Here is a 72089-nt window from a genome sequence, read left to right as displayed (position 1 = left end):
AGATATCCTTTACATCCCTTTCTAATCAGTTTAACAGCTTTCACAGATGAAATCAGATACGGAGGAGGTACTACTCCACTCCCATTAAACACAAATTCAGGCAAACCAGGTGGACGGAAAACAACTTGCTTGGTCACACAGTCAATAGTGGCATGATATTTTTGTAACCAATCCATCCCCAATATTACATCAAAATGATCAATGTTCAATGGCAGTAAATCAATAAACAGATGCATATCCCCAACAATAATTTCACATGCGGGGTACATATAAGCACATGTCATAGATCCCCCTACGGGTGATGATACGGCTAGCAGATAGTTCATGGGTTCTAAGGGTTTATTCAATTTCCGTGAGAAAGCATGCGATACATAAGAATGTGTAGACCCCGAATCAATCAATACATATGCATTTTGCGTACAGATAGAGAGGATACCTGACACAACGGTCTCGGTATTCTGCACATCTCCCGGTACTAGTGCGAACACTCGGCCTTGCCTCACAGGCTCTTTCCCGGTAGCCTTAAGGTTCGGTTTTGGTGGAGCGTTTGATGCTGCGCCGCTGGCTGCAGCTTTGTTATTGCCTTGAGGAGCAGAAGGACAATCTTTAACCATGTGGCCCACCTTGCCACACCTGTAACAGGCTCCAGATAATTTGTGACAAACCCCCTTGTGCTTGTTGCCACATACAGAGCGGGGCGGTATGAATCCACTCCCTTGGCTGGGGCTAGTCGTTGATCCCGTGTTCTGTTTCTTGTTGGCCAGGTTGTGCTTGCCTTTCTTGAATTTGAAACCCTGCCTTTTACCATGCCATTCAGTTGTTGGTGTTTCAGATTGTTTCACTGCTGCAATGTTCGACTCGGCCATCAATGCCCGGTCGAGAACACCCACAAAAGTCGGTAGTTTCAAAACATTTATCCGGTCAAGTATTGCCACATTAAGGCCACCTTCAAATTTTCTGGCCTTCTTATATTCAGTATCCACCATGTGCGGTGCATAACGGGCAAGTTCAGTAAATTTGGTTTCATACTCTGCAACGGACATTGTGCCCTGCTTCAGCTGCTCAAATTCAGTCACTTTTCTATCCCTGACACACTGAGGGAAGTACTTTTCAAAGAATGACTCCCTGAACTGAGCCCAAGTCATAACAGTGCTTGTATCGCGGATCAACATCCACCACCTTCTAGCTTCTTCTTGTAGGGTGAAGGTAGCTAGCAATACCTTATTCGCTTCCGAGCACGGAAACACTTCAAATAATTTTTCTGTTTCAAGCACCCAAGCTTCAGCCTTTAACGGTTCGAGGCCTCCCTGAAAGGATGGCGGTTTCATCTTGCTGAATTTATGGGTGAGAGCAATAATATCCCCATCATTCACATTCACATTAGGTTCCGGTTATACAGGAGGAGGAGGAGGAGGTGGGGGTTGTTGGTTCTATTGATCAAGTCTAGCAGTTATCAGTTCCATCATTCTTTCCATTCTTTCCATTCTTGCCTCAGTAGATGAGGATTCAGGTTCATTTGCAGTGTTTGCGTTATCCATTTTCACTATAAGCAGTTATAACAGTTTTAAACACAAGCAGTCATTGTTTCACAGTTTAACACATTAGCATGTATTCAGTCAAAACTCAGTCACAACATAACCACACACTTATCATGCTCATGAGATGCCCTAATTACGTTTCTAGGACACCCTATAGCTCATCTGGACATGTGTGTGCGGTATAACTCGTGGTTAAGTATCGCTCTGATACCACTCTGTCACGACCCAAACCCGGCCCTATGGGTTTAGCACCGTAACCGGCCAGTAATCCGAGATTACCACAGGCCTGCAGAACAGTAGTACAGTAAAACAGAGTACAAGGCCTGGCGGAAGCCAATACAGTAAATGAATAATATCCATTGAGCTGTGTCAGTCTGTATGCCAAAAAGATTTTTCATGCATTCATATATACAAACAGTACAGTCTATACAAAATTTACAGTCACACAGTACAGGGACCTAATCCCTTGATAACAGTACAGTAAACATTCAGTCTATACAGAACAGTAGACGGTACAGAAGGGGGAATTGTAAAACACCCCTAAGCCTTAACATGATAGGCTCGGAACCTCGCAGTGAGGCACATAGGCTGGCTTGACAAAACTGGAGTCTAACCCACGCTCCTAGCTCCGGTCTGGTGGCTGAGCACCTACATATATATATAAACAGTGAGCTAAAGCCCAGCGAATAACATAATGCGTAAAGAGGTTATGAATGAAATGTCCTTACAGTAGTGAAATCAGTTCATTAAACAATACTTCAGTTTTTCAGTCAGAACAGTTATTCAGTCATATGTGGTACATCCATTAGCATAGCAGTAAACAGTAGGTCTTAAAGACCGAACAGTAATGATGGCCATCAGTCAGTAAACAGTAGTGGTTCCACGAGGGAACCGACAGAGATCTCTGTAACAGTAACAGTAACAGTAACAGTAGATGCCAAGGATGCCACAGTACAGTTTAGAATATAGGACATACATTCATTCAGTAAACAATAGCAGTTCAGTAAACAGTTCAGTTCAGTATTCAGAAGATAATCATTTGAACATATCTTTACACAATTGTTACTCACAGAGTTCGGGCTACAGTAAGCTAGAGCGTGTCTCCCCAGTCGCCAACCCTACACAGTTAACAGATTGAACACACTAAGCTACGCAGTTGGGAAATATAACAACTTAATCCCTAATGCCTCGGTGTGTTCTACCTCTATATCCTCAATAAGATGTCTTAAACTAGGCCTAAGAATGCCTAGGATGGGATGAGGATACAAGGAGGCACACTTAAAAGCATTTTCAGAAAAACAGAGTCCCGCTCGAGCGCAGGTTTCCCCGCTCGAGCGGTCATGCAATAAAGGTACACGCTCGAGCGTAAACTTTCCCGCTCGAGCGTACTGCAAAAGTACTGGATGGGTGAAATCTCCGCTCGACGCCCGCTCGAGCTTGAGACATGACTCCGCTCGAGCGCCCGATCCTCCGCTCGAGCGGACTGTAAAACAGTGCAGAGAGATGCTGGATGCTCAGATTCCACGCTCGAGCGGAACTTCCCCGCTCGAGCGGAAGTGCGAAATCTGGAAAACCCAGATTGCACCTCCAAGCTCAAACCAAGTTCAAAAGCATCAAAACTCGACCTCTTGGGCTAAATTTCCCGAAAACACATGTAAACTCATAGTTAAACATGATTCAAAACTCAATTTGAGAAATCAAAGCCCAAGGGTGTTTTATTCAAATCCAATTTCAAACCAATTTCAAGAACAATCCTCAAACATGACATGCATGATCTTAAATCATTTTCAAAGCTTTAATGTTGTTTCAAAAGAGCTCAAACCTTCAAAAACAAGATGAACTCATGGAGTATGACCAAAAGATGGACATGCATGTGAGGAAACATGGACTACAACCTCAAAACTTCAATATATGTACATGCATGCAACAATTAAGCCACAATTCAACATCTAAACCATGTTTTGGCTCTACACTCCATCAATATGACATGAACCATGCAAGAATCAACTTAAAACATGAACAAGAAGACAATAGAGCTACCTTTAGTCTTGTAGTTCAAGAAGGGAGCTCAAATATGCAATCTACCCTTTAACAATTCTTCAATTTCCAAGCAATTCACAAGGTAGAACTCAATTTCTCTCGCTCTCTCTCCCTCTCTTCCCTCTTGGTCGGCTATGGCAAGGAGAAATGGCTGATGAAAATGTTCTTCAAGTGTGTACCAGGCTCACATATGTTATGTTGAGTGGGCCACCAAGGGTGGCAATTCGGTAATTAAGCCTAACTCTTTAATTAGCTTATTTTAATCTAATTTAATCATACCTAATCAGTTTTCAGGTAAATATACCATAAAATCATATTAAGTATGAGGATCATAAAACACTAATCGGTTTCGGATTCGGCCGCCGATAAGGCCTTCAATTAACAGTTTAAACATATAAGCATGAACAGATAATCATACAGTCAAACAGATAAAATGCAATTCAAACAGAAGTATTCATTCCATTCAGTTTCAATTTCGGTCAGTCAGTTCAGTACTTTTAATCAGTTCAATTATCAGTCATGATCAATTCAGTTTCACGGTAAACAGCGTTTATCGGTAACTAATCAGTCATTAATTGGTAAACAGTATGAGGGTTGTTACACCGACCCCCTCCTCCTTCTCTTGAGTTAGATTCAGTCAAAATAAACCAAAGAGGGAAGTTTGAGTGTATAAAGCCTTTACAACAAAACCCACTAAGGCCAATATAATAGTAATAAAGTAGTTGGATTCTAATTCATCAATTTAATCGATTTAATTTGACCCGAATCAATTTTCAATTAAATTTCACCGTAGATTCTAAAAAAGTATGCCAATCACAATGGCGTAATCAATTTCGGGTTCTGTGGCCGATAAGGCCTTCAATTTAATTTTCAAAACAGATTATTCAAACAGATATTCCTACGGTGAACTGATAGAATTTCGAAATCACATATATTCACAAAATGACACATAAAATCATATTAAACACATCATCATACTCATATTAAGGACCAATTAGCATACTACAAAACAGAGGTATTACAGTCTTTCCCCTTTAGGAAGTTTGGTCCTTCAAACTTATTTTACCTTTAGTCGAACACAATTCGGAACACCTTTCATTCAACGGTTCCAATCCTTTTTGATAGCCATTTACTTAGTCTCAAAATCGAGCAACACTCTGTTCTCAATCAGTTAGGGACTTACCTTTTCTTCCATACAAGGCTTGTATGGTGCCATACCGAAACTAGAGTGTGAGCCGTTGTTGTAAGCAAAGTCTGCCAACGATGGATAGATTTTTCCAATTCCCTGAAGATCTAAAATACGCATTTGGAGCATTTCTCCCAGAGTCTAAATAGCTCTTTCTGATTATACATCGATTTGTGGATGGAAAGTAGCGCTGAATCCCAATTTAGTTCTCATCGCCTTTTGAAGGCTTGACAGAATTCAAACACATTTCAGAATTTCTGTCTAAACAATAGATACTGGGACTCCATACAACAAGCAACCTTATTAATGTAAACAGTGGCTAGTCTACAAGCATCATACGAAAATGTCACAGGAAGGAAATGAGCGAATTTAGTAATTCTTCATACAATAACCTAAATGGGACTTACACCTTGAGTACTTAAGGTAGCCCCACAATGAAATTCATAGTCACATATCCCTATTTCCATTCCAAAATAGAGAGAGGTCGAAGTAGCCCCGTCTATACTTGATGTTCAACTTCGACTTATAGATACCGAAAATATTTAGACACAATTTCAATAATTGCCCTCTTCAAAGTAAGGCACCAACATATTCATTTCAGATGCCAGCCAACTTTATCATAGAAATTCGGTCCATTCCCTTGTCACAAAAGTTCAATTCATTCTTCAATAATTCCACAATACACAATCCAATTCGGTATTTTCAGTAGCTCATTATAGCTATACAAGGTTAATCAAAAGTCTTCAGGAATTTAAAGTGAATTCAGGCACTGATCCCCGAGTCAACAAAGATAACAACGAAACAGTCCACCACACGACACACGTAACTCATATATCCCCATAGCACCAATTGTAAAGCATAAGAACATCGAAGCAGTCAACTTTTAACACAATACACTTGTCCTTAATTCATTCAGCAGTTTACGGTTTACAATTCAGTTCAATATTCAATTCTCTGTCTATCGAGTCTCCCACATTATTAGATAGTCGTCAAAAGCATAAGGTAACTCACATATTAATCCCCCCGGCGTCAAAAGTAGTATTAAAAACAGTCAAACACGCGTTAAACACAATTTACACATCCTCAGAGCCCCAATTGCAGAATATAATGGCACTGAGCAGTTATTTACACAAGGTGTACTGAATCCACACACTTTCGGATAATTAGGGTTTTTCAAAGCTTCTTTGGATGTTAATAACATCTACATGATCTCAAGAGATGACATTTGGGACAGAGCAAACAAATAATCGCCTCGGGACCAAAGCACACCCGTTCACGACCGTCGGTGGCCGGCCCGAGATCGATTAGACAAACCCACCCGTACAAGACTGTCGGTGGCAAAAGAGATATCTCAACAAAGGTGCTACATAGGCTTAACATCCCCTAGCACGAAGGGACGCTCCAAGAATGTCATCAAAACAAACATAATACCATTTACTTTAACCTGATTTCCCAAAATCTGATAACATTGAAGCAACTATTCTCCCTTACAAAACATATTCTGATCAGTCAAAGACAAATGTTCAGTACTGCTTATAATCAAATCAACCTGCCATCATCGGTCCCCATAGCGTCAACCAACAAGGATGGGACAATACACAAGCATCGTTCCTTAAGACACCCAATCACGAGATTTGTACAATTCGGCTCATTTTCAACGCATATGTCCTCGATAGTTGGGGGTTGGTTCTCAACGGTGTTCATTGTTAGATCAATCTGCCATAGCCCACAAAAGGTCTTTCAAATAGGTCAAGTACTCTAAACAGATTCAAGTTTTGGGTCTATCAGTTTTTCTGCCAAGAATATTCTGGCTATTTATTTACAGGCAATCCTCAATCCCTTTTTACAAAATTAAATTAGATAGAGGGTCTTTTCAAACCAATCCCGACACAGGCCTTGCCAAATTAAATCAAACAAAGGTTCTATCAAATCGAATCAGATAAATTTTTTCTCAAATAGGGCACATTCAATTCTGTAAGGCATACTTCGTTTGCTTAGGTACATGGGTGATGGTTTCTCAACTGCCCTAAGTTCATCAGTTCTCAAGGTCATATCGGAATCATTCACCACAATAGTTCATATCAAAGTGTTTCAAATCTGGTACAATACGGTATTGTCTACATAAATTCGGGGTAGTCGCGTATGCATGCAGTTATTCGTATCGGGAGGTACGTATCATAATTAGTATAGCAGTTCTCAAATAAGTCTTACATGCAATAACATGGTGCACAGTAACACATTAAACAGAGTTCCTCAGGTACACATAGTATAGGATTGTTACGCAAAAGTTCCAAATTAGCCACAAAAGCATGGTTTATAAGTCAAGCCCAGTATAGTCACGTAATCCAGTCAACTTTCTACCAATCAAAATACATAGTCTCACAATTATAGAGTTCATCATTTAGGGTGCTCAACTCGGTCACACGATCACAGAATCATACTTTCAGTGGTTTAGTCATTGAAACAGTAATATAACAAATCACCCTAAGCATAGGTTCAGATGTACATGTGCATGTGCAGAGTTAATCAATACCCCAATACGCATTTCACAAATTTCCCCAAATGGGACATACACATTCAATGAATATGGTCTCGATCTTGTGGGTCCGACCAATCTAAATACACATGCAGCAGATACGAAAGGATATGCCGATTCGAATCAAATAATATCCCAAGCAAAGATGTACACATGTACTAATTCAAAATCAATCAACACATAAGCATTCGTTTGTAAACAATATAGATACCTGGGATAACAATCACAGTATTCTGAGTGCTTTCTGGGATGAGTGTAATTACTCTATCCTAAGTAGCAATTCCTACCACTGGTACGAATTTAGCTGAGGCAGAACATTTATTCACATTGCTCAGTTCGGGAACAATCCCTTATCATATGGTCCATTTTACCACACCTATAACAAGCCTCCGAAATCCGACAATGACTCCTCGGCGTTCTTACACTGGTGGCGGCAAAGTTCTTGCCATAGCAGCAACTGACGTTGTTGTCTTAAGATCTCTGCCATTTCTTGTACCATTCTTTCCAGTCTATCAGGTCGGGCTGTAAAAGAGTCTGCCAACTCGTATGCCCTTACTTTAACCACGTTCTACACGAACTCTTATTAAATCATGCCAAATACGGGGATATCCAATACAAAAACAAACACATAGTCACACATAGGCACGTCTTTATATTCTCATTTCACATATCGTACGTAATTAATCACATACGTAACAGATAATTGCATACTTATTAGATATCGCATGCTGAACATTTACTAAGTAATTGTATACTCAAATCATGTTCATGTTTCACATAGGCACCCATTGGCAGAATCGAATGCACATAAGCAACTTTTCATGATTCATGTATGTGCATTATAGCAAAACAAACTTGTGGTATACATTAGCGTAACAGTTTATATTTCATATTCAAATCATGTGTGGTATTTCCTTTAGCGTAACATATCATGTTGGTCAAGCATATCAAGTTCCATGACGGAACCTTTGATACCAGGTAACATATCACATACATAGGCCACGGTATTGTTTCCCCCGGGCAAGGGCCTGTACCACGGTATTATTTCCCCCGGGCAAGGGCCTCATGACCATAAGCCACAGTATTATATCCCCTGGGCGAGGGCCTCTGCTACGGATACCACAATTACGCTCAAAAAAAATTTGGACAATCATCCATTCATACAAAACATAGCATTTCAGGGAACTTGTCATTTCATATCATCAGAAAATGATGAAAGTTAAACATGACTTTACAGGGTAATTACTCGCCATCTGATTAAACTTGCATTATACTTTATACAAAAGATTCACAAGTATGCATATACCAGAGAGCATACATATTCAAATGGTAATTCACAGATTTATAGCACATAACTGTTCATATCGAAACACTTAAGCATATTCTTGATGCCTTCAGATTCATATTTGTCACATGAATGCATCATAGATCTTATCTAGACGCTTATTGCTCTTTTTGGACAAGTGTGTGAGTTATTAACTTGTGCTCTGATACCACTCTGTCATGACCCGAACCCGCTCCTCTGGGTTAAGGCCATAACCGGCCAGTAATCACGAGATTACCTACGGCCTCAAACCAAATAAGACAAAACTCATCAGAGTAAAAGGGGCCAAACGGAAGCAATTTTAAAACTTTGTTCATAGAGCCGTGCTTATATGCACATCATAACATTCCAGACATACATATGTTAATAACTCACAACAGAAAGTATAGTAACATAAGTATTGTACAGACAGGATCATTCAAATCTAAGTCAGCCAAGCAAAACTACATACAGACGTATTCAAAACTTTGCCAACCTGACAAAATATAAATACATGACAAAAGGGCGAAGACAGGTCTCGTGCGTGAGACACAAGGGCTGACTCTCTCAAAACCTTAGTTGTTCCATACAGACTTCACTGAGGCTGGGTCTGGACTTCTCTTGGCTCACCTACAAACACATGAATGAGCGTGAGCAATAACCCAGTGAATAATCTCAAATAAAGAATATACATTGGAACAATGTACATCAAACGGCCTTGGGCCCAATTTACATTTTAACTAGTATATACGTACATAGACACATGTAAGTTAAGTAACTGAGGTTCCAAACACATCATACGGCCTCGGGCCCAATTCATTCGTTTCATTGTCAAACTATTACTCGTGTCAAACTGGCCTTTATCCTTTTCAAACTTTCATATCAAACTGGCCTTTAGGCCTATTTACACTTTCGTGTCGAAATGGCCTCTGGCCCATTCATTCATGTCTTGTCAAAACGACCTTCGGTCTATTCATTTATGTCAAAACGACCTTCAGTCTATTCATTTGTGCCAAAACGACCTTCGGTCTATTCATTTGTGTCAAAATGGCCTTTGGCCCAATCATTCATGTCAAAACGGCCTTCGGCCCAATCATTTATGTCAAAACAACCTTAGGTCCATTTGTATATGTCAAAACGACCTTCGGTCCACTCATTTCTATCAAAACGACCTTCGGTCCATTCATTTCTGTCAAAATGGCCTTCGGCCCATTCGTTTACGTCAAAACGGCCTTCGGCCCACTCATTCATGTCAAAACGACCTTAGGTCCATTTATTTCTATCAAAACGACCTTAGGTCCATTTATTCATATCGAAACGACTTTCGGTCTATTCATTCGTTCATGTCAGACTTTTGTCCACAATCCCAATTAGCAACTCATAAAACTTATAAGGGAATAAACAGTTAGACATTGCTAAGCTTTCAAATATCGATATTACTCACAGTGATCGGCTTGTGGATTTGCCTTGGAGCTTGACCCTACACATTTCATGAACACAAAAGGGGTCACTAACAGTTCAATCCGTTCTTTGATTCACATATTCCTCTTTAGGCTTTATTCTTATCTCATTAACTCATTTACAATGCTTAACATATGCCTAAGAGTGCTTACAAGTGAAAGAGAACGGAAAACGAAACACAGAACGAGCATACAAGATTTCAAAGAACAGGGTCCCCGCTCGAGCGGACCCTTAAGGCCTGCAAAAGTACTGGTTGCATGAAAAATACGCTTGAGCGTGGAATAGAGAGCTCGAGCGGAAGGCCTGTCTACAAAACTCCCCGCTCGAGCGGAAATTCAACTCTGCAAAAAGTGCTGGGAGCACGATTTTCCCGCTCGAGCGGCCATCAAAAATCTGGGTTTTTCAAATTGAGTTCTTGAGCTCCAATTCGACCTTCCAACCACATTTTCTGCATAATATGGCTCCAACTTCACATATATTTGCACTAACATGATATAAACACCAAAACACAACATCATGGAGCCCACTTTCATGAATTAACCACATGCATGTCCCAAGTTGGCACTAAACTCAACTCCAACATACACATTCATGCATTCAAAGCTCCCATCTTCATACATTGTATACGCATGTGATGAATTAGCCACATTCTCAACTTAGATAACACAAATGGTGATCATTCTCATGGAACACAACAAAAACATGCTTAATTATGCAAAATCATGATGATCCTACACATGCATGTGCACATTAGCTTCAAATCCATCAATTATAGCACAACTCTTGTTCTTGATCACCAATTAATCTTTAATTCACAAAATCACAAGTTAAGTCTCATGAATTCAAGACCAAATGCTTACCTAGAGGCTCAATCTTCCAAACTATAGCAATTTCTTGAGTTCAATCCTCCAATTCTTCACAAATTTGAGCCAAACACCCAACTCTCCTCTTTCCCTCTCTCTAGCCGACCCGCTCCTCCTTCTCTTGAGTTAGATTCAGTCAAAATAAACTAAAGAGGGAAGTTTGAGTGTATAAAGCCTTTACAACAAAACCCACTAAGGCCAATATAATAGTAATAAAGTAGTTGGGTTCTAATTCATTAATTTAATCGATTTAATCTGACCCGAATCAATTTTCAATTAAATTTCACCGTAGATTCTAAAAAAGTATGCCAATCACAATGGTGTAATCAATTTCAGGTTCTGTGGTCGATAAGGCCTTCAATTTAATTTCCAAAGCAGATTATTCAAACAGATATTCCTACGGTGAACAGATAGAATTTCGAAATCACATATATTCACAAAATGGCACATAAAATCATATTAAACACATCATCATACTCATATTAAGGACCAATTAGCATACTACAAAACAGAGGTATTACATAACTGTTCTTGTGTCCCATAATGCACCAACTCCACTATACCAGCCTTTGTGAGCTCTCGAAGAAAATGAAAACGTACATCTATGTGCTTACTACGACCATGCATTACTGGGTTCTTTGAGAGTTTGATTGCAGAACTACTATCACATCGAATAATAGTTGACTTGCCTTTATTCTGACCCAGCTTTCCCAACACCCTTTTCAACTATACTGCTTGGCATGCACACGAAGCTGCAAGAATAAACTCTACCTCTGTCGTAGATAGACTTACTACTGGTTGTTTTCTTGATGACCAGGATATTGCTCTTGAACTCAATAAAAACACATAGCCTGAAGTACTTTTTCTGTCCTCTAAATCTCCAGCATAATCACTATCAGTGTACGCAACAAGTTCTCCTCCATTCTTATAGAAAATTCCAAACCTAGTTGCTCCTTTCAAATATCTTAGCACCTTTTTTGTTGCTTGTAAATGAAACTCCGTAAGATTCTCCATATATCTATTAATAAGACTCACCACAAACATCATGTTAGGTCGAGTAGCTGTCAGATACATGAGACTACCCACAATCTGTTTATAGTAAGTCTTATCTACCTTAACTCCACCTTCATCCTTCACAAGCTTAAAGTCAGGAACAATTGGATTATGAACAGAATTACTTTTGTCCATTCCAAACCGTTGCAGCACCTCTAAAGCATACTTCTTTTGACTGATAAAAACACCATCAGATCTTTGCAAGACTTCAAGACCAAGGAAATACCTCATCTTACCAAGATCCGTCATGTCAAACTCATGCTTCATGGAATTTTTAAACTCTGTAAACATCAATTCATCATTTCCATTAAAAATGAGATCATCAACGTAGAGACTTACAATTAATGCTTTGCCTTCTTTGCTTGTCTTGATGAACAAAGTATGCTCGTAGTCACACTTCTCAAAGCCTTCTTTCATGAAATAATCCTCTATATGGCTGTACCAAGCACATGGTGCTTGCTTAAGCCCATAAAGTGCATTCTTTAACTTGTATACCTTTTGTTAATTTCCCTTTTGCGCATAACCACAAGGCTGCTCCACAAAAACCACTTCACTTTACTTACCATGTAAAAATGCAGATTTCACGTCTAGCTGGTAGATAGTCCATCCTCTTTGAGCTGCAAGTGCTACCACCAATCGAATTGTCTCCATGCGTGCCACAGGTGCAAATACTTCAGTATAGTCTACCTCATGTTGCTGAGTATACCCCTTCGCTACAAGCCTAGCCTTGTATTTGTCCACTTCTCCATTTTCATTAAACTTGGTCCTATAAATCCATTTCACTCCAATCTTCTTTGCTCCCTTAGGTAACTCTGTCAATTCCCACATACCATTGTTTTTTATTGCTTCCATTTCTAAATCCATTGCTCCTCTCCATTTCTTACTCTTCACAGCATCTTCAAAGTGAATAGGATCAGTAGTTGCAAACATGGCCAAATAAGCTTCATTATCTTCTTCAGAAATGCCTTCTCCTGTTTCATAGTCTCTCATCCAGATTGGTGGTCTCCTATTCCTCCCTTTAGTCGAGCTAGGAGAGCTTTCTTCAGTCAAGGAATCTGAGGAAATATTCTCTATGGCTGCGTCTACATTAGCTTCAAGATCATATTCAGATTCGCTCCCCTCTTCATTGTCGTCAAACATAGCTGCTTCCTCCTCAAGATCACTCCATTTCAAGTCGCACACAATGGATTCTTTATATTTCTTGTCCCAATCCCAATTCTTGTCTTCTTCGAATGCAACATCCCTACTTATTATGATTCTTTGTGAAACTGGATCATAGAACCTGTACGCCTTGGACTCCTCACTAACTCCCAACAAAACACAACTCAAGCTCTTATCATCCAGCTTAGTTCTTTTACTATCTGGCACATGAACATGGGAGATACATTCAAAAACTCTAAAATGCTCATCTGAAGGCTTAACTCCGCTCCAAGCTTCTTCTGGAGTCTTGTTTTTCATTGCCACTGTTGGACTTCGATTTAAGACATGCACTGTCCAATTTACTACTTCAGGCCAGAAAGTTTTTGGAAGTTGCTTTTCGAAAATCATACTATGAACCATATTCATAATAGTTCTATTCTTCCGTTCTGCAACTCCATTCTGTTGTGGTGTGTAGGAAGCTGTCAATTGTCTTCGTATGCCATTTATATCACAAAAATTAATGAACTCTTGTGATGTAAACTCTCCTCCTCGATCAGTACGTAACATTCTAATAAACGAGTTTGTCTCCTTTTCAACATGTATCTTGAAAAAATAGCTAAGGCTTCTGATTTCTCCATCAAAAAATAAACCCATGTTTTTCTACTAAAGTCATCAGTGAAAGTAAGCAAATACCTCTTCTTTCCATTTGAGATGGGCTTGATTGGTCCACAAATATCAACATGCACTAATTGAAGTATTTGTGAATCCCTCCAGGTGCTTTTCCGAGGAAATGAGAACCTTTGTTGCTTTCCTACCAAACAAGTCTTACATAGCCTTGAGAGAGACATAAATTGTGGTAAACCATTCACCATCTTCTTCTGCTGAAGAGTCTTTAGACCCTTAACACTTAAGTGTCCATATCTACAATGCCAAAGTTGCAACATATCTTCCGTGATCATGTTGAAACAAGTAGATGCTATAGGCTGAGATATAGCATGCAGTATGAACATTCGATTTAGAGCCATTTTCGTCTCCATTATTAAGCTTTTCTCAGGATGAAACACTTTACACTTTTTACCTTGAAACAGAATGGTAAGCCCATTTTCTTGCAATTGCCCAAGACTTAGCAAATTGTTCTTCAGCTGTGGCACATAAAATACTCTTGTGATAATTTGTGCTTTTCTATTAACTTGTAGCCGTACATTGCCCTTTCCCATTACAACCATACTTGAGTTGTTGCCCAACTTCACATAATCTTTGAAACTTTCATCAAAATCCGAGAAGTATTCCTTCTTTCCGCACATATGATTGCTTCATCCCGAGTCAAGGAACCACAAAGCTTTTTCATTTGCCTTATTCATATCAACATAAGCCATCAGTAACATCTCTTCTTGAGTTTGAGCATAATTGGCTTCCTTCTCCTTGCTTGGACATTCCCATTGAAAATGCCCAAGCTTATGACTTCTTCTGCTGAAGAGTCTTTAGGCCCTTAACACTCAAGTGTCCATATCTACAATGCCAAAGTTGCAACATATCTTCCGTGATCATGTTGAAACAAGTAGATGCTATAGGCTAAGATATAGCATGCAGTATGAACATTCGATTCAGAGCCATTTTCGTCTCCATTATTAAGCTTTTCTCAGGATGAAACACTTTACACTTTTTACCTTGAAACAGAATGGTAAGCCCCATTTCTTGCAATTGCCCAAGACTTAGCAAATTGTTCTTCAGTTGTGGCACATAAAATACTCTTGTGATAATCTGTGCTTTTCCATTAACTTGTAGCCGTACATTGCCCTTTCCCATTACAACCATACTTGAGTTGTTGCCCAATTTCACATAATCTTTGAAACTTTCATCAAAATCCGAGAAGTATTCCTTCTTTCCACACATATGATTGCTACATCCCGAGTCAAGGAACCACAAAGCTTCTTCATTTTCCTTATTCATATCAACATAAGCCATCAGTAACATCTCTTCTTGAGTCTGAGCATAATTGGCTTCCTTCTCCTTGCTTGGACATTCCCATTGAAAATGCCCAAGCTTATGACAGTAATAGCACTCCACTGTGGCCTTGTTGAAGCTTTGTCTGCCTCGTCCCCTTCCTCTTCCTCTAGAACTTCCACGGCCTCGACCCATTCCTTCAAATTGATCTTGATGAGTAATCTTCAAAGCATGTTCTTCTTCCACATGAGAACTCATGCGTTGTTCATGCACAAGCAAACTGCTTTGCAACTCATCAATGGTTAAGGTGTCTATATCCTTAGACTCCTCAATGGAACACACGACATGGTCAAACTTTGGAGTCATGGATCTCAAAATCTTTTTAATTACAGCAACATCTCCCTTGTCCTCACCATTTGCTTTCATCTTGTTGGCTATGGTAAGGGTCCGAGAAAAAAACTCATTCACAGATTCTCCAGCCTTCATGTGAAGAATTTCAAACTCCTTCTGGAGAGCTTGCAAGTGAGCACGCTTCACTCGTGTTGTACTTTGATACTTCTGCTTCAAAGAATCCCATATGTTCTTTGATGTATCCTTATTGAGGATTGTCTCCAGGATCGAACGATCTACTGATTGAAATAGATAGTTCTTTACTTTCAAATCTTTCAACTTCTGATCTTCAATGCTCTTCCTCTGAGCATCTGTGAGACCTTCTGCTGCTGCAGGAATCCCATTCTCCACCAAGCCCCAGTACTCCTTAGAATGCAAGAAGTTTTCCATGAGCATGGCCCAATGATCATAATGCCCATCAAATTTCGGAACTGGTGGCTGCACAAAAGGACTTTCTGCCATCGTGCTTCAACCACTATACATGTAGAAGACTGCTGCTTCTAATTTTAATCAGGCCCCTTGACGGAGCTCTAATACTAAATGTAAAGAACTAGAAAATCTTATGGAAGAGATAAGGAAATTTAGGAGAAATCTCTATGTTTTATTGAATAGCAAACTTGGCTACTTTATAGCCTTACAGAGCAAAACAAAAATAACAGCCCGCATTTAACAAATCCTAAAAACATGGTAAGACTAATTCAATTAACCAACTAACCCTTAAAGATAGGGATTTATTGACAAAGTGGTAACAAACCACTAAAGCAACCTAACTTTTAAAATATCAAAACTTAACACACTCAACACGTATTTTAATTATAATTTTTAACTCAAATATTATACACACATTTTTCATCCAAACACAACCCCACATAGTCACCAAAAATCGACAATTTCTTCTGGTGAACCAAACCATGGATCCCTTTATCTCTCTCACAAGGACAGATATGCTTTACCAAGTATGGATGTAGCACTACTTTCTAAGGTCTCGTTTGAAAACATGTTTTGTTAGTAACTTTTTGATTTTTTGGCTAAAATATGATAGAAAAAAAACTAGTATATTTGGATGATTTTTTGATTTTTTTATGAAAAGATGTGCAAAAAGTAGAGATGAAAGAGAATCTTTGATTTTTTGGTATAAGTTGTTGGTTTTTTAGTGACTTTTTGACTTTTAAACTAAAAAGTGTTGTCGTTAAACGGGGCTTAAGTTTCCAACAAACAGCAATATGACAATGCGGACTGCACAGCTTCCACCATTGTTACTAGTCCACTTATTTCTGAAATGAATCTAACATATTTATTGAAAGAGGCAGCAAACAATTCGATTTGAAAATTGTTTTTCGAACGAAAATAAATAATTTTGATAATTGATCATCTTCCTCTCTGTTTTTTTTTCATTGATTTGTAACCGAAATAAATTGAATTCATTCTAAAGAGAGAGAGAATGGAAGAAAACAAAAGGGTTTGTTTGATGGTGGTGGTGGTAGAAAAAGATAGTTAAGAAGAGATGAGATGAGTTAGCTAGGATTTTGATGTTTATTATGATCATTTTATTTTAAGGTATGATTGTCATTAAAATAAAATTTCATTAAGTGTGTACACGAGGTAAGTAGGTATGGAAATAGAATTTCTTAGAAAATTAAGTATTAAAATTTTTTATTTTTTATTTTTTATTTTTAATGTAGAAACATTTAGTTCCATTTTTTTATTATTATTTTATTTTACTTCCAAACACAAGTGAATGAATTGAACATCCATTTATTAATGCTAGTTTATTTTTTGGTAAGGTAAAGAAGTTTGATATTTGAAGCAGCGAGCCCTTTAGCTTTTCTCTACACCCAATCTCTCTTTTTTATTTCTTTTTTCCTTTTTTATTTAATTTTTAATATGACGAAGCAACCACTACTTGGCTGCTAATAATTGTTGAATATATGATTATTTTGTCTGGAAAATAAGAAATAAACAATCATTTATTATCATATTATTAAAATAATTATTACATATTTACAAAAATTATTCAAAATTTTACCCAAAATTAAACAATTTATTTTGCATATGATCAATAATACACGAACTTTAAAGCTGCACCTTTTACTTGAGTTTCATGATAAAATTTTGGTTAAATTTTTATGATACTAGAATTATTGTTGTTAAAAATGCCAAGTGCCTTGTAGTCTCAAGATTCTTTCTTTGGGTTGAGATTAAAAAGTCAACCTGTTAGACTAATGTGTTTTTAGCTCATCAATTTTCGTACTTGGTACATTACAATACAATTATCATCGTGACAAATTAATCATTTTATTTAAAATAAAAAAGTTAGCAAGGGTACAAATCATCTTTATGATAAAAAGTTATTAAAAATGTCAAGAAATTATAAATATGCTAATAAATAAACTAATTTTTTTAACATTGTCCTTTTTTAAGTCTATTTTTAGATAATAAATTAACTTCTTCACTAACTTTCAAACAATAAATAATTTGTTCAAGAAAAGGCCTTTAGACTCTTCTTTATATAGTAAACCTCAAATACTTACTATTACACAAAAACCTTGAAGATCTGCTAAGTTCCAAACAAACAACGAGAGCCAAATATAATTTTTCTAGAGTTAAACCTTAACAGGTGGATTTGTTGTACGGATTTCACTATTTTTTTCTCCGAAAAGTTAAGAACCCATTTATTTTATTCCTAAATTTACCTAGAGAATATATGATGTAAATTTAAACTTATTAATCTGTTTCACACATGGGTAATTTGTTTATTTTGTTTTGGGTTGAAATGGAAGCTATCTTTCAAAGTTCAAACTGCAAAGCAAAGCAAACCCAACCCATAAAAGCAAAAGTAACATCGAAGGCACAAAAAATCAAAACTCTCTCTCTCTCCCTCTCTGCCTAACTAATTTATTGTAGTATATGGTTATATATATATGCTATTATTATTATTATTATTTGTGTATTCCTCAGAGGTTGGAGCTTCAAGAATAGAGGTCTGAGCACTCTGTCTCTCCGTGTCTCTGCCTAGAGATGGGTACTCTGACCACTTCTCTTGTGCTTCCATCAGGTCTAAAGCCTTTCTCAATCTCTCAACAACAAAGCTCTCTTTTCATCTACACAAGAACACTTCCCAAGAAGCACCAATCTATTGTCCCTGTAACTTTCTTCTCCATAATTTACTATTACATGAATATAATATATATATTGATTGAAGGGTTTGATTGGAACAGGTTGCAAGGTTATTTGGGCCAGCTATATTTGAAGCTTCAAAGCTGAAGGTTTTGTTCCTAGGAACTGATGAAAAGAAGCATCCAGGGAAGCTTCCTAGAACTTATACACTTACACACTGTGATTTAACCTCTAAGCTCACTCTTGCCATCTCTCAAACCATTAACAATTCCCAGGTAAAATTCGTCAAAACACTCATATGAAATAAATCATTTTTATAGTTTTACTACTGACCATACAAAAACCAATGGAACACATGGCATTTATGAATTCTTGTCTATGGATATAAATTTTTTATCCGATTTTTCTGTGTTCCTAGACTTATTCCGATTGTTGTTGTTGTTGTTGTTGTTTTTTTTTATTTATTTTTTTATTTTTAAATTTCTTCCCTTTCAATCATTGAATCAGAGTGTTACTTTCTTATTTTCCATATTTGGGTTTTAAATTTAATTAGTCTATCTATCAAGTTGAAAAGCAGAGGAAAAGAGGGGATTTTTCTGTTACTTTTTATTGTAATATGAGTTGTTGCTATTTTGATTTGTTTCGAGTTGACTTTAAATTCATAATTTATCAAACGCAGATCCAAAAGACACAAAATGTTCTGTTTAATTAGTTTTTTCAGATTGTCTCTTTCAGACTTTCAGGTTTCAAGTTCATTTTAAATGTTAATATTGAAATATTGAAACACAGGATTGTACAGAGTTTCATAAATAATATTAAAAAAAACTTTAAGTTTAAGAAAGTTGTTACTTGAAAAAAAAAACAAAATTTGTTTTTAGAAACTTGACAAAGAAGAAATGGAATTTGGAGATGCAGTTACAGGGATGGTATCATAGATTACAGAGAGATGAAGTGATCGCAGAGTGGAAGAAGGTTAGAGGGAAAATGTCTCTCCATGTTCACTGTCACATAAGTGGTGGTCACTTTCTATTAGATTTGTGTGCCAGCCTAAGATTCTTCATCTTCTCCAAAGAACTCCCTGTGGTAAATTCTATATTCTTCTCCCAAAATTTTTAGGAGGAATTACAACACAATGGGATAGAAAAAAAAAAATACAAAGATATGCGGGGTGCAAATAATTATGTGATGGGGTAGAGATGAAAAGTTATGGTGTTTGTGTAATTTTTTTTTTTTTTTTTTGTCCCACTGTGACGTAATTCTCCCAAAATTTTATTATATATATATATATAAGTAATCTATAATTTATCCTATTTTTGGTAATACAATTTTTATTTATAAACTTCACTGGAAGTGACAATGAGTTGTCTCTATTATTTAATATAATAAAATCAAATTCAAATCAGCAAGAGTACACAAAAAACTACATCAATATATCACATTTTTATTATTTTTTTGCACAAACATCAACATTAACAATAACCCATTAAATGATTATTAGTAATTTTTTTTTATTTTTTGATAATAATTAGTATGAAAATGAACAGGTTTTGAAGGCCTTTGTTCATGGAGATGGGAATTTGTTCAACAACTATCCAGAATTAGAGGAATCTTTGGTTTGGGTTTATTTTCACTCCACTTTTCCAGAATTCAACAAGGTGGAATGTTGGGGACCACTCAAGGCTGCTGCAGCTCCTTCTGGTGGGGTCAATAGGGCTCACCAGGAAAGAAGTCATGAAATTCAATCCATCAGCTGTGATCCTCTGGTGCCACATCCATGCCAAGAAGACTGCACATGCTGCTTTCCTCCAATGAACATGCATGTGCATGATCCATCCTTGGTATGAAGATCTTCCTATATTATAGCAACAAAACTAGGGAAGCTCTGGTGGGGGGGACTACTCTGTGATTTGATTTGTATTCCTCACATGGTTGTTCTACAAGTATTGCAAGGATTAATTACATCAAAACTCTCTCAACTATTAATTAATATTATGTATCGCTTTCAACCTTTTCAAATCCTTTCCAAAATGTTTTCAAAAATGATACATTTATACAATTTTCATTATTGAGAGATCAGTGTGTTTATAAACGTAGGGGTGAAGTGATATTTATTAATAGTCGAAAAGTTTTGATATAATCAATCCTAAATGTAAATACAACAAGTTGATTTGACTTTTGTTGTCTCCCACTTGTTTTTTGGCATTTGGAAGTTGCATTTCTTCAAAATGAGGAGTGCTGACGAACAGTATGGTGCTTTTGTGACAAAGAATCAAAAAACAACAATGAAATCTGATTTTGGTGGTTGTTTGGTTGGTTGGCATATTAGCTAAAGACATTTTCCACGGAAAATTTGCGTTCAATCACATTTTAAGTCTGGCTTGCTTATAATATGCCTTTGGAGGATACACCTAACCTTGACTAATTTTAGTTTGGCTTTCAAAATTTGTTTTCTGACTCTTTTTTTTTTTTTTTTTTTTTTTTTAATCTTTGATAAATGTTTTCATCCTTTAGTCCTTTTTTTTTAATTTTATTTTAACGGCACCTAGTTTAGATACACCTAAAAAGTATACTCCAGAGTATGTATAATTTTTTTTTTTTTAAAAGTTCATTAAAAATAAAAATATATATGCAGGAATGTGTTGGTTATATATATATTTGGTCAAATCTTTTTAAAAACTTTTTAGAAACATTTCAAAAGTAACAAAAATTGACCAAACACATGATTTTTTTTTTATTTAATTAAAGACGAAAAAACGAAAAATAAAAAGTTAAAACATTAATTTTGAAAATCCACCCAAACAAATATGCACTTCATTTGGGGCCTTATAACATGTTTTTCACATTGTTTAAAGAGCTTGTTCGTCTCTGAGCTGTTGTTCTAGTTGGCATCTGTTTCGGTATCTTGCTTTCAAAGCGCTTCACATTTGAGCCACCAAAGACTAAGAAGTTGTTCATTATTTATGGCCCAAATCTATGTAATGCAATGCTTCAATTTGATAGTTATAGATTTAGACACTTGTTGTGCAACATAATATTTATACCTGTAAATTCCAAACATAATACATATGCCTGTAAATTGTGTCTCACAAGAATTAGTGAATTACTATACAATTTTATGCTCATATATATGGAAAAAAATAATAATAATTTATTCACAAGAAATGTAGGTGCATACTACACCTTGATGTTCTAAACTAAACATAGTATCTCTATTAATTACATAATTCAAGAACAAACTATTCAGTGCCACATGCTGCACTGACATGACTATACCACAAATCAAAATCTCCGCCATCCATTTGTTGCATTGCCAAATAATTTTTGAAATTCAAGGGAGCAATTATCGAGTTCTTCATATCATAATGCCTCCCGTTGTACACGTATAAGTTGATCACAAAGTAAAACATAAAAAAATCATCAATTTGCAGGATATGTCGCCATAATTTATCGTTTCCACCCATATCTGAACTTCTAGCTCCCTGCGAATGCTCTGGCAATGCATGGACTCTCATTCAAGCAGATCATTTAGCTGAGCTTCGTTTCACATTACCATTTTTTGCTTGACAAACTATGATTTTCTTGTTGGTCTGCAGCAGCAGAAGGAACTCTAGACGCTGGAAGGCCGATAAACCAAAGGTCTGCAGGGGTCACCGTATCTGAGATCTTCCAAGAGATGATGCTCCAATTTCGCTGTCAGTGTTCTGCATTCACAGTACCAGAGACATGAATTGTTCTGTCTTTCACTAAACAGGGACATGAGAATGTACTCAAGACTCAGGAAGAAACCCGATTTTTTATTTTATTTTTTATATTTTTCCTGCTGGAGAGGATACTCGCTTCCGAACACAAGATCAATTTCTAAGGACATATAACAAGTTTGTATAAATGAAAAAACCAATCAGATGGGATTTTGGGCAATATTGTTCATCAAAAAAGAGCATAGTAGGTACTAAATTACTTACTTGAGATTTAGGCGACGGGAATACATTCCAGAACCTCAGTGTTTCATCTCCAGCTCCTGTAACAATTGTCTGCAACAACAATTTTGTAATTATGCAAGTATAAGAAAGGGCAAAAAAGAAAAGAAAAAAGGTATAATAGACAAGTATTCTAGCTTGTTAAAAGGAATAGATAGATAAACAAGGTCTATTAAGTTACCTGTCCGTCTGGTGAGATGGCAAGGTAAAGAACTCTATATGAATGACCCGTTAGTGTTGCTAACTGCATCATCAACAAAAATTTGAAACAAATAAGAATGAGAATGTTTCTTCAGATTACATGTCATGATTAAACTTTCTATACCTTTGACATTGTAGGATATCTCCAAACTATTATTTGGTTCTGGGAGTATCCATGCGTGCTGACAAGTTCATTGACATTCTTAGACCACACAAGATTGCAAACCTGCCATGGTACAATTGAATTAGTACAACTTAGTAATTGTAGTGAGCACATGTCATCGTGTGTGTGTGTGTGTGTGTGTGTGTGTGTGTGTGTGTTTGTGTGAGGAGACAGACTTATAATGACTTCCTTCTTTTGATTACTGTAAACCACAAAGATTGATTAATGGGTGCTTTTGGGGAACAAAAGAGTCCATGTAACAAAGCCTCACACTTAAGGACACTGCTTATCATAAAGGTAAACGCTAAGTCTGACTAGTGTGAGACAGTTAAATCAAGTCTTAACAAAAACAAAACTTATATTTGCTTCCGTCAAAACGACCCAATTTCATAAGATACCGAAACAAAACACTTGTGGAATATCGAAACTTTTGTGTTTCCATTAAACAAACCTGAATAAAGCAAACTGCACCAAAACACAATGCAATCTACCAAAACAATAAGTCATGTTGAATTTAGAATTTAGCATTTTTCATAAATGTTTTATCAATATTTTGTGAGAACATATATATATTATATAGTACTACTGTCATTACCATTTAGAATTGTATTTTACAAAATTAAATTATTTAACAAAACTTTAACAATTTTTGGTTTGAAGCAACAATGATTTTTTTTTTTTTTACACTTATACATCAGGGTAACCCTAAAAAAATTCATAATGGTATAGTATCATGTCTTCAGATGATTAGCAATAAGAGAACTCGTCTGCCAGCATTCATACCGGTATAGTATCATAACATACTTAAAGATAACCCTAAAAAAACAGCTAAGCAAAGGTGATGCCACTTTTTATTTCCTTTACAGAGCATGAATCAAACCATATACCAAGGGAGGAGGAGATGAGATCAATAATGAACAAATTGACACATAGATCACCTGGCTTCCAGTGTCCATGCAGCTCAGATGTGTGTTAGTGGCTGTGTTCCAGAAACGAATGCATCGGTCAGCAGTACCACCTCCAGAAGCTAGAAGTCCATGAAGATGAGGGGACCATGCAATTGCTTTTACAGCAGCTGTATGCTCACAATATTTTAGCACAGGGTGTGTTGAATGCTGATTCCATACAAAAAGCTGCCAGAGATGGGAAATTCTTAATCAGAAGTTAGTTATCAGTAGATCATGTGGGAATGCCTATCAAAGTACCAAGTACCAAGTACCATGAACAGTGAGATTTAAGAAAGAAAAGAGAACATACTCGATTATCATTTCCTCCCGAAGCTAACTCACGGTTATCATAAGACCACTTCAGTCCACAAACCTAAGCCACAACCAGTTGATATTCAGGCTCAAAAGAATTTCCAAGTATAAACAAAACACAAATCCAGTAATTATTAATGGAAAAAGACAATTAGCAGTGACATTAAATAAAGAAGCAGATATCATCAAGTAAAACTCAAATTTTATTGACCCAAGGTGCTCAACCAAGCTGAATTAAGAGAGAAGTCTGACCTCAGACTTGTGTCCAGTCAGCTTACTAACAAAATCGTCCTGAGCACGGATATCTCGTTGAAGAATACTCTTGTCCCGGCTTCCTGAAGACAACGAGGATGAACTCCATGCTAGGGCACCAACACGTAATCTATGGCCCTCCATACTTCTCACTCTCCGACAGCGAGAGGCATCCCAAATCTACACATTACAAGGCGGAAGCATCACTTAATTGGTACGTATGTAGCAAAGGCGCTATTCAAATACAATATAAGAAAATCCCACATTATCATAGTAGCTGTTCAAGGTTTCAATATATTCAAACAAGTGAAAATAATTAAATGTAATGCTAAATTTTATGCCAAAACACATGTTAGGAAACATCACCAAATGCACACCCAAAGTCTCAACTAGGGCCAAAATTTAACATTTGTTTGACAATTTTATTACCAGCTCCCTGTAGGAAAGTAAGATATCTCAAACAAAACAAAAGTGATGTGGACATACGCCATTGCTAACATACAACTGGATGAGATGAGAATTCCAGTCCCATATGTGATTTGATTACTTTGTAAACTTACAAAAGAAGATAGGAGGGATACAATAACTGATGCAAACCTGGTGATGGCCCAATATTTAGGACAGTTTGATCATTCAATAAAAAAATAGTAATTTTGGACTCAGCCCGACGTTGCTGGATTTGCTTCGAAAGACTCATGTTTGATCCAAATTGGATCAATGATCAATACTTTGCCATAATCTAAGCTTGATTTTAGGCAGATTCCATCATTTAGGCCTCCGATATTGCAATTTTATCATTTTTAAAAAAAGATTTGTTTTGCCAAATTTATTGGTCAGAACAAATCCAGTTTTGTTCAGATTTTTTCAGAATGTTTCTTTTTGTTTCTAGAATTAGCTCAAATTTACTTTTTTTTGGTAATTTTATGATTTCCTTCGGTTTAGGCGTAGTTAACAAGAAAATCGCCTCAATTAGTTGTTTCCTAATGCTGGGTAATAAAATAAAATTTCTAGAGATTCTTCTCTACATCTTTGTTCGTATCTTTCCGTATTCCTTTGGTAAACAATAGAATTATAGAAGAGTTGTGGTATTTTACTAGGGGTGACCATTGGTACAATTGTTAAGACTTGGCCTAATAACCTTGAGGTTATGGTTCAAGTCTTGGGACTACCACTTTGTGCATTATACCAAAGGTTAGGTGTGTACTCAATTTTTTCCTTCCCAAACACACATTAATGTGTGTTTGTTAAGACTTGGCCATATCTTTCCGTATTCCTTTGGTAAACAATAGAATTATAGAAGAGTTGTGGAATTTTACTAGGGGTGACCATTGGTACAATTGTTAAGAATTGGCCTAATAACCTTGAGGTTATGGTTCAAGTCTTGGGACCACCACTTTGTACATTATGCCAAAGGTTAGGTGTGTACTCAATCTTTCCCCTCCCAAACACACATTAATGTGTACTAATTGGGCGTTGTTTTTTTTTTTTTTTTTTGGTGGTATTTTACCACTACAAATTTTGCTCTTGCACGTCTCCACAAACATCAACAATACAATCTCTTCACTATTTGCAAAAGAATGTAGTTCTAGAGCCGCTTTGCTTTTAGGGGAGATTGTCATACTTGTGCAACTAATAGAAGCATATAGGCCATATTATGGTTTTGCTTTAAAATTAGCTAAGGGACATGTGACAATTTTAATCTCAACCAACATACACATGCTGAGCTTTTACACACATTTGACATGTAAGAATGAAAGACTTGCGGTTTATCATTGAGGTAAGGTTCATCTATCAGCGGTAGCAACACTCCAACCCTAGAAATCTATTATGATTATTAAAAGTTAGGAATTCAAAGACTTTAACTATGAGAGACTAGAAACAACTTATCCTTCTCTCAAATTTACTTCTGCATACACCAAACATGGATTTTGTTATCTTTAGTTTTAGTAAATCCTGCTCCATTACTTGGCAACATTCATTCATAAAAAAAATTTCCGCAAAGAACTCAACTTCTTCCACTACTTGGAGGGGAAAAAAATTCATTATTCATGGTTTCAAGAACTTTTATAAATCCCACCTTTAGCAGTCCTCAATTTGTTGCATAACATAAAGTTTTGTGTATTGAAAATTGTAGAACAGTTAATTTTCATAGTAAAAATTTGCAGAACCTTTTCATTGAATAGCGGGGCTCTTTTATTTGTAAGTAGAATAGGTGTCTGTTTCCTAGAAAGACACAGCTTCAAAAGTTTTAGGATAGGATTGAAGTTAAAGATTTGATCTTCATGCTCACCAGAAGTGGAAATAAAAACTAATAGCAAAATAAGTTACTGCCTCATTTATAACAGAAACGAAGAAGAAAATCCAAGTAATCTATAGCTACATTTATATATAACATTCTTGTTGACATTTCTAAACCATGCTGAACGAAACAAAGGCCTAAAGCTCAAATTCCTAACCAACAAATAATCATCCAACATGTACAGAGCTATTATCTATGAAAAGTAATAAAATTTGGTTGCTGTCTTTTGATAAGCAGACCTGAAGTTGGCCATTGCTAGTACCAACAGCAAGATGTGTCCCACGCTGAGCCCAACCAACTGAACAGACACCGTCATCATTTCCCAAATCACACAACTTTGTCACCTAAATATGACCACAACACAAAGTCAATCATCTGAAAATACTAAACACTGATAAGGGTAGTAAATTCACCCAAAAAAATGGTGATCGGTGTCGAAAATTCACCTTGCTGCTACAAGCATTCCATAGATAAACACAATTACCCAACCCAACGGCCAACATATTATGAGAAGACCAATCAACAAGATTCAGATAGAAATCATCTTGCAAAGCAGGTGCATCCAATACCTAACAAATAAACAAACACTTATCAAACCACCAAGAACACAAAACACCACCAAAAAAAAAAAAAAAACACATACAATCAAACCCAAATCACAAATTTCTCTAATTTCACCTTATAAGGGGATCTGGGAACTTTTCTTGGAGCCTTGACAGGGCTATGAATAACACCAGGCAATTGCTCATCAAACCCAAATGGCGAAAGTGAGTGCATTGATTGCCGAGTCTCCGTCTTGAATCGGAAAATATTCCGACTCGGCTGACTCATCGGCAAATCACGGCCGTTCACTCCGACCCCCTTCTCGGGGCTGGGCGGAGGAACGACCCCCGAGTCGGGACCGAACAATGCGGTCCGCAACAGGGCCTTGTAGGCCCCAGACGAGTCTTCTCGGCCCTCGGAAGGCGAATTGGAAGAAGAAGAGATGTCGAAGAAAGCGAAATTGGAGCCGGATCGACTGGGAATGAAGCGATCGCTGTAGATGGTTCGAGAAGGAGAGGGATGGTAGTTCGTACCCACCATTCGATCGATGTGGAGAGAAGGGGTTGTTGTTGGGGATTGAAGAGAGAGAGAGGGAAGTGACATTGTTGGAGGAAGATTGAGCTCTGATGATGATGAAGAAAGGGGTGGTGTGAATGGTGATGATTGGTTTTCCAGTGAAGGAGTCATGGGATTGTCCATGAAAGATTTGGTTTTTTTGGCAGCGTGGGAGTTGGGGGTTTGTGATGGTGATTTTAGAGAGAGAAACCCTAGAAAGAGAAATGGAGCTGAGAAGCTCTTCGTCTATTTGGGATTAGGTAGAAAATTTGGAGAGAGAGAGAGAGAGAGGGCTGTTAATATTTTCTTTATCTTTCTTTTTGTTTTTTCCCGGGAAAATAAGTAACAGAAGGGGCGGGTTTGCGGGAAAATTAGAAGGTAGTGTAGTGGTAATTGGTAACTTAAAATGAGGGGACAATGAATTTGAATCGTGTGATAATTATTTGAATATTTTTAAAATTTTTAATATTAGTATCTAATTTCAATTTAAAATGATAAAATATATAAAGAGTAATATTATGTGTTTAAATAAAAATAAATTACAAATACATCATTTGAGATTTATTTAAAGAAAAATGTTTTGTAGTTCGAAAGTTCCTCCCCCGAATCTCCCGACTGTCTAAAACGACGTCGTTTTAGACAATTTATTTATTTATTTATTTATTTTTCTGAAACAGAGGGAGAGAGAGGGAGAAACAGAGGAGAGGAGAGAGGGAGAAAGAGAGAGGAGGAGAGGAGAGAAGAGAAAGAGAGGGAGAGAGACGGCGGGTGCGACAGTGGATGTGGCGATGGCGGTGCGAGCGACGGTGGATGTCGATTGTAGCTCGTCGCTCGTGGCAGCTCGTCGGTTGATTGCAGCTCGTCGCCCGATTGTCTTCGCCCTGTCTCCGCCTTTGCCTCTGCCTGCGCCTCCGCCCAGTTGATATTGCCCCCTCCAGTCTTTCTTCTTCTTCTTCTTCCTTCTTCTTCTTCTCCTCCTCTTGATTTTTGGTTGATTCGGGAGATTCGAGGGCTCCAAATTCAAGCTCCCTAGCATGGCTCATTGTTTAAAATATGAATTGCTCTGGTAGTGTAAAAAATTATAAACACCTTCCTATCAGAATTTTTTAGTTAACATAATTAATTGAAAAAATAAAATTTCTAACCGTTTACCTATACAATAATAAAATTATATGAATTATTAATTAAAATAAAATTTTAACATTATTAAAAATTGTTAATTAACATGATGATTTATTAATAAAATGACCTATTTGTTATGAAATTAGAAACCTTAGAGGCATAATATAATTTCCAAAACTACATGAGGTAATTTGTAATTTAAGTAAATCTCAAACAGTGTGTTTATAATTTACCTTAAAAATGAAATATCTAACACGTGCCTTATAATTTGAATTATATCGATAAAATTTACTTAAATTTATATCATACAGTATTCAAATATATATATATATATATATATAAATATATATATTTCTTGCATCCATAATATTTCTAATAAATAAATGGCTAGAGACTTAGAAAATGCCAAAGATCATCAACATTGATCTCTCATGCTCCTTTCATTCATCATATCAATGATTGCATTACAAGGTTATATATATATATATATATATATTAAAATTTAAAATATAAAAAAAAAAACCCTCCAAATTAAAAGAAGCAACGCAAAGGTGCAAATATATAAAGAGCAATTGCTACATACTCTCATAGCAAAATATCTAGTAAGTGTGCCTAGAATTTGAATTATATTGATCAGATTTATTTTATTACATTTAAATCTATATCATATATTCAAATTCTTAATAATGTTTTAAACATTTTTCTGCATAATATAAATATATAAATGCCTTGAGGCTTAGAAAATCCCAAAAAGATCATCAACATTTTATGTCTCTCATTCATACTCCATCAATGGAAGTTGACATTGGCTTGGTAGGTCAATCCAACACTCCAAGTTGAAGGAGCAACATTGTAGGCTACAATGGTCTCTTTGGTAGTGTAAGAAGTGATCTTGAAAGAGAGTGGTTGACCACTTAGGGTTGCAAATGCTTGGTATGAAGCTCCCCAGTTATGGCTCATGCTTATCCATCCAGTGCTGCTTCCCTTCACCCACATGCTGGCGATGTCGCCTCCTCCAGCCACATTCATCACGTACACCAATAACCAGTACCCATTTCCTTGGAACGAGAATCGAAGTCCGCCAGTCCTAATGCATGGTACTCTGTACAAAGTGTAATGCTACGTATCATGAAAATGATTATAAAAGATTCTTTACCGTTAAATTACACGTATAAGAAAACACCACACACTAATCAAGGGATGAAAATTCTTCATGAAGCATTTTATGATATTTTTTTTATGATTCCACATAGATGAAATTATAAGAGACCAGTACTACTTGGCAAAACAAGTGTTGATTTCTCTAAAAACAACTCCAAATAATGTAGCAAGACAAATTTAATGTATAAGGCTCCTCCTAAAATATATATATATATAAATTCATAAATAATTTTTTGGTATTTCTTAAAAAGTAAGTTAATTTTAGAAAATTTTCTTGAAATAATTCCCAAACCAATTTTTTTTGTATATTTCAAAAATAAAAACTAAAAACTAAAATACTCAATTGTTTCTTGAGATCATTTTCATGAAACAAAATAATCGAGTAATGATATACAAACAAAAAATACATACACAAAATAGATGTGACAAACTTGTTAGTATTAAAATTATCAGTGACGCATCATTTTAGTGATTGATTCTGTATGAAAATTTTGAAAGAATAGAATTTTCGATAGTGATTTACCTGCGGTACATGACGGGGACAATCCCGGCCTTCCATTGTGCAATCTTCATGAAAGCAGGCTTAGACATGTCAAAGTGAGACCTCGGAGGGTTGCACCACCCACCATTGTTGGAGTCTTGAGACCAGTTTGGTGGGCACAGGTTTGTAGCCGTCACGGTGGTGAATGGGGACCCTGCATAGCACCATGGTGATTGAACACACTTCATCTGGTAGCAAGTCCCACACGCGTATCCATCGTTGAACAGAGTCGAGCTCAATGCCGCTGTGTCGGTTCCATAGCCATTGTTCATCAAGTTTCCATACCCACAAGCTCCTCCTGCATATCATTCAACCCACAATAAGGAATTGAATGAACAATAAAGACATACTTCATTCTGTCTAATGTTTCACTAGTTGCTTAAGTGTTTTTTCAATGGATTGTGATTGTTGTGTGATCTGTTTATGTGCAAAATATCTGCTTAATTATCTTATTGGGTTTTTACAAAATTGGGATTTTCGCGAATATAAATTTTTATTTTTTAAAAAAAATTTGGGATTAAATGACCTACTATTTTTTTAATGCAAAATTTGCATTTATGGAACACAATGATTATAAATTTATGAAGTAAAACATCAGAATTTGGGCTTTTGTCCCATGAGTATTTTATTGAGACGATGAAGGGAATATACCATTAACTCAAAGTTTTAATTTTTTATATTTGGAGAAGTGTTCAAAAGAAAAATGATGCAGACCACTAATTAGTGGTTGCACTAAGGATGTGGCAATGGGTGGGACCCACTGCCACATGTGTTTTGTGTCTTACTTTTTTATTTTTTTTAATTTTTTTTACTTGCCACATCATTAGTGGTGATGTTAGTGGTAAAAATTTAGTGGTACGTAGCATTGTTGGTGTTCAAAATGTTCTCTTGGAAGTTTCATTTATTTAGTATGTCACTTGAACACTATCGAAATGAATGTAATGGTATCACATTGCATTTTTGAATATTTTTCTATTAAATAAATATTGAGTCATTATTATTGATGAAATAAAACAAATTTAAACTTTGCACTTAACTCCATTGGGATTCAATTTAAAAAATTTGGCATCTTTTTTTTTTTTTTTTTTTTTTTTTTTTTGTTTTGAATGTTAAATTTTAATTGTGATGACATTGGTTACATGATGGGATGGTGACAAAGTATAAAAGTAAAATACTAACCCATAGTAGCAGAAGCGGACTCATCGCCATAAAAAGTGGTGTGGGCAAGGGCCCATTGGCTAGGCCGGAATATCATTCTAGCCGGTGCATAACCACCAATGACACTGGTTATCCCTCCCATCAGGAAGAAGCCAATGATGTTCCATGAATAGAGAATATTCGAAGCCATAGTTTTCAAACTTTTCTTTGAAATTGATGAAAGCTCCAAACCTTCAAAGTCCTTTGTGAACAAAGTACAATGCTCAATGACTTGTATTGTACATGTATGCCTTTCTATGTAGTAATGCCCAACTACAGGACAGAGTACCCTACGTGACCCTCACGATTCACGCATAATAGTGCCCTTCAAGTCACATTCTTCTTTTAAAAATTAAAAACAAATAAACAAAAGTACCCTCTGAGGCCTGTCATGTACATAGGCAACATTTCGGAATTTTTTCTCCCTAAAATTTTATCTTTATTTCTCAATTTTTAATACATTTTTTACTTTGTTTAGTTATCAAGAATGCTGTACATAAAAATAGTTCTTGGTAAAAATGAATTGAAGAAACGGACAGAAACGGAAAAAAAAAATAGAAATGAATTACTTTTCCGTTAATTTTTTAATTTACAAAAAAAATTAAAATTTTCTGCAATGTATAATTGTATAATTATACATGCAAGAAAAGAAAGATGATTGTATTTGTTTTCATTAATTCCTTAATAATTATCTCCAAACAAGGAAGTTGATCAAGAGTGTCCACATTGGAATAACATTTCAAAAAAGAAAAATAAATTTTATTTTCCTTTCCTATCAATAACGTAATATTTTTATATGATAGTTTCTCGAAATTCTCATGATTAGATATTTCTACGCTACAGTATGTTAATCAATTCATTTAATCAATTTTAAAATCGGCTAGCAACGTGCAGGCAGGTGTTAAGCTATGTTTGGAAGTTTAATACTTTGGTTGGTAGAATATGCAAAGCATGGAACCTAAGTTGGTGATCAGCTGATAAAAACTATGTAAAAGTCAACTGATTGATTAAAATTCATTGAAAATCTGCGAATTTCCAAACATTATGATGTTTCTTTCAAAAACAATGTGCAAAACAAGCTTTTATGCTTAAAACAGTTGCAGGTGGTTTCATTGATAAAAAAAGAAAAAAGTTATAACTAGCATTTCAGTCTTCAATTTTGCCAAGCAAGATTCAAATATAAAATCCACACAATTTCTAGCTAACCCTTAACACAACACCCGAGACAATCCTTAGGAGAATTAGCAGTGTCATTGACTCAAACAAATTCACATAAAAATGAATTACGCGCATATTAGTCATAACTAATCTGTGTTAAACAGAACTGATATGAACTAAGGTTGAGGAATGGCTTCAATATTGCATGTAAAGCAAAGTGTCATTTCTATTAATCTGGGCAATCCACCACAACTTTGCACCTCTTCTAGTGTACAAGCCTGTATTAGGTATATATACATATGAACAGAAACACAATACAATTACATGTTTACATATATATCAACCACTCAAGTTAAGACCCTTCATGTTCATACTTCCTCTTTTACCAATAGTGACACGTGTGCATAACGTTCACAGTCCTCCCTTGCAACTCATGCTAGCACGTGTCGTATCATAGATCCCTTCAAAATAATTCATTCTGCAGTCACAACCATTTAATCTGTTATTCACCATCTCACAAAATGTCTCAAGGATATAGATAACAATGTCATCAAAACTTTCGCAGTACGAAATGAACCCTCGCAATTACACCTTGGTCTGTAACACTAGGAGGCATAGCATTAAATGATTTCGCAACATGGTTTAGGACCAGAATGTTTGGTTAGCGAGATTAAATTTGAGCATGGTTTAGGAGACTGAACTTATGCATTTAACAATGAAAGCAGTGAAACTTCAAGAAAGAACGAAAAACTGAAAAATATAAATGGTAGGAGGTTACATACTATATTGCCCACAAAGGAAATAGGACATCATGTATTATGTCAGAAATAGGAGAACAACTCTGATGCTATTCATCCTGTTCAGTTGAATTTTCAGAATCTGTTTTCTATCTAGTTTGATGAAAATCAACACCCTAAAAAGAGAAACCATATGAAAATGGAGTGTTTTTTTTTAAATTTTTTTTTAACTAGTTTTTAGTTTCTTGAGAAAAAATGAAAAAGAAAAACAGATTTCAAAAACTCAACCAAACCCATTTTTTTCTCCCTTTCCTTATGTTACCATTTTCTCTTTTGTTTTTTGTTTGTTTTCTTCATTTGTTGTTCTTCTTGTTTGTTTTTTGCTTTCATGGTTGTTTATTGGATTCTTGAACATGAAGAAAAATGGATCTCCATCAGTGTCATGTATGCTTCCAAGATTTTTTGCTGAGAACTTAAAATTGAAACCTTTTTGCTTTGTTATAATGAACCTGGTGTTGCCACAGTTAAGTAAAGACCACATGACAGATAGGGAATGTACCTTGCTCAAGCATTACTTCATTCTGGCAGTGTGATCAAGCGCGTGTTTGAATCATAAACCATTACAGTTCCACAACTGAGGAGAATATTACAAATAAGTATTTAAAATTAGTGAAAATTCAAAAGTTACTATGAAAAAAAAAAAAATGTCACGGAGGATATAGAATTGCAGGAATGTGAATTAAGTATTGTGAAGTTCATCAACAAATGTGAACAACTATGAACTTACTTTGAGCATTTGAGGGTGTTGGTGGTACCACCGCTGGATATTGATAGGATGGTTCCAAAAAAGGAGAGGTTTTCTGTCCCACAGTTTGGACAAGGGCCCTAAGAGTTAAGGGCATTTATTAGTTTGCATACCAAACATGACGTGGTTGTTTAATATAAAACCTTGTAAGTGATGAAACAAAGATCCTACCTTCAAGATCAAAAAATCTTTCACAATGAAGTTTGTAATTGATAGAGCTGACCACAATAAGAGGGGCAAAGCAGCAAACCATGTGAAAATGAAACTGAATGGTTCTGGAAGCTGCAAATTAATGATACAAAAAATGAAAAGTTAGGTATACTGAAGAAGCAATAACTAACAAAATTAAGCACAGAAAAGACTTCAACTAATGTTGAACACGCACTGTATCACGTCATTACACCAACTCTGCCTTCAGGTTTTAACTTAATTGAGTTCCCATGCTTCAGAAAAAATTCAGATAATAGGTTATAATCACTCACAAATTATACATGCAAATTATACTCTCCAATAAAAAAGGAAAAATATTATCATTTTCTTTTTTCAAAACTATATAGAAGCACTAATCATGTTCAGGTAAATTTGGATTTTTCACAAATCACAGCATCATGAATTCTTCAAACATATTCATTTACATAATGAATAGTCAGGAAAATTCAAGAGAATTGCGGATTCTAAAAATTTTCTTTAAATCATATAGGTTGACTTTTCCTTTGGAAATTATGTGGATGTAACTAAATTCCATGCAAATTATAGAATGACATTTTGGTCAAGGAAACTTGATCAAGTGTGTTTTGACTTGGGATAATCTTATGGTTGCAAGTGAACATAATTGAAGTAGTGAGAACACTTTTTATCTCTCTCTCATGTTAAAGGGGTCCATACAATAGTATCTGTAACATCAACTTGACCAACTCACTCATGTTAATGGCATGTTCATGTGTATAAATTTGTGGCCAGCCACTGAGAAAGGCCCAAAGTACTTTGAGAAACTGTCAGCCAATTTCAAATTCAAAATGATTTGCATCTCCCCACTCTAGTATTACATACAATAAGATTTTAGAACAACAAAAAGTAATGGAGTAATATTTACCTCCAAAAGATAAGTGATCTCAAATCCAGTCAAATCATCCAGGAAGAAAAACCTGTAAAAATAAAAATTTAACAAAAATACACAATCAGTAATGTAGATTTTGGATCCACAATACAGCTGTCTGCCATCCTATGAAGCATGTGTACAGGTACGGGTAGTGGTACTAGTACCGTACAGGTACGTCGATACGGTAAAATTATAAAAAAGTAGGGAACAAGTATGGCTGGGTATGTTCATAAAAAATATTTATTTAAAAAAAAAAAATTATGTTACTTACAATCCCAATGCAACGATAGCAGCAGGAACATTCAAGAGGACCATCTTCAAATAGTCAACAGATAAGTCACTGTAGACCTACAGGAAGAAAGTAATAAATCAGCTCAAGTACTCACCTAGCAAAAGTGCCATCCAAGTGGGACAAAAAGGTGGATCGCCTTTAACAAATAATGTTTACTTAAGAGGAAATAAAAAAAAAAAAAAAAATTAACAATACTTCTAGGTCTTAACTTCTCGAGGATCACATAACATTAGTTCACAATTATGAACACATGCCATGGTGGCTAACATTTGCATCAAAGGAAACAGAACACCCATGCACAAGCCTCTTAATCCAAGTTCATGAGAGGAGCGTAGTGCAGTCAATCCATATAATCCTTCGTGACAAACAATTATAATAATTTAATAATTCCTAGTATACAATACAGAAAAACTATATCTATTCATGATATCTATTTCATAAGCAGTGTCAGAAGTTGAGAATTTGAGATACCAACATTTTAGATCTTGAATGAGTCATACACTTGAGAAACATGATGTGAATCCTCACACAAAATGGAAGAGCCTATTAATTACTGACACTTAACTAGTGTAGGGGTGACATACATCCTTGTGAGGATTTAAGCCCCCGTCTTGGTATATGCTCAAGTAAACTACTCCTTTCTTTCGTCTAAGTTAAATCTATATAGCAGAGATTTATATGAATATGAGAGAGAGAGAGTAGTATATTTTTATACCAGCAAAAGAGTTGAATCTAATTTCCATACATTGATTTCAGTATTATACAGCTACGAAACGCTATGAGAAAACAAACAAGTACACTTGTCATCCATGCAGATACAACCTGAATATGTGTATCGAAGCCATTGATTGAAGCATAAACACACAACTTGAAAAGAACACAGATAATATAGCGAAAGTACGTACTTTTCTACTGCGGAGACTGCATCTTGGACCTTCAACCACAATATCACTCCCGTCAATCTGCAGAACAAAATTGGATGAGAAAAATCACAAGTAGATATACTAAAATATCAGACAGACACAGAGAAACAAGTATAATCATTAATGGATAGTTTTATTCAACAGTATAATTTTCCATGGTAAACAATCAAGAAATAACAACATCAACCATGAGTAGAATATGATACATATGCCCATAACTTCAACTACAAATATACAAACACGTGAAAATGTGCAAGCATATTAACCAGCCACACAAGAACTACAGCAAATTTGACTAGTTTCTTTTGCAAGAATTTGGCTATATATTATTAGTTGAAGTATGTGCATATGAATATGAATCCAATGCAGGAAAACCTTTAGTTGTATCTTCAGTTTGTCGTACTCCTGATCACTCATTATTGGTTTCCCAGCTACATAAGCCATTGAAGCTTCTAGAAATTTCTGTTCATCAGAACCTGCCACACAAGCCAGTCATATAACAGTCATCTTAGAGGTTCATCAATTGATGAAAGGCTAATGTCATAAACATATACGTATAGGCTCCAATGCAGAGTTTAGTCTGTACTTAGCATGACGACACTGCTTCCTTCCCACATTAGTTCTTCCTTAAGGTTATCAAACTCCTCATTTGACATAATAGCCTTGCCCTCATAGTAGAAAGACTACAGCAGAAAGCAAAAACAAAATTCAATCCTCTCACTTGGAAAACAACAAAACAAAATTTGTACAGAATCAGAACCAGCATTCAATGAAAGGGTAAATTACACAGACCAAACATAATAATCTCCATAAGTTTGGCATAATTACACCGACCTCCCTTTTAGTAAGGCTAAAATGACCAAAACTAATGTGGATGGTACGCAGACACAAAGACAAACAAGGTAAAATATACATTTTAGTGTAAAAGAGATAATACAATCATATTTCATCTATACGACTAACAAACTTCTAATGAAAAGGGGCCAAGTGTTACATGCATTAAAACTTTAAGGGAGCCCAATATAATGATGCTAAACTTGTGGAGCTCAAGGTATTTTTCTAAACATCAAGGGAGGTTAGTGTAATTTAGCCAAAATGAAAATATGAGTACCCAGCTCTAGAAATGTAGACTGAGCGGAAATCTAAAACACAATGAGTATGTTTATTTAGGAAGCAGCGAGGAAAATAAAAATGAAAAATCTATTTCGTTACTTGTAGTGCTTGAAGAAATTCTTGTTCAAGCTCCCCCAATGACTTCTTCCCTTTCTCGTCTATGCTGCAATATGGTAGGATCTTACTGTCAACCTCCTCATCTGCTTGGACCTGACCTGCAAGCAGCACTGTGTTCAGTAATGAAATTTTGATAGCTAAACCGCATCCACAGATTATGGGAAAATTAGCTGGGTATTCACTTGTGTCTGCATCTTTTCCTCAAATTTTGTAAGTGTTATACATATCAGTATCAGACACTCATAATCCTCGAATACTCGTGAATATATATATCCGTATCATATCAGTATCAGACACTCAACTCCTCGAATGCCAGCGAATACATATCCGATACTTGAACTTAATTGTCCCAATTAAAACCAGAAATTCACTTAAACCAATAATGCAATGCAACGATACCAACAGAGTATATGAAAACTATATTATGACTGTGTTCTGGAATTAAAAATCTATCCCTATATTACGTTTCGATTGATCATGTATTTTGAGAAAAAATTAACAAAATCATATCCAATTCCTTGTTTTTCTTTTTTTTTTTTTAATTTAGCAAGTCAACTGAATATTCTCAGCCAAACATAGAGAATTGCGTGTTTTGTTAGGATTATTAATCCAATTCGATAAAATGAAACCCTAACCTGGCTGGTCAGTGGTGGCCTTGGGGGGAAGAATGAGCAGAGTGCGCCGAAAACAGAAGTGGCGGCCGACAAGTGGAACCGAATGAACCCTAGAAAACGAAGACGATGATGAAGAAGAAGAGAGAGAAACAGAGGATTTTCGAAGATGAGAAGTGAACAGACGAGGGGTCGTCAGAGTAAACGCCAATTTGGCGGCCATTTGTGGCGGCGACGGTGGTGGTTATGGTGGTGGTGGATGTGAAGTGGAGGAGGAGATATGAGAAATTGTTGCATTGAGATTTGTGTGATTGTTTATGATGATTTTTGAGGGAGAGATCTGGGATAAGGCAATGGTGAAATGTGTGGAGGGAAATCGAAACAGATTACACTTGAGTCACAGCTTTCTTCTTCTCAACTGATCCAAAGTGAAATAGTGAGCTGGTTGGGAAAATTAACAATTTTAATAATAATAATTATTTTTTTTTTTGTGTTTTTTAATTATTTTAGACTGATTAAAAAAAATTATGTTTCAAAAATTAATTAAGATTTTTAATTAATTTAATGGTTATTAAAAAAATAGAATAATTATAATTTAAATGATATTTTTTAATATTAATTATTTTAATTTATTTTATTTTTATTAACTATTTTAGTTATAAAAATTCAACAATAATAGAAAGTTATAATTTTGGACCGCTAAAATTAAAAGATGTGACAAATCAAAAAAACCGTAAACACAAAAACACTACATCACATTATTATTGGATCCTACCATTTAACACTCTTCTAAAATTTTAAAATTAAAACTTTCAGGTCAGGTTTGATTCATAACCATTAATAATCCTATTAAATTAGTGTGGTATTCACTATCCAATTAGATTAATATCCATTAAATTAATAATCCCACAACTACCCTATTACTAATAATCCTATAAATTTGTTAGATTAATTATCCATTAGATTAATAATCCTAAACTAAAATATTAAAATAAACATAAGATAATTAGACCCACAGATTAATAATCCTAATCTCATTCTCTAATTTACCTAATCAAATATGCCCTCAATGTTTAGTGATAAAAAATATAACCCAACAAGGTAGTGTGTTGTACCAAACTAAAGAATTCTTTAAAAAATATTAGATTAGTATATTATTTGATTTTTTATAAAAAAATTTAAAATATAAATTAAATTTAAAATAATCGTAACTTAAATAAAATAATGTATTAAAATAGCGTGGGTTATATTAACGTCAAACAAACACTTAAATATGAAAAATGTCTCGTAACTCAAATTTTGTGGCTCAAAAATGGCTTAAATGGTCAAAACGACGTTATTTTGGCCATTTAAACCACTTTTAAATCACAAAATTTGACTTACATAGCATTGTTGCTTAAATATATCGCCAGTCATCAGTTTGTTTATGATAATGGCACTTATTGATTGACACGTGGATGGCTTGAATTAACCTCGTGCATTCTGGGTGACGTCACGTGGTTCGATGGGTCCCACTGACAACAAAGTTTGGGAATTACAAGGGTGCTTATCGGGCTGGATCGTAAAAATGGAGCCCAAGTTCATGTATAGGGTAAGCCCATTAGATTTTTTTGATGGGTTTCGAGTACAAACAAAAATTTTAGGCCCATGCTCTGCTCCAACGGTTTTGGTCTTGACAGGCTCTTTGGCCGAGCCGACGGGTAGTAAAAAAAATATTTAAAAAATAGTGATTTTTTTTTTATAATTTTTTTTAAAAAAAAATTAATGAAAAATGTCTTATGTTATTATTCTTTTTTTTATTCCAAAAGGCTCAATTTGATTAAATAGATAATAAAAGAAAATAAAAGTAAAAGAAAAAAATAATTTTTTGTGTTTCTTTAGATAGAGAGTCCTACAAAGTATTGAAAACTAAAGTTTTTTTGTACAATTTATTATTCAGGCTAATTATTTCTAGTAAAATATACAGGAAAATTAAATTTTCTTACAAATCTTGACAAGCTTTTTTTTTTTTTTTACTCATATTTCTCTCCACAACCCCTTGTTATGCAGTAATTGTATTTTTTTCCCATCATTTTCTTACAAAAAATTTCATCTATTTAAATACATGCAAGAAAATAAATTTTTATTTTTTTTCTTTTCTTTCACTTTACTTTCTACCATTTTTATTTTTTATCATCCGTTTCATTCTAAAAAAATGGAACCAAAAATACTTACTGGCCAAACCCACTAAAAAAAATCGGGCAAATTACATATACCCCCTCGAGGTTTAGCAAAATTACATATACCCCTTGAGGTTTGAGAAATTACAGATACCCTCTTGAAGGTACTATTTGCATAACAAATTAGGGGACAAATTGTTATGAAAATATAAATCTTAAAGGGCAATTTGTTATGAAAATATAAACCTCAGGGGGTATCTATAATTTCCAAAATCTCAGGGGGTATCTGCAATTTAGCTAAACCTCGAGGGAGGTATATGTAATTTGCCCAAAAATCTCAAATTAACTCAACCAAAAGAAAAAAGAATAAGGTACAAATAAACTCTCTTAGATTTGTTTAAAATACTAATTATTTTATGTGATTTTGAAAATTATATCCAGTCTCTTGAAATTTTTAATTGCATAACAAATAGCCTATTTCATTAATTAATCATTAAGTCATTTAACAGTTTTTAATAAAATCAACAATATGTATTAATTAACAATTCTAATTATTTTATTTCTATATAGAATGATAGTTTTGAATTTTATTTTTTTTATCATCTCTATTGAAAGACAAGTTTAGATAAAGAAGTATTTTTAAATTCCAAAATCACGATCAACAATCTATATTTTAACTAAATTTCAAGTTTTGTATTTATAATTTATCAAAAAATAATAAATTACTGCATAATTGTCTTCAGAACATTAGTGAAATTAATATGTAACAATGTTAATTTGTGGCTATTAATTCCAAGTAGGATTATAGTAATATTATGATGATTATATTTTTTAATCACATTTTATTTATTATTTTATGTGTCACTATTATATTAAGAATAAAAATAAGTGATAAAATTCATTTATCAATTCGGTGTTAATATTGGAAAATAATAGTTGTCGGCAACTTTAATTCGAAATTAAAGTGGGATCCAATCGTTGATTGAGATGGATCTGAGTGATTTTGTATTCTCTTAAGTGAGAAGATTACAATACAAAAATAATAAGCCGAAACTATTGAGTTATGAATGAAAATTGTCTTGTAAAGTGGGTATCAATAAAGTTAGGTTTAGATTTGAATTTAGTCTTGGTTTGGACTGGGTCTGGACTTGTACTTGTGCATATTTTAGGTTTGGTCTTAGACTTCAACTTGGACCTAGTCTTGAGCTTTAGGCTGAGCTGTGCTAGGCTTAGTTTGTGAATGTGCTTGAAATTGGGCTTGAATCGGGTTGTAATCCAACATTCGTATCCATTTTGCAACCCATCTAATTTAATTCTCAAAATTTATACATTATATACACATTATGATTTATATAATGGTTTTAAAGTTTTGAACCTTTATAATTCTAACCCTAATGGCTAAAGTTGATGACATTTGATGACCTCATTGACGTTGGCTTTCATGGATAAGGCTCTCACATACTAGTATAAATAGAGGCCTTTCTCCTCCAACTTAAGAGGTTGTTTTTTAGAGAGGTTTTGTGATGAAAAATGAGAAGGTGCTTTGAAATAAAAAGTCGAAAATGATTTTTCACACCAAAGAAATTTTTTCCTATCTTCTTTTGGTAGCCTCTTCTTTGGTTCTTGTTAGAGAGAGTGCAACCATTGTCAAGTTCGCCAAAGTTATTCAGAAGATACTTCTGCAATAGCTAGTTTCGACTATCGTATCCTGAGAAGCAGACGCCGGCATACCTCCAGTACTCATCGAGACGCGGTGAATCTTTTTTAAGGAAACTGTAGTGTCACACAAGTTTCGGTTTGCTTCTTTTCTTATTATTTGTTCTTTAATTTTTCAGAATTTAGTTTACCTCGACGAGTTCTAATCTTTAGTTATCCATGTTAATAATTTGTTCTTTTAGTAATGTAATCTAATTTATTTCTATATTTAGTTGTGTTATTTATTATGTATTTCATCCTTTAATAAAAACTTGTTTTGTCATTTCTATTTAATTTATTTTATATATTTTTCTTGCATTATTATGGAAAAATACCAACAATCTTAAAACAGACTTTTTTTTATAAATATTTTTTGGAAAAACAATTTAGCTTTTATTTTAATTTATTCTAGTAACTCTTCGAAATAAAATAAATTTAATTGCCTAGAGTTATTGGAATGGTTTTAGTTGTTTATTTCTAATAATTTATTCATACAATTTATTTTATGTTAATTAGTTGTTATTGCATGAGTTATGTGATTGTTAGTGTTTAAGTTGGTAGGTGTTAATCATATTATTTAATTTTGGTGATGTCTAAAATATTATTTGTAACAATTTGGATTTTTTTAATAAACATATTATTTGACACAAAATATTATCTCTTTAAAATATATATATTTGTTAAATATTATAATAAAAATATTTTTGAAAACTTTACTATTTACTTTTTGAAAATTTAGGCTGATCACTATTCACTTTTTGACAAAATTAAAATTGATTAATTATATTATTTTGACAAAAATGATTGATTGGTTGTATTATCTTGACAAATATGATATTAATGAGTTGTCTTCTTTTGACAAAAGTGATATATCCAAATGTGTAGTGGTAGTATATATTTAGTTTAAAATCTCTACAACATATACAATATTTTAAAGAGGGCATATATTTTCAGATCCATCATCAATATTATTAAAGAGATTTTTCTGTATGCAAATATTTGATTAGAACATTATATATATAATGCATATAATATAAATAGAATACATCACGTGCGCTATTAAACTTTTTACACTACATTGATTATATCATATCACACTACACTAAATTGATTATATTATATTATAATCAAACAAGAAGAAAAAGATGGAGTTATATATATGTATATATATATATATATATATAGATGGAGCAAATCATTTGTTTGTTTAAAAGTTGTGAACTTTGTATTAAATTGTCTATAAAAGCGGTGGCTCTATGTTTGAAAAAAATAAACATAAGGAAAAGAAAAAATTAGTTTTACTTTTATCTTTTTAATTATTAACATTTGCAAACTATTTAAAATCAAGGAGTGTGTTTATGTAAGTCATGACATCAAGAGCGTGCTTATGTAAGCCATGACATCAGGAGCATGCTTATGTAAGCCATGACGTCGGGAGCATGCTTATGTAAGCCATGACGTCAGTAAGGAGCGTCCAACGAGTATATTTTTGTGTATAAATAGAAGTGTTGTGTGTGGAAAAAAAATCAAGAACTTGAAGAGAAAATTTTCTTAAGCTCCAAAATTCTGAGTACATTGTATTCTGCTCTTTCACTTTCAGATCTAAGTCTAGCCTTTGTTCTTACACTTTCATATCTACTCTTTGTGAGAGAATTATTGTAAAAGTGGGTTCAAGTACCACTTATTCTTATTCCTTATTTTTGTGAGAGATTTTGTAAGGGTAAGGCATTTATTGTTGAGTGAGGCTCAATAGATAAGAGTAAGTCTGTGCCAAATCCACAAGCTTTTTGGTGTATTTATTCAATTGATAGTAAACAAATTCTCAAGGAGGTTCCTTGGGGAGTGGACGTAGGCTTGGCGTGCCGAACCACTATAAATCGCAGTGTTTGATTTTCTCTCCCTATCTCTCTTACTTTTATATTGATAATTATTATTCTATTTTTTTTATTTATTTATTAAAATTCTGAATATTGTGTTAATTTTAATATTGTGAAATTTTTAATAACCCAATTCACCCCCCTCTTGGGTTGCCTATCTGTGACAATAGTAGGAGTTTATAAAAATAAAAATTTTATTATGTAATATTCTTACTATTTTATTTGATTTGTTTAATTGTTTTCTTTTGTATCTAACTTTCTTTATAGGTTTATCTAAGCGAAAAATGATGAAATATAATACAAACAAATAAAATAAATTGGAATTAGTACATTAGACTACTAATTTGTGATTTGAACAAGATTACCTTTGTCACGACCCAACCCCAGGGGCTTAGGGCTGGAATCGCAACCCACTAATTTATTCTAATTGTGGCAAATTAAATGGCGCGGCGGAGGCAAAAGAAAATAAAAATAATTAAACAGAAAATTTACTTTATTTTACTATTTTAATAAGAGAAAATACATCTATAGGGCTTTCGTTATTTTATTATTCAGTGACCAGCCTCGAGTAAAAACAAAAGAGAGCAAAAAAAAAAAAAGAAAACAAAATAGTGGTCCAACATCAAATTCTCGTGCGAGTTCCACTACGTGAGGTTATGGGTCTCCCTTACATCTCGTCACGTGAAAGGGTAACAGCTATAAGCACATAGCAGAGTGAGAAATATTATGCCAAGAGTATAGGGAATACAAAATAACCATGAATAGTTAGTTAGACTAAACCATTTGCATAATTTAATTTGAAATAACAATTTATTTAAAGTGGCAGATACTGAAATATAGAAATCATGTAAATAAATAACCATAACCACGGTACAGAACTGAACAGGACAGAGGTCACGGGAGTGATAGTCAGAACAGAGGTCAATGGATCCATGACAACAGAGAACCACAAAGTGGCTAAACAGAGGCCAATGGTTATTTAAGTCCCCCAAGGCATGGAACTCCCATGGTGGTACTTACAAAACATATTTGCTTATAAGGTCATAGTCAAATATTTTCTAAAATTTAAACAAACATATCCATATGTTTCATTTTAAACAAATAGAGTTTAGAAATTAATTCATGTAATTGAAATATTAATATAATTTATAAAATGTAATTTGTATAAAATAAATTATGGTAAAGCAAAACATACGTAAAATATATTATGATGACTCAAGATATAATATAACTCACCTAAAATTGAGTTTTACTAATTCCTTTCTATTTATGTTGGTTTTCGGCCCCTCCCTTTTTCACTGATTTTTTTTTTATTTTTTTTTTTCACGCTAGAACCAGCTTTACAACCCTCCTCTTATTTATATACACATGTTGGGTGATGACTCACCCTTTATTAACAACCCCAAATGATGACTCACCTCTCCCCCTATACTTAGACTTACAGATGGCTCCTCCTCCTTTTCTTCTTAGCAATATTTGCAAATCCTCCTAATTAAAACAAATTTTCGTAAATCCTACTAATTAAAACAAATCTTCCTAATTCATTATTACTTGATTTATTTAACTAAATCTAAACATTCCAATCTTTTCACACTGATTAGTGATTAATTTAGCCCCTAAATAATTATCTTCATATATTTGATAGCGCGTATAGCTTAGTTATTTTATTATTTTTATTTTTATTATTCTTATTTCATATATTTATTTTATTATTATTGTTATTAGTATTTATTTATTTATTTATTGTTTTAATAATATATTATCACATACCACCACAATTATATATAACTATAAATATTTATGTGGTATTAATTAAACGTTCAGGGTGTCACAACCTTTGCGTGGAACAAAGAATAAGTTGGACTTTCAGTTTTTTTTGGACATATCTGTAAATTGAAATATTTGCTTTAATGTTGGGTTTTATTTCGAATTTGTTCTGTATATTGTTTTGAAAGTTTGTTAACCATTTCGATTTAATTCGATTAATTAAATTCTAGGCAAATCAAAGTATTAGAATTCATGTTTTGAGAATTTCAAGAGATTCAGCTAGTTGAGAGGTTTTCGACAATATAGAATATCTAAACAGGTTTGTTTGGGGAGAAAATTAGTAAAATGGTTTTGATTTTTCTATATATTGGTCTTATTTCTGAGCTTGCTTATGATTGTGTTGTATTATTGCATGGTGGTATAGCTTGGTATTGTAGTGATATTAACTATTATTTATTCTATTTATTTTTGGTTATATCAATTGTGAGTTCTTTCATGTCTTGATAGGTTATCAAGGAAATTACTCCAAAATATTTTTGTATTCATGGAATGATAAGTGGGAGTTTAACTCTACTGTTATATATATTGCTTATAGTTGCATGGTTGGATTGCCAACATTATAACCATAATATTGCTTTATGTATAATTGATATATAACCATGTAACTCATGACATTCTTGTAACTATAATGCATTCATAGATTTTGAATTACATATTGCAAGTTATAACTAAAATTACTTGTGTCATATTCACTTTATTGGTTCATTAACTTATCTTGTATCCAATTGTGTATATGAATAATAAGTATGAAAATTTAGCGGCAACGAGGATAGAGTTTCGTAATGTCTTTTATACAAAGATAAGCATTACAAGTGGAGAAGTGTGTACTTGGCTAAACAAATGATTATGGACGCAACTATGAACTCTGTTTTGCAAATTTAGACAATTTATAATTGTAACAGTTGCATTTCCATTTCCATTTGTAGTGTTTTTAATTTCTAATTTGTAATAGTTTCACCATAGTGAAAGGAAAAGAGGAATGGTAGAAATTATAAACCCTCAGGTTTAGAGAAAATCTTTGGGATTAATTTTATTATTCTCAAAGTGTTTTGGTTTTCTGTAATGGAAACCAAAGTTTAGCCTTGGCTAAAGAGTGTTTCTGATTTGTTCACAAATGGAAATTAAAACGGATTTGGTTTCAAACCTTTGTGGTTAGAGGAAATCTTTGGGTTTAATCTTTTATTCCCATAGTGATAGGAAACCAAGTTTTGAGAAAGTCTTTGGTTATAATTTGATTATTTTCAAAGTGTTTTGTTTTGGGAAAAGAAACCAACTTTTAGCATTAGCTAAAATATTTCTGATTTTTATTCAGAAATAATGGGCTCAATTCTGGGAGTACCGGCTAACTTCTATGAGTGGTGTAATTCTGATAACAAATTTTAATTACTTATATGTTTTGTAAACTTGGTTGTTTTAACCTAGTTTATCCCTTGAAAAAACATAATTCTAAATTTGTTTCTCATGGACTAGAAATCAATATGCTCTTGAAAGTTTTGTCTAAGGTTAACTAGGTCTTAAGTGGGACCGGTGTGACCACTCCAGTCTTCCTAGAAACTTTCCTGACCATGTTCGATTCTAGGGTAAGTGGTGAGATCAAAAACAGAATAATGAAGTTCTGTAGTGATTTTTCATAAGTGGCTTCAAGAGGTGACAACAGAAAATGTTGTTCCACCTGACAAAGTCTTGCGAGGTTCTTCAAGGAAGATCTAGAGAGACCAAGTGTGATTAAAGGAAATCATAAGATTGCATGATAATATCTTTGAATTAAGCAGAGGCAATTAGTATGTTATCTTTGTGTCAATTATAACATGTATGATTGCTATGTAACTTTACTTGAAAGCAAAGATGAGACAACCCGTTAGGGTGGGTCAATATATTTTTGAATTTTTTTAAAATTCCAAATATATTCTTATATTGGTGGCTCCTAGTGAGTACAAAATCACTGATCACAGAGATAGAAAACTGGTGGTTCCTAGGAATTGTTAGACAATTGACTACACAGTTATGAGATTATGGTTCCTAGTAGTGAACAAATTACTAATCACATGTCAAGACATAATGATTCCTAGTAATGGAGAGGCTACTGATCATATGTCAAAACATGATGATTCCTAGTAATGTAAGAGTCTATTGATCTTATGTCAGGACGTTGTGATTCCTAGTAGTAAAGTGACTACTGATCATAGGTCAAAACATTGTGATTCCTAATGGTAGAAAGTCTACTGACCACATGCCGAGAAATTAGTGATTCTTAGTGATAAGACTACTGGCTATGTTATGAAGTTCTGAATGGTAGACTATTGAACACTAGAGTTGTGTTTCCTAATAGTTAGACTATTAGCATCATAGTGACATATTGGACCAAACTTATTTTGGTGCCTTGAATTTGAGAAAGACCTAATTTGGTTAATGACGACGTGGGAATATGTTTTCTGTGATATGATTTTGAGAGTTTCATAATCATTGTGACATATGAATTTTTGACACATGAATTTTTGGAGAGGCTGAAAGCCTTCGTATAAATTCTACAAATGTGGGGGTATCATGCAAAATGTGGCAATACTTAAACCCAAGATGGTTAGGATAAGCCTTAAAATCCATTGACTTTGTATTTAACGGTTATGTACAATATAGTAGTGCATATCGGTTTTTTGTGTCGACAAATCTGATATTCAAATTTAAACAAGAATATTATCATAAAATTGAGGAAGCTATTTTCATGATAAAAGAGATGAGCCTAGAAGATGTTAATATGCTAGGACTTTAAAGTTCTTCTATCTAAATCTTGTTAAACCTATATGGTGGCTAGCGAGGCTAAAAGCTTCTTTGAAGCTGTGATTTCTCTAGAAAATTTAAATTTCTCTAGAAAATTTAGCTTTATCTTGCATAGGTAGTAAGCCTTGGGATGCAAGTGAATGAAAGCCGATGAGATAGGTTTGTTATCACAAGATACCAACAAAAAGAAGGCTTAGATTACTTTGATACGTGATCACCAGTTATAATGAGTGTGATCGTAATTGTGCGACATCTGGAAATACATCAAGATGGATGTTCAGATAACTTTCCTATATGAAGATTTTGTTGAATAAATCTTTAAGGTTTAAATACTTGAAAAGATATTCCATACTACCAAGTCAATGTTGTATTCTAAGTTTGATATAAAAGATATGGGCCTTGCAGATGTGATTCTGGGTATTAAGATTACTAGAACATCTAGTAATATTTTACTTTCTCAGTCTCATTATGTTGATAAAATACTTGAGAAATGTAGTAATTCAGATACAAGAGTGTCAAGGACACTAGTAGACTTATATCTACATTTGGCCAAGAATAATAGTGAAAGTGTATTTTAACTAGTATATTCTCGGGTCATTGAAAGTTTAAAGTATCTGATGAGTCGTACAAGGCCAAGTATAGCCTACTCAGGTAGCAGGCTTAGTAAATACACGAGTAATCCTAATGCTACTCATTGGAAGAGTATTATGTGGGTGTTAGATTATTTACATTACAACCTGGATTATAGGTTGCATAACACATGATATTTAGTTGTACTAGAAGGGTACAAAAGTGCCTACTGGATATCTAATATAAAGACTACGAATCCATTAGTGGATATGCTTTCTCTAATTGGAGCTGCAACTGGGTCTTGGAGATCTTTTAAGCAAATGTGTATTACGAGATCAATGATGGAATTGAAATTCAGTGCTTTTGTGATAACCCTGGTCCGTGTTATGCTAATTAATCCTGATTATGATTGTGATTATGTGTTTGATATGATTTTGAGTGCCATTTATGTGAATATATGTGGTTTTGAATTTCTATCTGTTCGTCGTAAGAAAATTTGTTTGATTATCTGCTTTAGAATTTAAATTGAAGGCCCTATCGACCACAGAACTCGGAATTGATTACACCATTGTGAATAACGTAATTTTTAGAACCTACGGTGAAATTTAATTGAAAATTGATTCGGATCAAAATAATTAGATTCAGAATGATTAATTAAGTGCTATTAATTAGCTATAATCAAATTAGATCAAGAGAATGACTATATAAGGGCTTTATTACACTTAACTCTTCATTTTTGATGAACTCAAATCCGGTTATATACTCTAGAGAGAGAGAGGGCAGTTCTAGAGAGAGGAAAAGGGAGAATTGTGTATCTTGGCTCAAAGTTGTGAATTTGGAAGCTTAACTCCAAGAATTAGCTAGAAATGGGAAGCTTGGAACTCCAAGGTGAGTATTTGAGCATTGATTCACAAATTGTAATTGTAATTTTGAGAATTTGAAGCTAGATCGTAAACAACAATGTGAATTAAGTTATATATGAAGTTAGATTGAGCATGCATGCATAGGATTGCCATGAAATTGCATAATCAAGCATGTAAGAAGTTGAATATGAGAAATTGAGTGTTGAATCATACATGCAAGCATGGTTTTGTTGAGTTTCATGAGAATGGGCATCATTTGTGCCATTTGAAATGATATTGAGATCTATAATACACATGCATTCATGATTATGGAGTTCAGTTATATGTACATTGAAGTTTAATCATGAAGCAAGGTGTTTTGGTGGTAAACTTGAGAATTAAAATCACGATTTTGAAGAATTGGTCTCATATTGCTATTGTCCTCATGTTATGTAATGTTTTCCATGCTTTTGTGTCAAAAACATGAGTTTTGATCCTTTGAATATCAAGTTTGAACTTCAAGAACAGTTCTGGAAATTCTAGAATTTCGTATGTCCGCTCGAGCGAGGGAAGGGCCGCTTGAGCGTGAAATGCTGGTTCCTAGAAGTTTTGCAGACATGATGTCCGCTCGAGCGGGGAGATTCACGCTCGAGCGCCAAGCCATGTAATTTGAATTTCAGCTCTAGCGTAAATTTGAGGCAACCAGTACTTTTGCAGATCAAAGGGGTCCGCTCGAGCGGGGAAACCTACGCTCGAGCGGGGAGCCCTATTTTAGAAAGTTTGTAAAGATGTTTTGTGTTTCATTTCCCATTCTCTTTCATTTCTGAGCACTCTTAGGCATGCATTGAACATTGTAAATGGATTAAGAAGATAATAAAGAGCCCCAAGATGAATGCACAAGTTAAGAATGGATTGAATCGTTTGTGACCCATATGTGTTATGTAATGTGTAGGGTCGAGCTCGAGGGCAATCCACCGGTAGAACACTGTGAGTAATATCTTAGTAAATATATTTTCAAGTATGTCACTTTTCAAATGCTACTTCTGTATGAGCTTCATGGATTTGTTGATTTGAAATATGAATGAGTATTCTATATGCCTAATTTTGTATAAGGCCGTTTGATACGTTTGATATATTTGAATTGGGCCTAAGGCCGTTTGCCATTTACTGTCTGTCGTTTGTCGTTCGTCGTTTGTTGTTGATATGTTTGATATACCTGAATTGGGCCTAAGGCCGTCGGACATGAATGAGTGGGCCAAAGGCTGTCGGACATGAATGATTGGACCAAAGGCCGTTGGACATGAATGAATGGGCCAAAGGCTGTTAGACATGAATGAGAGGGTCAAAGGCCGTCGGACATGAATGAGTGGGCCGAAGGCCGTCGGACATGAATGAATGGGCCAAAGGCTGTCGGACATAAATGAATAGGCCAAAGGCCGTCGGATATGAATGAGTGGGCCAAAGGCCGTTGGACATGAATGAGTGGGCCAAAGGCCCTTAGACATGAATGCAAAGATGGGCCAAAGGCCATTTGAATATGTCATTTGATATGTTGGAATATCGTGATGGGCCAAAGGCCGTTTGAATGAAACAGATCATGACCATGAATATGAAATACGCATGGACATGAATATAAAAAGAATGGACCTGAGGCCGTTTGATACGCCTGATATGTTTGAATTGGACCCGAGGCCATTTGATGTGTTCGAATTAGACCAAAGGTCGTTTCGTATAGATGGACCTGAGGTCGTATTGTTTTATATAAGAATTGGACTTGAGATCGTTTTGCATATGGACATGATGTGTTGGACCTAAGGTCGTTTTGCTTTGTCGAGATTTGTAAATCTGGTGTGAATGAGAATAGTGGTTCAAATATGTACATTATAAGTATGATTCATTTATGAACGAATCTCATTCATTAACCTCTTTATTTTGATATTATTCATTGGGCGTTAGCTCACTCTCATTTATATGTATGTAGGTAAGCAAAGGGACGTTCAATCCCAGCCTTAGTGGAATTTAAGAAAGGAACCCGAGTTTTGTGAAGTCAGCCCAGGTACCTCACGCAAGAGGCTTTGGTTATGAACTTTTGTATTCCTTTTTGCTATTTCTATTGGTCGTGATAGACCGTTTATGTGTATAAGCTTTTGGTTTAGCTGACTATGTGTTTGAATGATCCTGGGTATACAAGATGTTGACTACTGATATGTGGTGTGAGTTATTATTAAGTACATGTGAAATGTTTTGATATGCCATGTAAGCATAGCTCATTAGACAAAATTTTTAAGTCTGCTTCCGTTTGACCCCTTAACTCTGATAGAGTATATTCTAATCTGATCTGAGGCCGTAGGTAATCTCATGATTACTGGCCGGTTATAACCTTAATCTATAGGGGTAGGTTCGGGTCATGACAGCTTTAGATAAGGCTACTAAAGTAACTGAATGGCTTTGCCATTTTATTGAAGATATTCCATGTTGATCAAAACTTGTGCTAGCAATTTCGTATACTTGTGATAACCAATCAAGTATTGGTAGGGCATAGATAGAAGGTCTAGACATTTTTGTCGAAGACATAGTTCCATGTGACGACTACTCTCGTGTGTTGTCACTTTAGACTATATATAGTCTAGGGACGATATTACGAATCCGTTAACCAAAGGGTTAAATTAAGGCCTTTAGTGAATGTTACCGGAATGGAAAACCCAACCTAGTTGACTAGAGATCCTAAGATCTAGGTTCAAAGGAATAACCTAATTGCATGTAATGAGTGAGTCACTATGGAGGGAAATCCTCCTACCGGGTGGAAGGTTAAGCTGATACTTTTAATAACTTAAATACTGTGAATAGTCAACCGTGGTATAACGAGATACCTTATGTAGGTTATCTATGTGAGTGCGAAGTGAGGCCGCTTCTTTAAGAATTGACGAGGCTGAATTCTTTAAAAACACTCTCTGAACCAGGCTAGTGTTCCAGGGCCAAACCAGACACACTAGTGAGAACAAGAACAATGGTTGGAATAACTCCTGTGTGAGGTCTATTGTCTCGATTTACATAAACGACAGAATAGTTCAAGACATCACGTTCACTGGTCAGCCAGTAAATTCAATAGGCTTTCACTACGAAAGGTTCAAGGCTAACAACTACCTTTTCTTATGCAGGGTTATTTTATGTGCTCTCTCTTCGAGTCTTTGTTGTTAAGTGTTGTCTGTTTTTCTTTATTCGGCTAATTTTATTCATGTGGGGGATTGTTGGAAAATAATGATTTTTTGGCAACTTTAATTTGAAATTAAAGTGGGACCCAACCGCCGATTGAGGTGGATCTGAGTGATTTTGTATTCTCTTAAGTGAGAAGCAATACAAAAATAATGAGCTGAAATCATTGAGTTATAAATGAGAATTGTCTCATAAAATGAGCATCAATAAAGTTGGATTTAGATTTGGACTTAGTCTTGATTTGGACTGGGCTTAGACTTGTATTTGTGCATGTGCTGGGTTTGGTCTTAGACTTCAACCTAGTCTTGAGCTTTAGGCTGCGCTGTGTTGGGCTTAGTTTGTGCATGTGTTTGAGATTGGGCTTGGATCGGGTTGTGACCCAACACCCGTATCCATTTTGCAACCCAACTAGTTTAATTCTCAAAACTTATACATTATATACACATTATGATTTATATAATGGTTTTGGAGTTTTGAACCTTTGTAAGTCTGAACCTAATGGCTAGAGTTGATGACATTTGATGACCCCATTGATGTTAACTTTCATGGCTAAGGCTCTCCCCTACTAGTATAGATAGAGGCATTTCCCCTCCAACTTAGGAGGTTGTTTTTTAGAGAGGTTTTGTGATGGAAAATGAGATAGTGTTTTGAAATAAAAAAATTGTAGATGATTTTTTACACCAAAGAAATTTTTTCCTATCTTCTTTTGTTAACCTCTTCTTTGGTTCTTGTTAGAGAGAGTGCAACCATTGTCAAGTTCGCCGAAACTATTCAAAAGGTGTTTCTGCAATAGCTGGTTTCGACTGTCGTATCCTGGGAGGCAGACACCGGCATACCTCCAGCACCTATCGAGAGGCGGTGAATTTGTCTTAAGAAAACTGTGATATCACATAGATTTCTGTTTGCTTCTTTTCTTATTATTTGTTCTTTAATTTTTCATAATTTAGTTTACCTCGACGAGTTCTAATCTTTAGTTATCCATTTTAATAATTTGTTCTTTTAGTAATGTAATCTAATTTATTTCTGTATTTAGTTGTGTCGTTTATTCTGTATTTCATCATTTAATAAAAAATTATTTTGTCATTTCTATTTAATTTATTTTATATATTTTTCTTGTATTATTATGAAAAAATACCAAGAGTTAATACTTGACATTGATAAATAACATGTAAATGTGGGCAATCTTAACATTATTACTCGCTGGATTATGAGAGCTTGGACATTTTCAACTGCGCCTATGAAAAATCCTGACAAATTGTCATACCTTGTTGCTATATATCTATTATTTATTTAATTATTTTTGGATGTTTAGGCTTGTGAAATCATAGTACTATACAATCTAAATCAAATTTTAGTGATATCCACATATGCCCCATATACAACCTCTATCACAATCACTTACCTTATCATAACTTGAGAAAGATTGTAGAAAAAAGAAACCTATATGGTGTTTGTCGCAAAATGAATTTGATCATCTTTCACCAGTCATATAAATTTATATTTATATAAGACACAAATATATACAAAGAATAGTGAGATTTATTTTAATTTTTTTGATATGGTGACCTTAGATATATAGTTTGGTTACGCCTCAAGTATAATTGGATGGGTTGAGAATTTGTCCAAATCCAGGTTGAAATATAAGCTGGCTTGAACCTAACCTCTAGACAAATTTGTTTGCTTCAAAGTCAAGTCAATCAATGAAAACATTTGGCTTAATAGTTGTGCAATATCTTTTATGTCGTGAGATTTCAGATTCAATTTTTATGAAGAAAAATTTGATACTTTATGTAGTGATGTTTGTTTCTCCTCTATTATCGGGGGAGGGGGGGGTGTTAGGCTTAGGTTTAGTAATTGATTTTTAGGTAGACTTTGTTGACTGTCTAGTAATTTGATTTTTAGGTAGACTTTGTTGACTGTCTAGTAATTTGATTGTACTCTTTTTAATTTTAACAACAATAAAAGCATTTTTTTCATTTTATCAAAAATAAAATAATAGTGTTATTCCTGTCATGACCCGAACCTGCCCCTATGGGTTAAGGACATAACCGGCTAGTAGTCAAGGGATTACCTACGGCCTCAAACCAATTCAGACATAACTCATCAGAGTAAAGGGGCCAAACGGAAGCAAACTTACAAATTGTGCATAGAGCTGTGCTTACATGGCACATCACAACAATTCATATACATACATGTTAATAACTCACATCAAAATAAGTAATAACATAAAGTTCTGTACGTACAGGATCATTAAGTCTAAGTCAGTCAAACCCAAAGTTTATATACAAAAGTAATCCGACGTTTTCGCCAATATAACAAAACCATATCAAAAGAACAAAAGAGGCGAAGACAAGTCTCGTGCGTGAGACGTTTGGGCTAACTCTCCAAAACCTTGACTGTTTCTCACATATTTCACCGAGGCTAAGTTTGGACGTTCCCTGGCTCACCTACATGACATGAATGAGCGTGAGCGAAAGCCCAGTGAATAATATCAAATAAGGAAGATACGTGAACAATCATTGAACAGTTACATCAGACGGCTTTAGGCCCAATTCATGTTTCTATTTAATGTATCACTTGACTAAAGTTCCAGACGTGTCAAACGGCCTCGGGCCCAATTAACTCATACTCGATAGCCTTTGGCCCAACCGTTCCTGTTCGATGGCCTTTGGCCCAATCATTCGTGTCAAACGGCCTTTGGCCCATTCATTCACGTCATACGGCCTCTGGTCCATTCATTCATGTCGTACGACCTCTGGTCCATTCATTCATGTCGTATGGCCTCTGGCCCATTCATTCATGTCACACGGCCTCTAGCCCATTCATTCATGTCACCCGGCCGCTGGCCCATTCATTCATGTCGTATGGCCTCTGGCCCATTCGTTTATATCGTACGGCCTCTGGCCAATTCGTTCATGTCATACGGCCTCCGGCCCATTCATTCATATGTCAGAATATCATTTGTATCAGATGGCCTTTCGCCCAATCATCCATGTCCAACGGCCGTCGGCCCAACCAATTGTATCCAACGACCTTTGGCCCAATCACATGGCATAACAAAAATTTGTCCCCAATTCAATGTAACAAACTTACAAGACTTATATAAAAATAAGCAGTTGGACAAATAACATGCTTCAGATATCTTTGTTAAGATATTACTCACAGTGCTCTGCCGGTGGATTCACCCTTGAGCTTGACTCTACACATTACATAACACATATGGGTAACAAATGATTCAATCCGTTTTTAATTCATACATCCCTCTTAGGCTTCTTTCTTATCCTTTTTATTCATTCATAATGCTCAATACATGCCTAAGAGTACTTAGAAGTGAAAGAGAACGGAAAACGAAACATAGAATATCTTTACAAAATTTCTAAAACAGGGGTCCCCGCTCGAGCGTGGACTTCCCCGCTTGAGTAGACCCATTAGGTCTGCAAAAGTACTAGTTACCTCATTTTTACGCTCGAGTGTGAATTCGGACGCTCGAGCTGAAAGTCTCACTACATGGCTCCCCGCTCGAGCGGACATCTATGTCTGCAAAACTTCTGGGAGCTCGTATTTCCCCCTCGAGCAGCGCTTTCCCCGCTCGAGCGGACATGCCAAATTCTGGAAAATCCAGAATTGTTCTTGAGGCTCAAACTTGATATTCAAAGACTTTAAACACATGATTTTGGCTCAAAAATATGGAAACACATTGTATAACATGAGAATACAAGCAATATAAGGCCAATTGCTCAAAATCATAATCCAATCCTCAATTCATCACAACAAAACACATAGCTTCACAATTCAATTTCAATATTCATATATTCAAACTCCATATAATCCTTGAATTATACATGTATGCTTATTTTTTTACTCCAATTCCCTTTTAAATGACACCAATGGTGTCCATGATCATGAAGCTCAACAAAACCATGCTTGCATGTATGCTACAATGCTCAATTTTTCATAATCAACATATTACATGCTAGTTTATGCAATTTCATGGTAATTTTATGCATGCATGTGTATATTGACTCCCAATCCATCAAAACCAACTCATTTTCATTCAATTCATGTTCTTGATCATGATTCAACTTTGAATTCACAAGTTGCAAACTAAAATCCATGAATTTACTCACCTAGGAGCTTCAAACACCCAAATTCTAGCCAATTCTTGAGTTAATCTTCAAGATTTCCAAGCCTCTTGCTCAAATCTCCAATTGTTTCCCCTCTCTCCCTCTCTAGCCGACCCTCTCTCTCTTTCCTTAGAGCAATCTCAGCCAAGTAGAATAAAAAGAGAGGAATTAAGTGTATAATGGCCCTTTTATAGCCCCACTTAACCAAATTTGATTATACCAATTAATGACACTTAATTAATCATTTTGAATCTAATTATTTTGATCCGAATCAATGTAATATCCTTGCTCTGTAGTATGCTAATTGGTCCTTAACATGAATATGATTATGTGTTTGATATGATTTTGTGTGCCATTATGAGAAAATATGTAGTTTTAAATTTCTATCTGTTCACCGTAGGAATATCTGTTGATTATCTACTTTGGGAATTAAATTAAAGGCCTTATCGGCCACAGAACCCGAAATTGATTGCGCCATTGTGATTAGCGTAATTTTTAGAGCCTACGGTAAAATTTAATTGAAAATTGATTCAGATCAGATTAAATTGATTAAATTGATGAATTAGTGTCCAATTATTTATTATTATTAAATTAGAATTAGTGGGGTTTGTTGTATTAAGGCACTACACCCTCAATTCTCTCTTTCTAGCTTCATTTGGCTGATTTGAACTCAAAGAAGAGAGAGGGCCGACTATAGAGAGAGAGGGAGAGAATTGTGTAATCTTGGCTCAAGGTTTTGGGAATTTGAAGATTAAACTCAAGAAATTGCTATAGTTTAGAAGATTGAGCTCCTAGGTAAGGGAATTCATGAGCTTAATGTTGTAAATTGTGGATTCAAGTTTGATTAATGGTCATGAACATGAATTAGTTTGATTATAAGGAGATTGAGTTGTATTTGTTGAATTTAAAGTCAATAGATACATACATGTTGGAAATTACTATGAATTTCCATGTTTGAGCATAAAGTATGTAATCCATGTTGAGTTTTGATTAATGACCATGTATTTGATCATCTCTTCACCAATTAAGTTGAGGATATTGTGTATATTTCACATGCAAGTGCAAATCATGGGAGTTTGAGTCTTGCATGTTTGAATCTAGTGTGTTGGTGATGTGTTTGAGTTAATTTGAGACATGCATGTGATTAAATTGTGAAATTGAGCTTCATTGTGTTGTAATTTGGTGTTTACACCATGTTAGAATATGTATATGTGAAGTTTGAGCCAAAATCGTGCATTTGGAACCTTTGAACATCAAATTGAAGCTCTAGAACATGTTCTGGATTTTCCAGAATTTTGATGTTCGCTCGAGCGGAGAAACCGCCGCTCGAGCGTGAAATTCGTGTTCCCAATATTTTCTGCAGACATGGTGTCCGCTCGAGCGGGGAAGTTCACGCTCGAGCAGGGAGACATGTAGAGAGGCCTTCCGCTCGAGCGCCAGAGTTCGCGATCAAGCGTAAATTTGATATATCCAGTACTTTTGCAGGCCTTGTGGGTCTGCTCGAGCGGGGAAGTCCACGCTCGAGCAGGGACCCTGTTTTTTGAAATTTTAAAAATGCATTCTATGTTCCATTTTCCGTTCTCTTTCGCTTGCAAACACTCTTAGGCATACATTGAGCATTATAAATGAGTTAAAGAGATAAGAATGAAGCCTAAAGAGGAATATGTGGATTTAAGAACAGATTGAATTGTTTGTGACCCTTTTGTGTTCATGGAATGTGTAGGGTCGAGCTCCAGGGCAAATCAACCAACCAGCCACTGTGAGTAATATTGTTATTTTGAAACTTGTCATTTGTCCAATTGCTTATTTCTTTATAAGCCTTATAAGTGCCATTTTGACATAAATGAATGGGCCAGAGGCCATTTCGACATGAATGAATGAATGGATGGGCCAAAGGCCATTTTGACATGAATGAATGGGCCAGAGGCCATTTCGACATGAATGAATGAATGGATGGGCCAAAGGCCATTTTGACATGATTGAATGGGCCAGAGGCCAGTTTGACATGAATGAATAGGCCACAGGCCAGTCTGACAAATGAGAGATAAATGGGCCAAAGGTCAGTATGCTTGAAACCACAATCACTTGACCTAAATTATGTATATATATGTTAAATAGAAATATGAATTGGGCCCAAGGCCGTTTGAAGCATGTTGTTCTACATATCATTTGTATAATTTCTGGATTTGATATTATTGACATGACTATCGCTCACGCTCATTCATGTGTTTGTAGGTGAGCCTAGAGAAGTCCAAACCCAGCCCCAGTGAAGTCTATGCGGAACAACAAAGGTTTTGGGAGAGTCAGCCCTCGTGTCTCACGCACGAGACTCGCCTTCGCCGTTTTGTCCTTTTGTTTTGTTTTGTCATATTGGCGAAGACCTTGTATCTATTGCACATAGTTCTGATGGGTTGACTTAGACTATTATGATCCTGTATGTACAGTACCTTGTGTGGTACATATTTTGTTGTGAGTTATTAACGTGCATATGTATGGTTGTTACGATGTGCCATGTAAGCACAACTCTATGGACAAAGTTTTAAATTGCTTCCTTTTGGCCTCCATTAACTCTGTTAAAATATGCTTGGTTTGGTTTGAGGCCGTAAGTAATCTCATGATTACTGGCCGGTTATGTCCTTAACCCACGGGGGCGGGTTCGGATCATGACAGAGTGGTATCAGAGCACGAGTTAATCACTCACACACTTGTCCAAAAGAGCAATAAGCATCTAGAAAAGATCTAGGATGCATTCATGTGATAAGTCTGAATTTGAAAGCATCAAGAATATGCTTCAATGTTTTGATATGAACAATTATGTGTTATAAGTTTGTGATTTGCTTGCATTGCAAATTATCTGAATATGTATGCTCTTTAGTATATGCATACTTGTGAATCTTTTGTGTGAAAAATAATGCAAGTTTAATCAGATGGTGAGAACAAGAGGTGATGAAATAAAGGAATCCTCTACTGTCAGAATAGAGAGAATAAAAAGACTAATACAGGAAATGACAGAAACTTTGAGACAGCAACAGGAGTGGCAACAACCACATCCACCACCCCCACCTCCGGCACCACCTGTGCCAGATAATTAGAATGACGATCGAATAATAGCACTCACCAAAGAATTCAAGAAAATGAAACCACCACAGTTCCACGGGGGACTAGATCCGTTGAAAGCCGAAGCATGGGTCCTCGACATTGAGAAATTATTTGAAGTGTTCCCGTGTTCGGAGACATAGAAAGTACTTCTAGCCACTTTTATGCTAGAAGACGAAGCAAGAAGATGGTGGATGTTGATGCGTAAGAATCACAGAGATGTTGACTGGGTGAAATTTTTGGAGATCTTCTATGAAAAGTACTGCCCACAGTGTGTTCAGGATAGGAAAGTGTCAGAGTTCATGGAACTAAGGCAAGACAGTATGACTATAGCCGAGTATGAGGCCAAATTCACTGAATTGACCAAGTTTGCACCTCATGTGATTGATACCGATTACAAGAAAGCGAGGCATTTTGAAGGTGAGCTTCGAAGTGACATTTTAGAGAGGGTGAATGTCTTAAAGCGGGAAACCTACATTGGGGTGCTAGACAGGGCTATCATATCAGAAGCTAATATAGCTAGACAGACTAAGTCTACAACTGATAGGAAAGGCAACAAAAGGCAAAGCTTCTTCTCAAAGAAGAAATTTTCGAAAAAGCAAAACACGGGCTCCTCAAATACTTCGAATTCTTCCCGAGACACAACTCCCATGTATAATATTTGTAGCAAAAGGCACCGTGGGGTTTGTTACCGTGTGTTAGGGGCCTGTTTCAAATATGGGAAATAAGGGCATATAGCCCGAGATTGTAATCTGAATGGTGGAAAGCTAGCTGCTAGCTCAACTGCATCGATCCCGAATCCGGGAAATACTTTGAAGCCTGCTACCACCGGGGATACCGTGAGACAGGGGAGAGTTTTTGCGCTTGTTCCGGGCGATACACGGAATGCCAACGCAGTTGTCTCAGGTACCATTTCTATATGTAATCAGGATTCCTTTGTGTTAATTGACTCTGGATCAACGCACTCATTTGTAACATGTGCATTTGCATCTAGACTGAATAGACCTTTAGAATTACTGCCATATCTGCTATGTGTGTCTGCTCCATCTAAGGAATCTGTATTGTGTGAATCTATATACTAATTTTGTGATATGCGTGTTGAGGATGCTATCCTATATGTAGATTTGTTACCCTTAAACTTTAGGCATTTCGATGTAATTTTGGGCATGGATTGGTTGACCAAATATTGTGCCACCATAGATTGTGTGACAAAACGGGTTGTGTTTAAACCACCAGAAAATAAGGAAATTGTGTTTGTGGGTAATGGGATAGTGCCTCTACCTTATTTGATATCTGCAATGAAAGCATGTAAACTGATCAGGAAAGGGTGCCAGGGTTATTTGTGCTATGTGTTGTTTGAACAATCTGTGAATGTTGAATTGAATGATATCCCTATTGTTAGAGATTTTCCAGATGTGTTTCCAAATGAATTACCAGGGGAATTGGTAGATAGAGAAATAGAGTTTACTATTGAAACTGTGCCAGGCACCCTGCCCATTTCTAAAACTCCCTACAGAATGGCTACTGCCGAAATGAAAGAATTGGAAGAATAGTTACAAGACCTGCTTGACAAGGGGTTTATTCGACCTAGCACATCGCCTTGGGGTGCACCAGTATTGTTTGTGAAAAAGAAGGACGAAACTTTGTGTTTGTGCATCGATTATCGGGAATTGAACAAGGTAACAATAAAGAACAAATATCCCCTACCCCGTATTGATGACTTATTTGACTAGTTGTAGGGATCACAGGTGTTTTCTAAGATTGATTTGAGATCCGAGTATCATCAGCTGAAAGTTAAGGCAGAGGATGTTGAGAAAATTGCATTCAGAACGAGGTATGGACATTTTGAGTTTCTTGTTATGCCATTTGGAGTGACTAATGCTCCGGCAACATTTATGGACTTAATGAACTGAATTTTTAAAACCTACCTTGACGAATTCGTTGTGGTTTTTATCGATGACATTTTGATATATTCTAAAGATAGACTTGAACATGAACATCATTTGAGAACTGTCCTATAAATACTTCGGGAAAGGAAATTATTTGCTAAACTAAAGAAATGTGAGTTTTGGTTGGATGAAGTTGTTTTTTTAGGACATGTAATCACCAAGGAAGGAATTTCAATGGACCCGCAGAAAATAGAGGCGATTGTGAGTTGGCCTACACCGACCAATGTGACAGAAGTCTGTAGTTTTATGGGCTTAGCCGGGTACTACAGGAGGTTTGTGAAAATTTTTTCGAAGATAGCTATACCTCTTACCCAGTTGACTCACAAGGGACAATCATTTGAATGGAATGACAAAAGAGAAGCTGTCTTTCATGAACTGAAAACAAGATTGACCACTACACCAATTTTGACACTACCTTCAGGTACGGAGAATTTTGTAATTTTCAGTGATGCGTCTTATAAAGGTTCGGGTTGTGTGTTAATGCAGAACGGAAAGGTTATTGCTTATGCCTCCAGACAGTTGAGGCCACACAAGAATAATTATCCAACACATGACCTAGAATTGGCCGCAGTTATTTTTGCTTTGAAAATCTGGCGGCATTATCTGTATAGAGCAAGGTGTGAAGTCTACATGGATCACAAAAGTTTGAAATACTTCTTCACGCAGAAGGAGTTGAATATGCGACAGAGGAAATGGCTGGAACTGATAAAGGATTATGATTTAGAGATTCCGTATCATCCCGGGAAAGCTAACACAGTTGCTGATGCCTTGAGCAGAAAATCAACGGGGAGTATGGCTTGTTTGCTTACTGAACAGAAAAAGATCTTGTAAGATTTTGAGAAGTCTGAAATTGAAGTGGTAATGTGTGAACGAGGCGGATTGATAGCCGCCATTACAACCGAGCCGACAATCATTAATAAAATCAAGCAGAGGTAGAAAGAGGATGAATTCCTCAAGAAAGTGATTGATGAATTTGAGACAAGTCTGAAAACAGAGTTTGGCATTGAGAATGAAGTGTTGAGATTTCGAAACAGAATGTGTGTCCCAGATATTCCGGAACTAAAGAAGAGGGTTTTAGATGAAGCCCACAAATCAGCGTTTGCTATGCATCCAGGTAACAATAAAATGTATCGGGATTTGAAACAGACCTATTGGTGGCCTAAGATGAAGAAAGAGATTGCAGAATATGTGTCCAAATGTCTTCAGTGTCAGCAAGTTAAAGCTGAACATCCGAAACCAGGCGGTCTACTGCAACCTCTCCCTATTCCTGAATGAAAGTGGGGGCATGTGACTATGTATTGTGTTGTTGGCCTACCTCGGACTTCTCGAGGTATGGATTCTATTTGAGTTGTAGTTGATAGACTGACTAAATCTGCACATTTTTTGCCTGTCAAAACTACATTTAATGCTTATAGATTGGCTACTATTTATGTTGATGAGATCGTCCGTTTACATAGAGTTCCAGTATCTATTGTGTTGGATAGAGATCCGAAATTTGTATCTAGATTGTGGAAGAGTTTGCAGGAAGCTATGGGGACGGAATTAAGGTTCAGTACTGCATTCCACCCACAGACAGATGGGCAATCAGAACGAACGATACAGACTTTGGAAGATATGCTTCGGATGTGTGCTTTGGATTTTCAGGGGAGTTGGGAAGACTATTTGCCACTTACGGAATTTGCTTATAATAACAGCTTCCACTCCAGCATCGGTATGGCACCATACGAGGCTTTGTATGGTAGAAGGTGTAGATCACCAAATTGTTAGACAGAGATCGGGGATAGAGCTTTACTTGGGCCTGAAATTGTGCAAGATACTTCTGAGAAAATCAAAATTATTTCGGCAAAGGCTCAAAACAGCTCAGGACCGACAAAAGAACTATGCAGACATTCGAAGAAGACCTCTTGAGTATGAGGTTGGTGACCACGTGTTTATCCGTGTGTCCCCAATGAAAGGCCAAGTCAGGTTTGGAAAGAAGGGCAAGTTGTCGGCCCGTTACACTGGGTCGTTTCAGATTCTAGAAAGGCTTGGTCCAGTTGCTTATAGAGTTGCCTTGCCACCAGGATTCGAACAAATCCATAATGTGTTTCACGTGTTGATGTTGAGGGGTTACCTCCGAGACCCGTTTCATGTGATTGATTATCACCGGGTAGCTATTGATGAAAATATGGAATACGCCAAATGGCCAGAACGAATCGTTGACCGACAAGTGAAACAACTGAGAAGCAAGTCCATTCCAATGGTGAAAGTGGAATGGAAAGAACACTATGGGACAGATGTCACGTGGGAAAAGGAGGATGAATACGACTACGCTATCCACATTTGTTTCCCGACGAAGGTAAATTAAGTTTGAAGGACCAAACTTCCTAAAAGGGGGAAGACTGTAATATCCTTGCTCTGTAGTATGCTAATTGGTCTTTAACATGAATATGATTATGTGTTTGATATGATTTTGTGTGCCATTATGAGAAAATATGTGGTTTTGAATTTCTATCTGTTCACCATAGGAATATTTGTTGATTATCTGCTTTGGGAATTAAATTAAAGGCCTTATCGGCCATAGAACCCGAAATTGATTGCGCCATTGTGATTAGCGTAATTTTTAGAAGCAACGGTGAAATTTAATTGAAAATTGATTCGGATCAGATTAAATTGATTAAATTGATGAACTAGTGCCCAATTATTTATTATTATTAAATTAGAATTAGTGGGATTTGTTGTATTAAGGCACTACACCCTCAATTCTCTCTTTATAGCTTCATTTGGCTGATTTGAACTCAAAGAAGAGAGAGGGCCGGCTATAGAGAGAGAGATGGAGAGAGAATTGTGTAATCTTGGCTCAAGGTTTGGGCAATTTGAAGATTAAACTCAAGAAATTGCTATAGTTTGGAAGATTCAGCTCCTAGGTAAGGGAATTCATGAGCTTAATGTTGTAAATTGTGGATTCAAGTTTTATTAATGGTCATGAACATGAATTAGTATGATTATAAGGAGATTGAGTTGTATTTGTTGAATTTAAAGTCAATAGATGCATACATGTAGGAAATTACTATGAATTTCCATGTTTGAGCATAAAGTATGTAATCCATGTTGAGTTTTGATTAATGACCATGTATTTGATCATCTCTTCACCAATTAAGTTGAGGATATTGTGTATATTTCACATGCAAGTGCAAATCATGAGAGTTTGAGTCTTGCATGTTTGAATCTAGTGTGTTGGTGATGAGTTTGAGTTAATTTGAGACATGCATGTGATTAAATTGTGAAATTGAGCTTCATTGTGTTGTAATTTGGTGTTTACACCATGTTAGAATATGTATATGTGAAGTTTGAGCCAAAATCGTGCATTTGGAACCTTTGAATATCAAATTGAAGCTCTAGAACATGTTCTGGATTTTCCAAAATTTTGATGTCCGCTCGAGCGGGGAATCCGTCCCTCAAGCGTGAAATTCGTGTTCCCAGTATTTTCTGCAGACATGGTGTCCGCTCGAGCGGGGAAGTTCACGCTCGAGCGGAGAGCCATGTAGAGAGGCCTTCCGCTCGAGCGCCAGAGTTCGCGATCGAGCGTAAATTTGACATATCCAGTACTTTTGTAGGCCTTGTGGGTCCGCTCGAGCGGGGAAGTCCACGCTCGAGCGGGGACCCTGTTTTCTGAAATTTTGAAAATGCATTCTGTGTTCTGTTTTCCGTTCTCTTTCACTTGCAAACACTCTTAGGCATACATTGAGCATTATAAATGAGTTAAAGAGATAAGAATGAAGCCTAAAGAGGAATATGTGGATTTAAGAACGGATTGAATTGTTTTTTACCCTTTTGTGTTCATGAAATGTATAGGGTCGAGCTCTAGGGCAAACCAACCAACCGGTCACTGTGAGTAATATCGTTATTTTGAAACTTGTCATTTGTCCAATTGCTTATTTCTTTATAAGCCTTATAAGTGCCATTTTGACATAAATAAATGGGCCGATGCCATTTCGACATGAATGAATGGGCCAGAGGCCATTTCGACATGAATGAATGAATGGATGGGCCAAAGGCCATTTTGACATGATTGAATGGGCCAGAGGCCAGTTTGACATGAATGAATGGGCCACAGGCCAGTCTGACAAATGAGAGATAAATGGGTCTAAGGTCAGTATGCTTGGAACCACAGTCACTTGACCTAAATTATGTATATATATGTTAAATAGAAATATGAATTGGGCCCAAGGCCGTTTGAAGCATGTTGTTCTACATATCGTTTGTATAACTTCTGTATTTGATATTATTCACTAGACTATCGCTCACGCTCATTCATGTGTTTGTAGGTGAGCCTAGAGAAGTCCAAACCCAGCCCCAGTGAAGTCTATGAGGAACAACAAAGGTTTTGGGAGAGTCAGCCCTCGTGTCTCACGCACGAGACTCGCCTTCGCCATTTTGCCCTTTTGTTTTGTTTTGTTTTGTCATATTGGCGAAGACCTTGTATCTATTGCACATAGTTTTGATGGGTTGACTTAGACTATTATGATCTTGTATGCACAGAACCTTGTGTGGTACATATTTTGTTGTGAGTTATTAACGTGCATATGTATGGTTGTTACGATGTGCCATGCAAACACAGCTCCATGGACAAAGTTTTAAATTGCTTCTGTTTGACCCCCATTAACTCTGTTAAAATATGTTTGGTTTGGTTTGAGGCCGTAGGTAATCTCATGATTACTGGCCGGTTATGTCCTTAACCCACGGGGGCGAGTTCAGGTCATGACAATCAAATTTCAATTAAATTTCACCGTAGACTCTAAAAATTACGCTAGTCACAATAGCGTAGTCAATTTTGGTTTCTGTGGCCGATAAGGCCTTCAATTTAAATTCCAAAGCAGATAATCAAACAGATATTCCTACGGTGAACAGATAGAAATTCAAAACCACATATATTCACATAAATGGCACTCAAAATCATATCAAACACATAATCACAATCACAATTAAGATTAATTAGCATAATACAGAACAAGATTATCACGATTCTGGTCCAAAAATTTGATCTACTTGCTAAACCAAATAATATGTCACTCTATAAAAATATCTAAATCAACTCTTTCATTTATTTTTTAATTACCAACCAATTATCTTGTTTAAACATTATTTAATCTAAATGTGAATTAAAAAAATAAATTTATATATTATTTTTTAAAATAAAAAATAAGGGATTGTTTGGGATGTTCTAAATAAGTGCACTTTTTGACTTTTTGGTAAAAAAAAAGTAGAGGAAAAAAAGATGTATGTTTGGAATAACTTTTTGACTTTTTAAGAAAAAATATGTATTAAAATATTGTATAAAATAGCAAAATTACCAGATTACCCCTAAATATATAATTGCCTACTGATAGTGATGGTACTGTCATGTATACGGTTGGCAGCAAGATGTATAGGACCAGATTGCCTACGGTGTTGTTCGGACTGGACAGTGCGATTTGACTCGTGGGGCCCACCACGTGTCCCGTTTTAATAATCGAAATTGTTCAATGTGTAGAACTCGTCGAATACTATATACTTATAAAAAATCACTTTGATTAGATATCGATAGCTATCTGATCGAATTAGTTTTTTGTCGACCATTGCTTTGTGTACCGTCCATTTTTTTTTTATACAAAACTGATGTGATCATATAGTTATCGATATCCAAAACGTGATTTTTTATTGACATATAATACTCGACGAGTTCTACCCATTGAAAGGCTCAAATTATCAAAATGAGACCCGTGATACGCCTCCACTGGCTGAACAACATTGTCTTGTGTATCATGAGAAGTACATCTAGCTGTTTAATGTGTACCAGCAGCACTGCAGACAGCACATCACTTCAATACACTTTTTGACTTGTACTTTTTTTTAGTAAATTTATTTTTTTAATTATTTTTTGTAAATAGTGATAATTTTTTTAACTTTTTTAATAATTTTTTGACCTTTTATCTTTTTTTATGGATGTCAAACCAGCCCTAATTCATATAACTTTATTCAAAAATTGGAGAAGAGTAATGTAATTGAACCAATTACTTCTAGAAGTATTCTTAGCTTTAAAGCATAGGGCTAAGCAAGGAATCTATGAAATCCGTAATCTGATCCAGTTCAGTCTAATCCAATCCAGTAGGTTTGGATTGGTTTTTTGAATCCGTGATTTGGTTCCGGATTGAAAAATTAAAAATCCGTAGTTCACTGATTGGTTCCGGATTGAACCCCACGGTTCCGGATTGAAACCGATCCGGACCGTATACAAATAGTTTATATTTTTATTATACACCCTCATGCATAGTATCTTCTCTTATTTCATATAAAAATTAAATCCAAGCATAAACTTGCATAGTATCTTCTTTTATTAGTTTTTTTTGCTAATTTTTAGTGTTAATTTGTAATGGTCTAAATACTTATGGTGGAACTAGTTTTCTAATGATTGTTTAAATTCTAGAACAGTTTGTCGTTATTATGAAAAGACATGTTACTATTGTGAAACTAATATGGTACTATATTTATATTTTTATGAAATTAAAGTGTTATATATATATTTTTGTTATTTAATTATGTAAATCCGTGGTCTTAAACCGATCCAATCCGTGTTTAAATGGATTGGTTTAGATTGATTCCACAATTTAAATGGATTGAATTGATTTCAATTTTTTAAAATTCGTAAATAATAGATTGATTCTAATTTTATTCTAATCCAATTCAATCTGGACCATACTCACCCCTAAAACCAAACGAGCAAAAGAAAAAAGGAAATACACATGCAAAAAAGCCGGGCTATGTGTGTTTCGCATTTTTCCTTCCTTTTTTGACTCTCTTTCTATGTGTGTTTCACATTTTTCCTTCCTTTTTGACTCTCTCTCTCTCTCTCTCTCTCTCTCTCTATTTTTGTAGGCTTAGCAACGTTCAGAATTGCTGACTGAGAGTTGCAAGCACGAGTCCAACCACCTCTTTTTTTCACTCATGACCTTTTCTCTTGTCTCTCCTTCTTCTTCTTTTTTTTTTTTTTTTTTATATATTTATTTTCATTTTTCATTTTTATACTAACAATGCTAATCACTGTTTAAAAGATATTGATTAAAGTTAGTATACATATAATGTATTGTAATATATACAAAATATTTTAAAATAAATAAAAATATAAGAATATGTGAAATTCGTTTTGAATTTATTATTATTATTATTATTATTATTAAAATGTGGATTTGGGGTGAGCTAATCTTAATAAATGCCCAACAGGTGACTAGCAGGTTTACTAGGGGATGTTTCTACTACTCAATTATGAGCTTCCATTTACCTCTTTGTCCCCTTGATTTTTTCCTTTTTTCCTTTTGACCTTTTGTTTTTTAGATCCTGTTTGGTGTAATTTATTGAGCATATATATTTTTTCATGTTATAAATTTGTGTATTTGATGTAACTTTTACTTATATTTATGAGACTGAAATAATTCAAATAATTTTTAAAATATTGATTGTCTAAAAATTTGGAAAAAAGTGCTTTTAATTTTTATTTTCTAATTATCAACTTTTAAATTTAAAAAAATTACACCAAACTGGCCCTTAACACAACTCTTTCTCAATCAATCCACATATATTTAGAGGTTAATTAATGTCTCAAATTAACTAAATAAAAAAAATAAAAAAGATTGTTACACCATTGTCTCTAGTATATTAGTGAAAGAATAAAAAATAGAGAAATTTAGTCAAAATTCCTCTATTAGACCCTTATTTGGTAAAAATAATAACCTAATTTATTTTGTATTATGAATCCCTTAAGAATGAGGTGCATAATTGAATAAGGATAAAGTAAAATTTTTCTTTTTTTTTTCTTGAATAATATTGCCCATGCATATATATATATATATATATATCTCACAGAATTTGTTTGACGAGGATAGTTTTATTTTATACAAAGTTAAAAATGTTATATATGTGTATTTTTGATTGGTTCATTTAGTGTGTAATCTGTTTTTTATAACAGTAAAATATTATTGTGAACCTGAGTAACATGTTATTGTCAAACGTAGTAACATGTTACTGTTTACGTCAATTTTGACGGTATTTTTTATTTTTCATTTTTTAAGAATTTCATGATCAATATGAATTTTATTTGATAGATCTTGATGAACATATTCTAAAAATATTAATTTTTTAAAAATTGATATCTAAATCAAAAGTTATATTATTTTAAAATTTAAAATATTAAATTACTAACTAAGTATATTTTGGTAACAATAGTATGCATTAAACTTTTTAAGAAAAATATTTTATAGTTATCTTTATGTATTAAAATTTTGTTATAAAAGAATTTTGACTAAATCTGCTTAAAAAATAATGTAGAATTATGGTCATTAATTTCAACTAGGAAGAACATTTTCAAGTGCATAATGATAAAATAGGTGAGACCCACCTAATAAGGAAAATCTTGATATACTATGGTTTTTGTTTTGGATCTTCGATAGATATAGTGGTGTTTTAGAAAGTTTGTAAAAAATCTATTTTTTTTATTTTTTTGGTGACTTTTTTAATAAAAAATTAGATTCTGTCAAATAAAAAAATTGACTTTTTTAACTAAAAAAATTAAAAAATTAAAAAACAAACTTTTTTTAACCTCTTCCCAAGCTGCCTCATTGTATTACAATAACGATGTCCAAAGATGGCCCATATGCTGCCTCACCATCACATCACATACTAAATTTGAGAGAGAATGTTTTGGATCTTCAGATATAGGGACACTTTGGGAAGAAGTTAAAAAAATTAATTTTTTGATTTTTTAGTTTTTTTAATCAAAAAAATTATCAAAAAAAGTCAAAATGTTAAAACATCAACTTTTTATTAACTTTTCAAAACATCACATAGTGTCACAATATAGTAAAAAGTTACGTTTGCAGCTTGGAAAAAAAAAATTATATTTTGGCTTTTTTAGTAAGAAATTATTTGGCAAAGTGAAAAAAAGTTATATAGAAAATTATAATGATATCTTTTATATTATTTAGGATTATACATGGGTGAATATGTGTAAATTTTCTAAATTGGGTGGGATAGTTTGGTCATTTGATTGTGATATGACATTATAAATAAATATTAATAAAAAAAATAAAAAATAACTTTTTACTAATTTCCCAAATCACTTTTTAAAAAAATCAAAAAACTTGATAAAAAATAAAAAAATAAACTTTTACTATCTTTCCAAAACAACTCATAACATTAATAACGATATCCAAAGATGACCCAAATGCTGCCTCACCATCAGATCACATATTTAA

At 35.0% G+C, this 72089-nt stretch overlaps 4 protein-coding genes across 4 annotated transcripts; 1 reads left to right on the top strand and 3 right to left on the bottom strand.

Annotated features, from left to right (window-relative positions):
• Positions 1 to 18177: 18177 nt before the first annotated feature.
• LOC114288037 (protein STAY-GREEN homolog, chloroplastic) lies at positions 18178 to 22843 on the top strand. Its single transcript, XM_028231523.2, has 5 exons — positions 18178 to 18598; positions 18673 to 18846; positions 19487 to 19654; positions 20116 to 20409; positions 22165 to 22843. Exons 1-5 carry the CDS (start codon positions 18473 to 18475, stop codon positions 22180 to 22182), a joined length of 780 nt encoding a protein of 259 aa, XP_028087324.2. The 5' UTR covers positions 18178 to 18472; the 3' UTR covers positions 22183 to 22843.
• LOC114288036 (B-type cell cycle switch protein ccs52A) lies at positions 21700 to 28205 on the bottom strand. The gene is made up of 10 exons (XM_028231522.2): positions 27401 to 28205; positions 27169 to 27291; positions 26962 to 27066; positions 24424 to 24603; positions 24170 to 24232; positions 23851 to 24045; positions 22874 to 22975; positions 22730 to 22792; positions 22534 to 22602; positions 21700 to 22272 (listed from the first exon to the last, which is right to left on the bottom strand). The coding sequence occupies exons 1-10, from the start codon at positions 27962 to 27964 to the stop codon at positions 22219 to 22221; spliced, it is 1518 nt and encodes a 505-aa protein (XP_028087323.2). The 5' UTR covers positions 27965 to 28205; the 3' UTR covers positions 21700 to 22218.
• A 1335-nt stretch (positions 28206 to 29540) lies between these two features.
• Positions 29541 to 32129, bottom strand: LOC114288051 (expansin-A18). The gene is made up of 3 exons (XM_028231536.2): positions 31824 to 32129; positions 30627 to 30942; positions 29541 to 30044 (listed from the first exon to the last, which is right to left on the bottom strand). Exons 1-3 carry the CDS (start codon positions 31990 to 31992, stop codon positions 29732 to 29734), a joined length of 798 nt encoding a protein of 265 aa, XP_028087337.2. The 5' UTR covers positions 31993 to 32129; the 3' UTR covers positions 29541 to 29731.
• Positions 32130 to 33200: 1071 nt separating this feature from the next.
• LOC114288035 (PGR5-like protein 1A, chloroplastic) lies at positions 33201 to 39134 on the bottom strand. The gene is made up of 11 exons (XM_028231521.2): positions 38721 to 39134; positions 38068 to 38183; positions 37442 to 37538; positions 37231 to 37331; positions 36838 to 36894; positions 35912 to 35988; positions 35635 to 35686; positions 34713 to 34823; positions 34524 to 34621; positions 34296 to 34370; positions 33201 to 33477 (listed from the first exon to the last, which is right to left on the bottom strand). The coding sequence occupies exons 1-10, from the start codon at positions 38917 to 38919 to the stop codon at positions 34313 to 34315; spliced, it is 966 nt and encodes a 321-aa protein (XP_028087322.2). The 5' UTR covers positions 38920 to 39134; the 3' UTR covers positions 33201 to 33477; positions 34296 to 34312.
• Between the last annotated feature and the right edge of the window lie 32955 nt (positions 39135 to 72089).

Source organism: Camellia sinensis, chromosome 11 (assembly GCF_055761805.1).
Source record: "Camellia sinensis isolate YWXY chromosome 11, ASM5576180v1, whole genome shotgun sequence".
In the NCBI taxonomy this organism is placed as follows: Eukaryota; Viridiplantae; Streptophyta; class Magnoliopsida; order Ericales; family Theaceae; genus Camellia; species Camellia sinensis.
Note: the sequence above shows the minus strand (reverse complement) of the source record. Positions and strands in the feature narration are given on the sequence as shown.

Bases quoted from the DNA above. Each gene is read 5' to 3' on its own strand.
- LOC114288037 (XM_028231523.2), top strand. From the start codon at position 18,473: ATGGGTACTCTGACCACTTCTCTTGTGCTTCCATCAGGTCTAAAGCCT. The intron at 18,847-19,486 runs GTAAAATTCGTC...TTGGAGATGCAG, and splicing joins AAACCATTAACAATTCCCAG to TTACAGGGATGGTATCATAG. The intron at 19,655-20,115 runs GTAAATTCTATA...GAAAATGAACAG, and splicing joins TCTCCAAAGAACTCCCTGTG to GTTTTGAAGGCCTTTGTTCA.
- LOC114288036 (XM_028231522.2), bottom strand. From the start codon at position 27,964: ATGGACAATCCCATGACTCCTTCACTGGAAAACCAATCATCACCATTC. The intron at 24,046-24,169 runs GTATGTTCTCTT...CATCTCTGGCAG, and splicing joins CGGGAGGAAATGATAATCGA to CTTTTTGTATGGAATCAGCA. The intron at 22,793-22,873 runs GTATAGAAAGTT...TTGATGATGCAG, and splicing joins GATATCCTACAATGTCAAAG to TTAGCAACACTAACGGGTCA.
- LOC114288051 (XM_028231536.2), bottom strand. From the start codon at position 31,992: ATGGCTTCGAATATTCTCTATTCATGGAACATCATTGGCTTCTTCCTG. The intron at 30,943-31,823 runs GTTAGTATTTTA...AATGATATGCAG, and splicing joins GTCCGCTTCTGCTACTATGG to GAGGAGCTTGTGGGTATGGA. The intron at 30,045-30,626 runs GTAAATCACTAT...CACTTTGTACAG, and splicing joins GTCCCCGTCATGTACCGCAG to AGTACCATGCATTAGGACTG.
- LOC114288035 (XM_028231521.2), bottom strand. From the start codon at position 38,919: ATGGCCGCCAAATTGGCGTTTACTCTGACGACCCCTCGTCTGTTCACT. The intron at 37,539-38,067 runs GTAACGAAATAG...TTTCTGCTGTAG, and splicing joins AATTTCTTCAAGCACTACAA to TCTTTCTACTATGAGGGCAA. The intron at 37,332-37,441 runs GTACAGACTAAA...CTTGTGTGGCAG, and splicing joins AAGCAGTGTCGTCATGCTAA to GTTCTGATGAACAGAAATTT.